General features: G+C 44.9%; 1 protein-coding gene across 1 annotated transcript; it reads right to left on the bottom strand.

The window, feature by feature from the left end:
- Window positions 1-12,496: 12,496 nt before the first annotated feature.
- On the bottom strand, window positions 12,497-44,738 carry LOC138204758 (heparan sulfate glucosamine 3-O-sulfotransferase 3A1-like). Its single transcript, XM_069160220.1, has 2 exons — window positions 43,886-44,738; window positions 12,497-13,660 (listed from the first exon to the last, which is right to left on the bottom strand). The coding sequence occupies exons 1-2, from the start codon at window positions 44,509-44,511 to the stop codon at window positions 13,039-13,041; spliced, it is 1,248 nt and encodes a 415-aa protein (XP_069016321.1). The 5' UTR covers window positions 44,512-44,738; the 3' UTR covers window positions 12,497-13,038.
- Between the last annotated feature and the right edge of the window lie 27,351 nt (window positions 44,739-72,089).

Here is a 72,089-nt window from a genome sequence, read left to right as displayed (position 1 = left end):
GATTGTCAGTTTTTTTTAATTTTTTTTTAAATTTAAATGTTCCGGATCTTAATAATTAAATCGTGTGGAAAGTTGCGTCGTGGAACTAGTTGTGTTAAAAGCCAAGCATCACAAATGAGATCAATACATTCTGTGGAAAAGGGGGACTCTGTTTAGTAAATGGTTTCATCTGAAATGAAGTGGCTTGCAGGTATCCTGCGCACAAAAAAATATCAATAGGTATTTAGTGCCCATATTAAAAGCTCGATATCCTATTAAGCTTCTACATTAGCCTTTATTTTCTTGTGATTTGGAGTGTTTAGCAGAAAGCTGTACGGTTTACACGCTCAAATAAATCCTGTGATGAATATACTTCATTTTTAGCAACTGTGTCCCGTTTCTGCTCCAGAGGACTGACTGATGAGACTGTTGGAAACAAACTCCTACTCTCCAGCGTCCTGAGTGAAATGAACCGTTGAGACACCTTATCAAATAATCATGTTTGTTAGTGTGTGTGTGTGTGTCGCTTTGTTTATTATAAATGTCTTCTCCAACGTCTGAACTGAGACTTGTTGTCTCAGTCGTCTCTGTCTCTGTCCTCTATGCCAGCGCGCCATTTACTCGCAGGTTCTTGCAGATTGAATATGTGGCTCTAAAATGGACACTCCCAACTATGAAATTTGGCCTGCTGTTGTAAAAACGGATATCATTTCTATTGTGTGCATTGTAGAAAGATATTGCCTCTAAAATTGATGTATTCCTTCCTTCTGAGTGAGAATAACTCACTCAGGTCAAACTTACCTTCTTATTTTTTGTTGCTAAAATGACATTTGTTTCATTTTCTTAAGTGGGAGTCCCTGAATCACCTCTCCTCCCTTTTTTTTTTTTTTTTTTTTTTTCCTGGACACATAGGGAATCCCTCCACTGAAAGCGAGAGAAAGCCGGAGTTACCCTGCGGCCAAAAAAAACCACTGGCTCCACATTTTCCAGCGACCAGTGCAATACTGACGAAAGAGCAACACTCACGAGAGAGCGCTGCCGCCCCCATGAATCAAAGCGCAGAGCAGCGAAAGGTTAAAAGCTCCTGGGGCCTGCAGACACATTTTTCAGGGGGGCGGGTAATAGGATCAGGGCTTCCATAACTCCCCAGAACAGCCAATCCTCCCTCGTTTCTGCCCGTTTAGCCTTCAAAGAGAAAGTTTGTGTGTCTGTGACGGCCGGTCAGGGGGGTTAAGAGGAAAGTGCATTTTTTCGGTCGCAAACTCAATTTCCTTGGTGAGCTGAAGAGGCCATGCTTTAAAACCCGGAGCATAAAGCCCGTTTAATTTGTCCCACATACGGTATCCTCCTGAACCCGAGCGGTTCTGCCATACACCAAGTCTTGATTGCACGAGTTGAGGGAGTCGCTGCAACCGGCTCTTTTCACAGCCCTGACCTTATGTAACTGTGATAATAGCACACGCGCTATTCTTTCATGCTTCTGTGTCATCCTGTCTTTTATGTTGCTATCTTAATGTGGAAAAATTGTCAGCAAAGGAAATGAGGCCAAACAAATTAACCTTGTTTCTCATTAGCAACTACAGTGTGTTCCAGTGGTACTCTTTATGACAGCGTGTTATTGGGTACTACATGCTCTAATCTGTAATATTAAGGTTGAAAAAGTCAGCTGCAAAACAAAACAAAGTACAAAAACACATAAAGAACCCCGAAATCGCTAAACTCCCGCGGACAGAAAGTTTACCAGCATTTATAGCAAAATTTCTCAACGAAATCAAATGATTAAATCGATTTTTTTTTTTCCTCCAGTTGACAGAAATCACCCAGAATTTTTTTTGCACTGATTTCTTTCCTTTTAAAAAGTACATATGCAGTCAATGTAGGGATCATGGTATTGTCACAATTTACAATTTTATCAATAATGTAAAAAATAAAAATGCAGCCTAAAAGATCAGCATTGCAAGGGACTGATACATGGAGATGTAAGACTGAATTAAAACCAAAACAAGGACTTTAATTAGAATACACTGAGATATGTAAGTATATATTTTGACACCTCCTTTGTTTTTGGTTTTTTTACTGAAGAAAGACATTTCAAGTTCATAAATGTTCCCTCTGCATATAAGAATAATTCCATTCACCATTGAGCTTAAAGTGATTCGGACAGCTTGCTGGTGGTCAGTAGTTTTAAATTTGCTTAATTTAAAGTTTGATTAAATTTTGGATGGATGGAGAGCTGGACGGTCCAAAATAGACGACACTTCGACGGAACCCCCTCTGTCCAGCATCACTCATAGCAGTTGCAAATAGAGTAATGGTTTTAATTAGCTGCGAGACAGGAATTGATAACATCTCAATTGTGAGAATTTGGTGCTGCGCTGCTCCTGCACCGGGCTGATCGGACGGAAGCTTCCATTCGTGAGAGAAAGGACGCGGAGAAGTCGGATGGCCGGGCTTCCTCCGATTTTTAAAAGCCACAAAACGAGACGGTTGACATCGGTCTCCAGTCTGCGTGTGAAGTACGGAGCTGGAGTTCGGACGTGCTCGGGCCCAGTTCAGCCCGGAAGACGCATCAGGAGGGAAGTCTTTTATCTGCAGCTGTGTGAAAACGCGCCCCACTTGCCGAGGCTTTCAAGCGTGTGGTGATGTGGGCTAAAAGTGACATCGCGCACCTTTTGTGTTGCGTACGCGGTTCTGCAACGTGATCAATTATCACCGCGCCCGCGAAGCCACACGCCCGGATGCCCGAACTGCTCGTGCTCGTGACTCGGGGCGAAATACATTTTAGCTGTCATCACTTGAGCGAGGACACTGTCCCCGATAATTAAACCGGCTCCGTTGTCGCGCCCGCTGAGCCGCTGTTCCCATGCAGGCAGAGATGAGATCCGATGACGATGACGGGGGCGAGCGTGGAGGGTAGCCCGGGGGCGGTGGGGGAGGAGGAGGAGGGGGGGGGGGGCGACGGCGACGAGGGGGCAGGGTCCCTGAGGGTGACCTCGGCCGAGGCTTCGCTCACCAGCTGCTGCCTGAAACGGGACACCCGAGGCCCTCCGCTGCCATCCACCTGGATCGCTTACCTGACACACTCGGGCTATATTGCATATGCATGCAGATACAGATGCAAATGCCAGCAGTATCCCCTTCCTACAGCGTAGCCATTGCGCTCCTTTCAGGGCACATAAATTACTGTGGAAACTCGTTGCAGTCCTCATCCGGCTGCCAGTGTGGTGGAGTTTTACATTTTGGCTGTGCACGAGGTGGTTTTAGGGTTGAATTCTCTTTGTCTGTGATTTGTCTCGGTGTGGAAGAACCACATTTTCTCCTCAGTGCAACCTGCTTCACAGTCGACTCCGCTGTTAGCCTCGGGGTGGCTACTTGTGCCACGCGCCGCACACGGTGTTGGCAGCTGCTTCTTTTCACCTGACAGTGATGAGCTTCACCAGAAGTCATAAGGTATGGGAGGTCCATGTTATCCAGCTGCCCAGCAATGTTGGGTGTACTATTTAATGTGGAGCAGATAGCCTCCATCCTGCTAACTACCTGAACCGTACATTACAGGTTGCAGCTATTTGCCTCCTCTGATCTCACTAAGTAGCCAAATCTGACTCGATCTGATTGGAAACCCGTCGATACTACGTCCCTCCCATTGATGGCTGTAACCTGACTGCAGCACAGGCCTGTCAATCAAACAGACGGGATTATTTTCAGATGGAAGGCCAGAAAAGTAATAAGAAGGAGCGACTTCAGCTAACAAAACCAAGATAACTATGGGAGAAATTTTACGAGACTAGTTTATTGGGAGTCTATGGAGCCGGAATCTTTTTTTTTTTGGAGCCGACCTCTAGTGGCACTCGGTGGTATCGCAGCTTAAAGCGCTTCTGCCTCATTTTTCAGACCTGGAAGCGACGTCCACTTTTACACACAGTCTGCGGTGCAGACAGGTAATCAAACTTTAAACCCTAATATCTGTTTCTCTTCAGCGGTCTTGTTCTTTGCGGCTGAAGAGGTGTTTGATTCAGGGAACTCCAGTAAAATTGGCTCCTCATCCTCTGGTTTTCCTTCAGTGTGGTTGGTTGGTTACGGTCGCACAACGAGGGGCGACGGCGAGTTTAAAAAGTCGTAAGCATCATCAGCTGTGGCAGCAAATGGCTGCAATTACACTTGAAACAAGAAATGAGGTGTTTAAACCTTCGCTGCCTAAAAGCACCTTGACGACATCAAAGCTGACGGCCCGTGACCGGCTTCCCAGTCGTCCGGTGCGATGCGCAGCCAAACCAGCGGTGCCACTGCTGGGCCCGTGTTCCAGGTCTTCACATTCTGGACACGAGGTGATTTTTTTTTTTTACTTTGGAAATTTTATACGCCGCTAATTCTGGTCCGCTGTGTTTTGTTCTCGTCAGTAACTTAGCGCTGCGGCCGGGAGATGTTTTCCCTCTCAGCGAGGTTTTCCTTGTTAAATAAAGGTTAAATACCGTGTACCAGCACGACCACAAAGCAGGCCGAGGGAAAAAAAAAAGAAAAAAAAAAAAGGGCGCCACGTCAAGAAAAGTCCACAAGCTTTATGACTGTTTTTTTTGTTTTTTTTTTTTAAAGGCCAGGCGGCATTGTGTGTAGCCATACATCACACTCGAACGTACCTCACGCCAGTCTGTGTGTGTGTGTGTGTGGCGAAATACTTGACAGCATGTGTAAATGATTCTCGGTACAACCTCGCTGATTACAAAGGCATCCCCGGAAAACAAATCCATCACCCGATTACACACAAACCTCCATGGCAACGAGGGCCCTTTTGGGAAAGAGCAACAAACCGTCATATCTGTGAGCTCGTGCGTACCTGGCACAATGACCCTCCGCGGCGCCCTCGTTTCGTCAGAACGAGACGAGCCTTAAACAAAAAGGCTTAACGAGGGAGTGGGGGGGGGGGGGGGGGGGGGAAACCCCGCCGATGTCGCGCGGCAGAGCGGGGAGCGACGTCCGGCGGAGGGGTTTTTGGTGCCGACGATCCCGCTCCCCGAAAAAAAAAAAAAGCGAGTCGATTCGGCCGACCCGAAGAGAGAAGTGCGCCTCATTCGTGGACACCCAACAGCTCAGGTTTCCCGTCTCGCCTTGGCTCTCTGTCTTTACGTCGGCCTTAAGTGAGCCACGGACTGCTCCGCCAAAAATATACAGCCCGAGAGGTAACATCGAGTCTGTCTGTGACACCTCATAAGAGTTTTCCTCCAGGCTGGTTCATCACGTTGGCCCCCTCCAGTAACACTTTGTCTCCACAGCTATAGCCTTGGGTGATAAATAATTACTTAGTGGAACCTTGACTGTTTCTTTTTTTTTCTTCTTCTTCTTCTGTGGTGTTTGCATGCTGTCCCTTCTCTCGGCACTGTGGCACTCTGACAGCTTCAATTATTAACAAGCTGCTTTTGCCTCGGTGTGTACTCTCTCCGTGTGTTTGGATTCTTTGTGTGTGTGTGTGTGTGTGTGTGTGTGTGTGTGTGTGTGTGTGTGCAAATAATACCACAGAAAGGAAGAACGTACTGCCACATCATTGTGTCATTATTGCTCGGAGCTCTTCCTGTTTGTCATTTTGTCTGAAGCGTTGCAGTGGAGAATGTTTGCGTTGTTGTCAGCGGGGGTTTTTAAAAAGGAGAAGAAAGGGGCACAAAAAGGTGGAGGAGGTTGTGTGTTTTTTTTTTTTTTTTTCTTTCAGCAGTACTAAATACAGTGCGTGTGCGTGTGAGGACCTCCGAGTGAGGCCAGTGTCTGTAATGAGTGGGAGGTAAACAGGGGCGCGTTCTCATTTATTCATAAGGCAAACATAGACTGTGCACTGAATGGCGATAAGTATGTGATGATTTATTTAGACCTATTTGTTTCAGGGCACACGGGCTAATTTCCCTCCAGCAACAACCAGTGCTCTTTATCCCACTCTGCCCTCTCCGCTTCCTCTGTTGAACTCTCTGTAATTTATTTGTACAGTTGCTTTCATACTTTATTGAACACACTGCCGAGGATTAATTGTGGCGCAACGGCCCAAGAAGTCAATGAATATGACAAAAACAAACTCATGAAGGGGTAAAAAAAAAAAGAAAAAAAGAAGCAAATAATAAAGGAGGAGGAAGGTGTTTGTTGATGCTGCTTTAGTTTCTGGCTGCTTGGAAACACGGCGCATTTAAATGAATTCTGCTGGATGAAGCTACACGACCTGTTGACCAGTATCAGAAATTTCACTCTGGGGTTTTAAGTTTACATTAAAGTTTCTTCCTAGTAAACCTCAGTAATCCAGACAGGAGTGTGGGGTGGATGGACGGGCGAACACATCAAGTGTCGCATCATGAAGCGGGATTATTCTTCGGCAGTGACTTGTAATAGTTTTGAGAGGCTAAGACCAACGCGGTGTTCTCCTGCGTCCAATCCGAAAAGGCTTCTTTATGTCGTCGCATTGACAAACGAAAAAAATGTTGATTTAATTTATGACTTTACTCCCTACTGCAGCATTCAAGTTACGGCCACACCAACACACTTGTCAGATAATAATTAGAGGGTAGGATAAGGTGGTTACGAGAAACAAACGTCTATTATATTTTTCTTTTAACTGATTTATTGTTGAGTCTGTAAAACGAGAGAGAGAGAAAAAAAAAAAAGACTACCAATCACAAGGCCCGCAGCCAAACTTGTCCTACCACCGAAATCACTTGTTTTGTCAAGCTGACAGTCCAAAAGAGAAAAATACCGAAAGAATAGACATCTTGGAAAATGCAACGTTACATGCTCAATCACACTTAAGCTGCAATTTTCCATTTAAATGATACCTCGCCATGAAACCACAAACATTTGTGTTTGTGTACGGAATAAACTGAGAAGTAACACCATGCCTGTTAGTGACCCTTGGGGTTTGGGACAGAGCCAGCCTTTTAAGTTTCATGCACTTCCTTACGATCATATTGAGTACACAGACATGTCAGAGGGATATCTCGCTTCTTTAACATTTACTTTTTAAATCGTTGAACTACCTCTTTAAAAACTATGAAAAGATTCAACTGGACTTTACCGAATAGGGTATCAAGCAAATTATTGTCGATTACCTTCCTGCGAGTCGACCGATCGCCATTATCCGCTTCATTACTGCTTGCTTGAGCCAAGTTTATTTCCCACTGAGCATACTTTGGGTTTAAGGAAAAACTAGAATCGCAGCTTCTATATTGACACGTTCAAACAAACATGTAGGACTTTCCTAAACTTCCAAAAGCCCGACACGAACGCAGCGCCCGTGCGAATATGGTCTCCCGACTGGGTTTCTAAAAGGTTCCAGTGCTTATTGGAAGGGCTGACGGAGCCTTCTGCTATAAGAGGGCAAACGTCTCCTCCCTCGAGGACGCCGGGGCTCTACCCTTCAGACGATCTGGCTGTCTTGTTTGGAGTTCTGTCATCCTGCTTTTCTTCCACTTGAAGGAAAATTTGAGCTTAACATGAACACGTCTTTAATCATGTGTCGAGATCAATTATCGCCCTTCTGAAAGGCAGCAGCTCTTTTGAAGAAGGTTCTCTTGAGGAGGGATGCGTGAAAACTTCCAAGTCAAAACGCACATGTCTGGAAAGAGTCCTGCTCCCAGACAATCTTAATTGCGAATTTTGTGCGTTGTCTGCTGTACTCCGGGCACAGAAGTGACAGTTCAAAGAGCAGTCCCTCGCTTTATTACTCGCATGCAAACCATTGGTAAAAATGCCTTTTCATCACGAGCAACCAATCGGTCATTTTCATGAGAGCGTCTTTTAAAGTTAAAACCAACAATTTCGCTGCAGCACAGCTAAACATTTCTTTCGGTACGTCTCGCAGCCCACAATCCCTCCGTCCTGTCACGACGAGGAAAATCTGCACTGCGGTTCAAAATAAAATATTGAAATGAAAAGTACTTTCCATCTCCCGTGTAACAAATCAAAACCGTGTCTGTCGACGTGTGCCATTCTGCGTGTTCAATGCGAAATATGTACGATAAACCTGCAAGACCGGGCGTGCGAGACGGGTATCTGGCTGTCCATCTGGCCGTAGTGCACCAGACAAGACTCCGCGCTCTGTTTTTGAAGTTTGAAGATCTCTCTTTTAAGATACAGAGTTCAACGATGGATAAAGCAAACTTGAAACTGAAAGGACGACTCAGACGCCCCCCTGGCTGTTTTGATTAAGGCTGTGTGCGGAGCGTGCCTGGTGGAGATATTTGCTCAGACTAGGCCGGGGATTAAGAGGCTTCTCTTCTGGGAACCAGAGAAAACAGAGGTCTGATCCCCTCCATGTCCCTCCGCCGGGCAGAAGTGGGTGGCGGCTGTGCTCATGTGTGGAAATCGGAGGTGTGTGTCTGTGTGTGTCTGTATGTGTGTGTGTGTGTGTGCGCAAGCGATTTTATACGTGTGCGACACTGTGTCGTCTGCATATATTCTAAGGGCGTGTGATTGTGTGCACTTACGGAAAGATGCACAAATATATATATTCTTATATAAATATGCCATTCATATATATATATATATGCACACACAGACCTATATAAAGTATGTACTTTACTGGGTGTGCGTGAATGCTCTCACTGCAGCTTTCCTCTTCAAAGCAATCTCTGATCCCTTTACTTCATCATTTTACATGGCCTATATGATGCTCAAAGCACTTCACATGCTCGTACAAACACGCACACGCGCGTGCGAGCGAGCGCTCAGAACCTTGTTTTTCCCCAAAGCTGCTGCTGTTACACATATATGTGCAAAAACAGGCTCAGAGTTGCGTGTGTGCAGAGAGGGATCCGGATGACTGGAGGTTTTCGGTGGCTTACTCGGAGTTAAAGCGGGAGGAGGGAGCTAATGGTGCACAGGTGACTCCACACAGGTGCACGCATGTGGCGTTTTGCGAGGGAGGGCGACGGCGCGGCGACGGAACGAGTTAAAGAAGCATAAAAGGGGAGAGTACTAGAAGAAAGAAAAAGCGGATCAAAAGAGATTTGCGAGGCTACCAGAAAATGCCTGTTTTTCTGCGGCGGCTCGCCCTCCAAAAAAAAAAAAAAAAAAAAAAAAAATTCAGAAAAACACCACATGCGGTCAACTGTTTCTCAACGGACAGGCTTCATCGTGCCATTGATATTGAGCTGAATGCACTCTGACAAGGGCGGTCTGTACGTCGTCCCGCGGCAGATGTTGTCGCTCCGTTTTCCCTTTCATTGCGAGGCGCCCTTCAGAGAATCGGGCTCGTTGCAGGAAAACTGTCTCCGTTTATTACGGCGAGGAACCGTCACTGAAGAGGCCCCCGCCGACCCACTCGGAAAGAAATAACAAGCAAATTGAAACGAGTCAACAAATGGACGTCGGCCTCCGCTCCCCTCGACTTCCGGGCGGGTCGTTAATGTCACGACATCGTTTCGGTGCGTTGACGAGCCGCATTAGTAAGCTTGAGAAAATGTGCAGACTTTCGACAGGCTTCCTTCCTCTCATCACGGCTCGTCTGCTGAGCGGCGGTCAGCGCAGTTTTTCCAAAATCGGTCGGCGGACTGCGGGAGGAAAAAGGCAAAGGGCAGAGAAAAACACGCAGGTGCGGTGGAAAAGGAAAAGGAAAAGACGAGGGGTGGAAAGAGAAAGAGAGACGGTCTGTTCAGGCTCAAGCTGTGATTGAAATCCTGTTTATACTTTATTACATTAAGTCCGCTGTTGCTCTGTTGAGGCATTCGGTTTGATTATAAAACCATTATCAGGAAGCTGTGGAGATGATATACATTCGAGGTGGGCCCGGTGATCTCAAGCAGCCAAGACTGCTCATTTGTCAGGTTGAACGTCAACATATCCGTCAGTACTTTAGCACTTCAACGACTTCAGAAGTCTTCAGGAGCTTTTCAACCACTGCAATTCAACAGAGGTTTATATTTGTGACGGCAAAATCTTCCTTAAAGCTGTGCAGACAACGTACAGATTGAGCACAATTGTGTTTCCCGAACAAATTTAGGATTTCTTTTTTTTTTTTGGTATCCATTGTACCAAACGGTTGACGTCCGGTTCGAGGCAGACGATGACACCGCGCACGTCAGACAGATAACCGAAATATACGTGGACTCGCTCGCATTTTGAGCACGGTCTAATTTCCCACATTGCTGCGCAGCATTAACAGTAACGAGCTTTCGGAGTTGTCTAACTGGTGTTTTACATGCCGCGGTTGACTGTGGACTTCGACTGTTCTGTTACATAACTGAAACCAACCATGTTGTCAGCATCAACCGTCTGTGGGTCTTTTCTTCCTTCTTGCATCCTGTTCAAAGTAAAATCTCTTGAGAGGAAAGCAGATTTTTTTTTTTTTGGTTTCTTTTCTGGTCAACATTGCCATGTTGTTTGAATAAAAACTTTAATTGAATTGGCTAATGGACAAACCCAATCATGGGTTCTGTGTTTCTGTGCGAGCACCCAGATCGTGACTGGCTGATTAGACCATCCGATTCGGGCACCGAGTCCGATGTTTCGGGCCGTGCAGAACAGGAGAGTTAACGCAACGGGCAAAACTACTAACAAAACAGCTGAATATTTGCTTTGATTGTCACATGCACACTTACAGCATTTATATATATATATATATTTTTAAAAGCCAAGAGACCGTGAAGGGCTTTTTCAACGTGCTTGAAAATGTTTGCCCAAAAAGCTTGTACCCGAGTCTTGGAGGTGCCAAGGAGCCGCTGGCAGACCCAAAATAGGGCTTTCAGACTGCAGGCGTCTCGTGAAATCCTCGGCGGCTCCTTCGACACTCCGACCCGGAGGCCGGACAGAGATCAGCTGCGAAGGTGCAACAGAGGAGATGGAAGAGGAGCAGCTGAAGGAGCGTTGGGATTCTGCAGGACACTGAGCTTGTTAGCGGCGCGAGTAGCACCGTAATGACTTCGGTGTTCGGTATCCGATGACGCCGCGTGCTCAAGATCTTTAGGCGGAATCGTTGCCATGGAAGAAAAAAAAAGAATAAAGAAAAAAGAAAGAAAATAAAACGACAACAGAGGCCGATGTAAATAAAACATTTACATATAACATCTTTTATTCAAGGGGTGCCTTAAAAACCCCAACATCTTTAAGAAAGCAACAGTCAGCACAGCACAGTTAGATTGGTTACATAATCCGCCCCCACTCACCCCCCCCCCCCCCTCCCCTCCAAAAACAAAACAAAAATCTACATTAGGTTTTCTTTTCTGATGCCCACACCAAAGAAAACTGCTGATTGTGTATCTTTTGAGGCACATCTGCTTTCAGAAAGTGGCTCACAATACAAGTAGACAGAAATTAGGAACACAACTCGGCCATTGTTCTCATGCGCCCTGGTTTGAAAATCAGACTTTTACACGCACACGCACGCACACACGCACACGCACACACACACGCACCGCCTCGAGGCAAGGAAGGCCAGTGACATCAAGTGTATTCAATTCACAAGGAGACATGTTGAGGAAATTCTAGTCGCAGTTTGGAAAAGACCTTTCGGAGGTTCTTTTTTTTTTTTCTTCTTCCCCCCCCTCCGGCGGAGTCGACGTTGCTTAAATAACAGAGAGAGCTATCTTTGCCTGCAGCTTCATTCAGTGAAGTTTGGGAAACGACCCTTGAAATAACAAACTCACCGCTCTGGAACCGAAAGCTAAGTGGAGACGAGTGTTCCCGCACCGCACTCATCAACGTACAGTGGATACATATTGAAACGAGGCGGCCCCAAATTAAAATGTTTGTAGTGTACGGTATAAAACAAACAAAACTCTAAAGGCATGGTGAACATAATAATAATAATAATAATAATAAAAAGAGCAAATAATCGCTGAGGAGTTATTTGAAATACGTACATACTGCTCGTGTACTTCTTGAATAAATACATTTCAAAAATACATATATTTTTATCTTATTATTTTTGCTAGAAAAATGTTACAATTTCAAAGCAGCTATGTATGTTTAAAATATGGCATTAAATCACCCAGTGAGGTTTTTTTTTATTTATTTATTTTTTTTTATATCAAAAGCCCCCAAACACAATGTGATTTCCCCCAAGAAGAAGCACCGCATACTATAATTTCTGTTTCACAGCCACGGACTTTCAAACTGAAACAGAAAAATCTCTTTCTGCAGATGGTGCAGGGAGATATGACACAAATCCTTCAACAATTCAATCTTTTTTTTTTTTTTTTTTTTTTGGAAGAAGACATCTTCATGAGAGCGGATTAGAGGCAGCTCTGATGATGGAAAAAGTAACAGAGGAATATTGCATATCTTGGGCGCCACCGAAGAGCGATTGGACCTCCTTCTCTCCTGTAACAGCTGCATAATGCTTCGGGTGAGCGCTGAAGATGGAGCGGTAGCAGCAGCGTTAGGAGAAGAAACGCAAAACTCCCGAGAACAAAGTTGGAGATTTATGAGAAAGATGTTGAAAGTTTCACAATATTTTAAGAACGAACTGGAAAGGCAAAATTCACATTTTGGCAAAAAAATGAATAATATTTTGAAATGAACAAAAATACTTTTAGAGTAACATTTGATAAAATTATAGCTTTATTCTCAGAATTTACAAGTCAAATTGCTGTAAATTGAGGAAAAAAAATATATTGTTATGCAAACTATGCCATAAATATAAGCAGAAACTAAATATCTAAATAAATAAGAAGTGATTCTTTTATTAGCCTGAAGTTTTAAGGCTGTAAAAGTCTCTTTAATCATTTGAGAGATTTATTATATTTCAGGAATACAGACAACATATTAAATAGTGTATATTAGATAAGATATAAATATGTATAAACTATGCTTGAGCATGTTATTTGTGAAATATGAAAACTTTTTTGCCAAAATGATTCCCCCCCCCCTAATTAAAAAAAACAAAACAATCATTCAATAATATGACCAGGTTCGAATGACATTACAACTATATTATTTTAATTATACCTTTTATCCTCGTAGCGATGCAACTTTATTCTTAAAATCTTCGATTTTTCTTTCCATCAGTTTCGACCCCAAGATCCCGTCCAACGGAATTTTTTTTGTTTTTGTTTTTGTTTTTTTGACAGTCCTCGGTATCAAAAGAGAAAAACACATTCAGTCATCCCAGCCAAAGAACCGTCCAGTCATCTGGTAGAACTTCATGTTGAAGGGCCGGTAGAAGTCCCGTAGCCTCTGCACCACCTCGGGATCAATGTTCGGGTGGGTTCGTCCTTTGGTTTTTCCCAGGCAGTGGGGCTTGCTGCTGCCCTCCGCTTTCTTCAGGCACGGGAACCCCTTGGTCTGGTTGAAGTAAAAGTGTTTGTCCGTGATGATCCTCTTGAGCCCCAAGAAGTCCTGCACGCGGCCCAGCTCTCCGGCCGGGTCGCTGATCAGACGCTCGCCGCTCACGAACAGGATCTGGTCCATGGGGAAGTACTGCAGCCAGTTGTCCAGGTGCTTGGCGTAGATGCCGATCTGAATGGCGCTCCACGACGTGTCGATGAGCCCCGTAGTCCTGTTTTTGAAGGTGAGGCTCTCGAAGGAGGGAATGTCGGGCTTCTTGGACAGCGTCTGCGTGTAGTCCGAGATGGCCCTGGTGACCGGGTCCCTCACCACCACGATCAGCTTGGTGTCCCGGGACATGGCGGAGATCCGGGCCGGAGCCTCTCTGGTCACGAAGTAGCTGGGGGTTTTCTCCATGGTGATCTGGCCCTCCAGGGTCTTCGGCATCAGCTCTCTGCAGAAAGAGCGAAAGTGACAAGAGGAAGGAAAAAAAAAAGAAAAGAAAAGAAAAGAAGAAGAAAAAAAAAAGGGAAGTGAGATGTTTATTTAACCTGCACTTCTGACTGAAACGTACCCGGCGACGGTCACAGTTCTGCAAACGCTCTTACTGCAATAAACACTTCGACTGGATCAACTCGGCCTGTGTCATCAAAAACGTTGAATCCAATCAATCAAGAATAACACTGGAAACAGTTTGTCGTGGGGGGGGTGGGGGAGGGAAAGGGGAGGGGGGGGGGGTTATTCATTCCATTTCTATCACCTGTGACCAAATGTTGATTGGCAGTTTTGGCTCAGCTCCAGCTTCAGGCACGTCTCCGGATGTAAAGAGATGTGGTTTGGTTCTGAAATCAAGAGGCGCTCCCTCGGGTGCATTTGAAAGGTCCAAAAAGAAGGACGTCAGTCTCTGTACTACGGTCGTGCTGATCATAAAATATTGACAGTAGAGGCTCTCTCGGCGTGATTACCTTCCCGTCTTCCTCTTTCTGCAGTGGATAATAATTTTAAAAAAAAAACATAAAAAAAAAATTTGTATTTTCTTCCTGTGAAAAGTGAGAATTTTTTTCTCCTTTTAAAAAAAACAAAACAAAAAAAACCAACTAAAAATGTTCAAACTGGTTGAACATTGTTTATTTGACGTATCATTTGGTAAATTGCCATTTTCGTAAGCGTTGGAAGCCCTTCCGTGTGGCGTCGTAGCGTAGCTGCGATTACCGTTGGCTTTTAAGTCGTCAAAGTTCACTTTCTTAACGGCGACCGAAAAAAGTTCAACTCGAGCGATCGCTGAGATTCTAACGTTTGGTTGCGGATTTAAAATCGGCGGGATTTTCCGAACCCTCCCCACTTTCCTCCTGCCCGGCCGCCTTCAAGGACCGTGACCTTAAGCAAAGCGGGTAAAAGCAGCCCATGAATGATTAAACACGCCCCCCCCCCCCCCCCCCCACCCCCCTCCTCCACCACCACCACCATCTACCATTTAGAGTCTCTGCAGAATTGCGGCTTTAAAATTCACCAAAGTACAGAATGCGAGTGTCAATTATTCATCTGCTTGGCCGGTGCCGACTTAAGTGGCCCGGGCCCGCTGCTCCCGGGGCGGACCGGGTTTTCCACCTGTGACGGGGGGGGGGGGGGGGGGGGGGGGTCCTCCCGAAAACATCTGAAGGACGGTTGTCGACGGGACCGATCGCGTACCGTGACGGTCGGACTGCAGCTTTCCTGCCCGACGGCGGGCGTCTCCTTCTGCCGTGATGGGCACCGTTCCTCCTCCTCCTCCTCCTCCTCCTCCTCCCCCCCCCCCCCGCCGGGATGCCGCTGCACAATCATGCTCCGTTTAACACACACGGCGTGAAATGAGACGGAAGGCACCGAGATGTTTGCCGACGCCGAGTTTTACACAAACAAAAGCGCGTTTCTTTAAAGACGCTGGCTGTCGTGATGAATGTGACGGCTGCTTTTTTTTTTTCCACCAACCATGTTTGTAAATCCCCCCCCACCACCACCACCACCACCACCACCACCACCCCCCCACTATAGCGCGACACATACAAGCTTTTCGTGATCTGACGCCCAACATCGCACGAATGGACGAGGAGGGGTTCGATTTGGGCACGGAAATGGCCGACGGGTACACGTGAGGAAAAAGATGTTTATTTTATTCTATTTATTTTTTTTTTTAAACGATGAAACCGGACTTTCGGCTCCGAAGCGCAGCGCTTTCTCGACCGAGCGCTCAAATTCCATCTGCAGACTTCGTCTCCGAGGACTTGGTCGATTTGAATGTTGACTTTCTGGCGTCTGCTTGAAATGACTGTTGCCGCTGTAGTTTTGTTATTGTCAAAGTAACACTCCCAAACACTTCCCTTTCAATAAATGTCTGCCGTGTCACTTTCTCTCGCTGAATCAGATAACAACAATGCTGACTCAGCGTCTGGCCCGCCGATGAAAGCCTTTTTTTTTTTTTTTTGCATTCGCAGCGTTGTGAGCTAAACAAGCCGTCTGTGGCGACATTCCCGGGAATAATTACAAGCAGCGTGAAGTTAGTGACGCATTTTCCATGACCCGGGCAGCGGTGGTAATGCCAGAGAGGGGGGGGGGGGGGGGGGCTAATTGCGACAGATGATCTTCAACTGACTGGGGTTGCCAGCGTCATTGTTTAGATATCTGGGAAGTTCAAATACCGCTTGTCGCTAAAGGGAATTGAATGGAGATTTTTTTTGTTGTTGTTGAAATTTGTACTTTTAATGTTATTTTTTTTTTTTTTTTTTCTCTTACAATAAGATGCATTATAAAAACCAAAAACATTTGGACGAAACTACTTTCGGGAAAGATTAAATCAAGTCAGGAATACATTTGGAATCGATGTTACGACGACACAAATTAAATCCCTGCCAGATGAAGAATCCCAAAACTGCTGCAGGAGCCGCGATTTAAGCGAAAGCACGCCGCGCGTCTTTGCTGGTTTGTCTTCTGCTGACTCTCCGGGCTTCAGAAACAGCTGCTGGTTGAGAGCTCGGTGCACGAAGTGAAACGGATCTCGAAGCCAAAAGTCAATACCTCCGGGCCGACGTCAAAACACATCCGGCCTGCGCGGCTGAGTATCCCGAGTGGATGTTCTCTCTTTTGAGGAACGGAGCACGAGGTCAGCACAAGAGGGACCGGGGGGGGGGGGGGGATGGAGGGCGAAGCGGTCGGTGAGAGCGACCAGCGTCGACACGGGTGACACCGATATCTCGCCACCGACCGCCACCCGACCTCCGGAGTCCTCTCGGCGCCTGCGACCTCTCCCGCCGACGCCGAACGGGGCTGCCTTTCCTCTCGCGTTAGCTCCGCCCCGTCGCACCGGGAGGGTCCGCGGCGAAGGCAGCGCGACGCCGCTGTGAAACCAAATCAACCGGCCGGCCGGGATCGCGGCGTGCCGCCGCCGAGCTGACGGGTCAACGATAAAGAACACGGAGACTAATTATTGATAAAGGAGGGGGAGGGGGAGGGGAGATCCCAGACGCCGGTCATGCAAGTAGTCGCCCCCCCCCCCTCCCCTCCCCACCCTCTACCCCACCCCCACCGAGTGCCTTCCCGCCGACCTCGGCAAACATGCTGGTTTTGGGAACCTGCGGACGGACCGAAGCGACCCCTCGCTGCTCCTCGACTTCGCCGCGCAAAAGACGACATTGTTGTGTTATGAAAAAGAGATGAGTCTGCACCGAAGGAGGCATCCATTTTTGATGGCGCGCGTCGAGCTCGGGTTTCCGCGGCCGGCGCACTCACGGCAGCGGCGCGGCGGCGCGAGGGCACTCGGGGAGGAAAGGGGGGGGGGGGGGAGGAGGAGGAGGGGAGGTACGCGGTGCGGCGGAGACGGCCGCGTTCGTGCGTTCAGGTTTGATGGAAACGTTTTTGGGAGAACGCTTTCAGGTGCATCTGCGCGGTCGTGTGAAACGGAGGACGGCTCCAACAACAAGCTTGTTCCGTTATACATTTTTTTTTTTTTTTTTTTTTAAATGTCGCCGTGTTTTCTTCTCCTTCATCGGCGACGTTTTTTTTTGCAACCGATCCGGCATTCGAACCGTTTTTCACATCGTCGTCATCCCGGTTAACATTTAACAACGTTCATTCCACCGCACTGCTTATCCGTTACCCCACAACGCAGCTTCGGGCGCGTCACGACGGTCGTTAACGTCGCACTTGGAAAAGTCCCCCCCCCCCCCCCCCCTCCCTCCCCCTCCATCGGTTTGATTTGGATTATTGCCACAAATCGAGGTCCTCCTCAGCGAAATCTCCAATTTTGAAAAGTTCGACAATGACTCCAAATCCAATAAACAAAGAGAACCTTAAATCTCGACGTTCACGTTGCACTTCGGGGCGGAAAAGAGCGAGGAACACTCGGGGTTTTTTTTTTTTTTTCCTGTAAATGAACTACCCCGGGGTTTTTCTTTCCATTCTCCAGCAGAAGCACGCAGCACTTTCTAATGAAAGTTTACTGGCAGTGGTAGGTGATGTAACAGATGACAAACTGTCCAAGTGCTTGAGATTTACTGCAGTTCCAGATTCAGGCTTTGATGTGTTCAGCGTGCTGCTAAAATACGATTCCCGAGGCAACACTGATGCATGAAACACGGCCAGCGGGATCCACTCACGAAACGAGACGCAGACCCCCAGAAAAAAAAACAACTAAAAAAAACTAAACAAGAAACACGGGCGCATGAACCCTGGCTTCCCTTTCAAATCAAATTCACTGCTTTGGCATGCGTTTAAGCGGCGGGAGAGAAAGAAGGAGGAAAAATATATATATATATATATATATTAAAAGGTGAATAAAGCGGTTTTGAACATTGCAAACAAATGTGTTTGTGTACATGTTAGAACATAACGCGTGTTGTAATTGTACGCGAGGCCTCTCATATGGAACTAACTAGGTGGAAAAGGCACGCCAGGACTCTTGGAGGCGGCTCTATTCCCTATTAAAAAAAAACAACCAAATCCAATGTACACAGTAACAGGCAAGTACATCACTCAATGCGTCCTTTGTAAGCTTGTCTATAAAGTAACCACTTTGGAATAAAGGGCCTGACGCATCACTGCTTTCGTTTCCCCCACTGAACGAATTTCACTCGCAAACCGACTCAACTCTGCCCTCATGTACAGCCTGTGACTCATGTCTGACTGTTATATAAACGCCCCCCCCCCCCAAAAAAAAAAAAAAAAAAAAATCCGAAAGGCACCGTGAGGTCTTATTTACTGTAAATCGGCATAATATGACGGCGTGACATACGAATTAGCCAGGAGTAAAAAAAAACAACAACAACAACAAAAACCAAACAAACAACGTGCTCCAAATGAGCCGTTTCCTGTTGTTGTCCTAGGCCCTTTTTTTTTGTTGTTTTTTTTTTTTTTAGAAAGCTGGTTTGGATTTGAGCCAAAATGTCAACTGACAGCAGTTGTGAAGACACAGAGGCGAGCCGGCGTGAGTGCCGTCCACCCCCCCCCCCCCACCCCCCCCGCTAGCCTTTGATTCATTTTTCCTCTTCCAGCGGGGGAACCCTGGCAGGCATAAATACACTCCTACAGCGTCCCCCCCCGTCCCCCGTCCCCCCCGCCACAACCACCAGATAATAATCTTGTAATTGGCTCGATATTTCTGCTGTTTGCAGGCGAAGCGGAGGGCCAGCGCCGCTGTCGGTGGCTCGGATATTTTCCAGGTCACTGGATGCTGGCGGAGGTCAGGGAAGAAACGGGAGGGAGGAGGAGGAGGAGGAGGAGGAGGGTGATTTAGAGTAATGGCTGTCGCGGGGGTGAGGGGAAAAGCCGGTTCCTCGGAGCTCGGAGCTTTACCGCTCCGTCAACCTCGTGCAACCACACGGCCTCTTTTTTTTTTTTTTTTTTTTTTTTTTTAACCTGCCCCCCCCGCGGGGCCGGCGGTCGCGGGCAGCGCGCGTAAAAGCATCCGAGAGGAAACAAACGGACGAGGTCGGACGTTGGCCGAACGAGCGTCTGCAAACTCCCCCTCCGGATCCCACCGTTCGATGGCAAAACGACACGTCCGCTGTCAACTTTTAACTCGCCTCCCTTCGTGTTTAATCCCGTTTTTTTGGGTGGATTTGGTTGCTGGCTTCATGAGCTGAGCCTGAACGGTGGGGGGTGGGGGGGGGGGATATTACTTTTAATTGGGGGGATTACAGGTGTGAGCTTCCCAGCAGGACCCCCGATCGGGACAATCGTCTTGTGTTACGATCTGTCATTAGTTTGTCCTCACAGGTTGAAGATACAAATTTTGATTAAAAAAATAAATAAATGTGGGCCTGGGATATTGTCGTCCTCCCAGCTTCTCTGGTTTTAATGAAAACTTCAAACTGCAATCTATTTTTTTTTTTTTTAACCACTATTTTACCTCAAAATTATCGATTCTGATTACGTTGACTAAAGACAACAAATTATTAAACCCCGTTCTGTTGTCAGGCCCCCAAAAAAAGAAGACGACGCTCTTGGATTTGAAGTAAACTTGGGACTTTGTTTCATGTTTTCTGTCTTCACTCAAAATATTTGACTCCACTTTAAAGAGCAATGCTGCGGGAAGACTACGGCAATACAAGCAAAAGCTAAAGTCTCTGGAAGTGTACACTTTGATTTATGAAGAAAAACTATGAGGGAGGGGAGGGAGGGGGGGTGCTTTTGGAAATAAAGAGGGAAATGGAGGTGGTGCATGGGAACTGTGTGTGTGTGTGTGGGGAGGTGGGGGGGTGTGGAGGGGGGAAGGGGAGGAAGCAATTTTGAGCGACATACAATTTCTAGATAAGAGAGTCATCTATTCTGGGAAAACTAACCGGGAGGACACGGTCAACTGTTTTCTTCTGGGAAATGACGAATGAAGGTTTTGATAAAGTGCAAGTAGAAACGGAAAGAAACCCTGCACGACACCGGGGGTCAGATAACAATGTCACTGCGGATGAAAAACTTTTAAATAACAGGAAATTCACTGTCAGATTGACGATTTAGTTACGTTTCAAATTAGACTAAAAAGGTTTCGTGCGGTGGCTGTTCTCTCCCCCCCCCCCCCCCACCCCCACCCCACCCCCCCGCCCGAATGCCAAGCAAGGAAATTAGTCAGAAAGTGGTTTTAATATCGAACCTGTGACTCCAAATAACGCGTTGCCCTCAATACCTTCTCGTTGTTATTAACAGACGAACGCGGGCGGGAAACTCTGGAGAATAAAAAAAAAAAAAAAAAAAAAACAAAAGCGTTTGTGGCGACCCTGAAGGCCGAGGCGGAGGAGTAAACGATAAAGGAGAGGAAAATAAGAGTGGAGCTGCGCGCTCCATTTGCATTTGTTTTTTTTTTGTGCGTTCAGTCGCGCTGACGGTTCGCCGGTGAAGGCGTTCGAACGCACTCTTCTGGCCTCCGACACAAGGTTTGAAAAATATACGCTGGCCTCTTTCCATGGCAGTTTGATCTCCGGCTCCTGTTTTGAAAGTCTGTTGGTTTTTTTTTTGTTTTTTTTCAGACACACTCAAATATTAGAGACCTCATAAATAATGGCTGGAAAGAAAAAAAAGAAAAAATAATAATCAGACACACAATTTGTTAGTGGGCGATCTCGATTATAAATAGAGTAAAAGAATAATATTGTATCATGCCCTGCAGTAAAAAACATTTCTTTTCATAAAATCTTGCTTTAATAAATCTCCCCGCTGGACGCTCGTCTCGCCACCGAGCTTTGAGAGTTTTCCTCCCCTTTATACAATTTTTATTTTTTTCTTTCCGTACTACAACTGCTATGCGATTTTTGTAAAAAATTTATAGTTAGCTTGGCAGTATGTTATAAATTTGTCAGCAGTATTTTTTTTTTTTTTTTTACCAGAATCCTTCTGTTTTTCCTTGATACCCCGGTTTATTGCGTAAGGGGGGGGGGGGGGTGGGAAAAAATAACCTAATAACCTTTATCTTTATGGCAACTTGCTTGTGAATTATTCACCCTTACTAACTGTGTTGGAAGAGTGACTGAGGGAGGCAAAGAGGTTTCGGGACGCAGTCAAGCCATTTGAGGCCTTTCAGACATCGGCTAGCAGAGCCCGCTCGCTTCTGAGATCCGCACTGTATATCAGCACGGAGGGGAGGAGGATGGGGGGGAGGAGGACGGGGGGAGGAACAAGAGAGCAAAACGGGAAGATGAAAGAAAATAGCCAAATATCTCAATTAAAACTCGCATTTTGTACCAAAGTGCAATGCCATCGTGGGCCACCAGGGGCTGGTTCCAAAAAAACAACAACCCAAAAAAACAACCTCTGGGGTCGTATAGACTCCCGTTCAAAAAGGATCAAATTTCTACCATAAAATACAAATTCAATAAATGTTTTCCGCAACTCTTTATGCTATTTTTCCGCGAAATTTACTCCTCCTGATCCGTTTTCCGGAAGTCGTTCTGAAAATAATACCACAATTAATTAGACATTAGGCTTCAGATGAGAGGTATGTTTGGGGGACGTGCCCGGTTTGACGGCCATGCCCGTGGTGCATTCAGGTTTCTGGTCTATTTAGATGGGTATAGCATCTTTGGGTTCTTAGTCAGATCCACCCTCCCCCCCCCCCCTCTCCCCTCCCCTCCCTCCGCGTCACTTCATCCAAATGTGGTCACTTATGGCTCCATCAAAACCAAGATGGCGTCGGCCAAAATGCCAGACTGCAAGCTTCAGAAAGGCAGTTCACAAACCCAAAGGTGACGTCATGGTGGGTTACCACTTGGGTCGTACAGAACGTTCGCCAAATGTACCAGCGGTGCTGTAAGAATACATTCTTCCTCTTTAATTAACTCAAACATTGTTGTTTTTGTTTTTTCATTTTTGCCCTCGTTCTCTTGTTTTAAGCCTGTATGTTTTTTTTCTTTTCTTTTTTTGAATTTAGTTTGAGGAAAAACTGAGCACTGCTTGTCCGTAACATTATTGGCGATGAAGTGTTCAAGACGGACGACAGGAATTCAGATGCAGCCTGGAGAAATACTTCCATTTATTTTTTATTGTTTTTTTTTTACACGTCTCTTCGTAGTTTGAGAATTTGAATTTGTCCACAAAATGCCGCCGCGGTGCAATTTACACCAGGACGTTCGTTGCGATGTGATTCGCTGGAGATGCATTTAGCATCAGCTGTAAAACGCCGCAGTAGTAAGCCAAGTGAAAAAAAAAAAAAAAAAAAGCCTGTGTCCGAATTAGCTGCGACGTGGAACCAATTGTGATTACTGCCAGGAGAGAGTCTTGAGAAACCCACACGGACCGGGAGCAGCCAGCAGAGATGAGGCTTTAATTTTTTTGTTGCATTTCTTGATTCATGTTCCATTAAACCAAACGACCATAAAGACCTAACCACTAAATATATACCCAAAAGAGGAGGTTCTGGATTGTACTTAACGTCGTCGCATGTAGCTCCGGAGTCGATTCTCAGACGGCGCTAACATTACTTTTTCATATTGCTCTGACCCACTTGTTCGGCGCTCCGTGCAGTCGGAGACGCAGCGTGTGGCGATGACACTTCGGCGGGATCGGCTTTGGCAAAAGCTCGCTGCTGTTTTTCACTCTGCCAAGTCAGGGTTTTTTTTTAGGGACTCGGCAGCTCATAGGAGATAAGACACCTAAACTTGGGTTTAATACCAAAGCTCATTTTCAAGGTATTGTGCGTCTTGAATGTTCTCTCGTGTGCTGAAGGTGGCTTCATGAGGACACTTCGAGTGGCCTTTCTAGAGCCGTTCTTATCCTTTTTTTTTCTCTCTCTCTCTCTCTCTCTCTATGGTTTCTAGTATTGAAATAATCTGGAGAGAGAGAGAACGACTTGCCTCAAATGGAACCAATTTCAATGGGTATTTAAATTCTACATTTAAGCCTGATTTAAAAACACGCAAGAAAAAAGAAAGAAGCCCTGTGTCAAATGCATGGGAGCAAAATTAAATGTGAATTTGTTCAGAGCCAAATGGAGGGCTTTAAGGGGCCTACTCTGTGATAATTACCCATGACAAAAGGCTAGGGCTTTTGTCTTTGGGACCATTGCCATGGTGATTTTCAAGCTGCTGAAACATTCAATATAAACATTTCAGGCGGCTGAATATGCCACATAGACTGTCACTAAAAAGATATCCGTTATGGGCCACATTTCTTGCTGGCATGGATCCCGCCTGTGCGGCTGCTGCTGCTGCTGCTAGTCTTGTCGTAGGAAGAGGGACCTCAAATATTAAGACACAGGGGGGAAAAAAAAAAAAAAGATGTAAAAGCTTGTGATTTAAAAAAGAAAGAAAAAAAAAAAAAATATATATATATAAAGGCTAAACTCCGATAACTAAAGCCTATTGCGCACGCAGCTGCAAAATATGATGGGCTGGCAAAAAGACAATCCCTTCCTTCTTCTCTTGGTTTGTAGGCAGAGATACACTGGCACCAGCATTCCTCCGCATTTTTCTAGCTCAGCGTGGTGATATCGATTTCAGCAACAAACCATTTAACATTTTCTCGTTTTATAGGGAGCATGCACCCCCCCCACCCCCACCCCCCCCAAAACACAAAGCCCCTCGTGTACGGTGGTGAACCGTTCGCTCATTTTTTTTTTTTTTTGTTTTGTTCGTTTTAAAAAGATTGCTTCGCCTCTTTCTTCAACTCTCTCTCTCTACCACGCCGCCGCTCGGCTCTTCCTTTATCATCTAATAAGTATTCCAAAATGCAGCTTATTAAACGCAGCCTTGTAAAAAAAAAAAAAAAATCAAAGATGATGGTTTCATTACAGTTATCAGCGCTGGGAGACGTGAGCGGACTCGAGAAGACGCGTCGTATGTGTAAAACGGGATGAGGTCATCATGAATGTGCTGAAATGCTATTATCGCCTGCTCAGTAAGACGTTATTGTTTTTAAAAAAAAAAAAAAAAAGTATGTCACCGCTGCTAGAAAATGAATTTGGACAGGCCGCAATAATACTGCGCGACAGTCTACTATCATTATTAGTTAAAACCAGCATCCTTCTTTTTTGTCAGTGTAGATATATCCTTATCGCGCGCTGCTCCATTAACTTATCCCAGCGTAAACATCCAGAGACACTTGGCTCGTTGATGAATCGCAGCTTATTTCAGACTCTTTGTCAGTTGAAACGGTTCGGTGCTACTTTCAATCCGCATTTTTGTGTGTGTGTGTGTGTGTGTGTGTGTGTGTGTGTGTGTGTGTGCGTCTGCATCTGTTTCCCATCACGTTGGAAGAGACGTACCGAGCGGTAGGTCTCGGCTACGGCTTGCGTTTCACCAGAGCGGTCGACTGACATCCAGCGTGTTAAAAATGAGGGTAATTAGTGTCACGGTTACCGACAGTTTCGCTGCTGTGTGGCGTTCGCGTTTCAGGATACGGCTGCCGTTATTCTCTTTTCTCTTCTGGACAAAAAAAAACAAAAAAACAAAAAAAACCTAAAGCTGCAAATAGAATGCCAAAACACCCAAACGTACATTTTTCTCTTAACAATTAACAGCTTCTCTACCGTCTTTGGTTCTCGAAACTCGGTGTTTCCTGCTGGATATTTACACGTGACGTGAATGTAGTGTTATTATTCATAAACACTGTAGTTTTTTTGTTTTTTTTGTGTGTGTGTGCAGAAGTTACTTAAACTGGAGAAAATGCTGCATTTGTTGAGGATAATATTCAGCCACGGGTTGATTTCCAGTTCTCCGGCCTTAAAGGCAGTAACACGGTGTATGTGGGCTTAAAAATGATCAACGTCTATTCAATCCATTCTCATCCCGTGGAGTCAAATACGGCCCGCCGGCGTTTCATCTATTCGCGTGAGATATAAGGTGCCTCAGGCTTTTGCGCCAATAACTGCTTGGTTAGGTTCAGGACAATATCATGGCTTGGGTTGAAATAAGTTACTTTATGTACATTATAGAAGTTAAATACATTGTATTATGCAAATGACTTTATTTCCCCCACCCCTCCCCTCAGAAAAATACACGTTGACTTTTGCTTTGACACGGACTCGAACACGAGTCTCTCTGGTAAAAGTCTTACGTTTGTTCCCGTCAGCCACCCTCGACCTCCTGCCTGCACAGATGTTGTCGCTCTTTCTGCTCCGTCACATGACCTCCTCCTTCGACTCGGGTGGTAACACCAAAACGGCACCGTGTGTGTGTGTGTGTGTGTGTGTGTGTGTGGGAGGGGGGGTGGGTGGGTGGGTGTGGCTGTCTCTCTCTCTCGGACGCCCTCAGATGAGATCAGGTTGAACTGGAGGCCCACATGTTCACCGTCATCATAAATGAACACGTCAGTCTGTGTTACTCACTTTTCATAGTTTCTGGACAAAAAAATGTAGCTTTATGACACAATGGAATAAATGTATTAGGCCTCGAGTGCAGAGGCAAGACTTAATCTTTTAAAAAGAAAAAAAAAAAAAAAAGAGAGATTTAATCCAGTGATGGGAGAAAAGGAAGGGACGAGGACGAGCCGGGCGCGGCGGCGACTGAACCGCGCGTCACACATCAGATTGTTTGTCCCCTCGCTTCTTTTTTTGTTGTTTTTCTTCTTCTTTCTTTTTCCAACCAGACAGCGCACATTTCCACGAGACGAAAAGCTCGCGGCGACCGCGTCGTGCGCGTCCTCAAAACCCACTTCTTCGAGAAAACGTCCGCTTTAATCTTCGGCGGTATTTTCATCTCGTCTGCGCGCGCGGCGCAGGTAATCATATCGGGTGGGCTGACGGCGCCGCGCGCGGGGGGGGGGGGGGGGGGGGGGGGGTTTAAAAGAAGAACTTGACAGGTTGAAAAACCCGTTGAGTCCCGTTGGCACACTTCTGAGAGCTCTGACTGTAAACCGCCTGGGATTTTCTGAAAATAGAACAACTTCTGAAAAGGAGTCATTGTTCTGTTTGAATGCGAGCGTACAGACGAGCCAAAATTAGTCGGGTGGTATCTCGGCCGACCGAGCTGGAGTCGACGCGCTGGCAGATTGTTTCCCTGTGAACTCGGAACACGGTTGTGCGTTTGTATTTTTATTTTATTTATTTTTTTCCTCCGCTGCCAGACGTCGCGGACGACCTCGCGGCGGAGAGCCGGCGCTTTTTCTTTGCAGCGCTTGAGTCTCCGGACTTGTAAGCGGAGGAGGGCGAGAGGCAGTAAAAAAAAAACGTCGCTTCCATGTGAAATTCGATCGTTTGAACATAATGAAACCCAAATATTTTCACAGTTATAACTTTTGGGAGCGCGCGGAGCCGAGGAGTCTTAAGCTTTACCTGGCTGAACAAAACAAAACAAAACAAAACAAAGTTCAGAAGACAGCGGAGCAGCTCTGCACATAGGCAATACGTCCAAAAACCTGCAAGCTCGAGTTTCTGTTTAGACTGAGCAAGAGGGAGGGGAGGGAAAAAAAAAAGAAAAAGAAAGGGGGTGAAGGGAGATGGACAGTGTGAGATATTGGAGAGGGGGAGTTCAGGGAAGGCTCAGAATGAGAGTCAAGTGTCGGGCGGACAGCGGTATCGGGGAAGGGGAGGAGGAGGGAGGGAGGAAGGGGGAGGGAGTTAGAAGTGATTACACTGTCTCTGCTCGCTCTTCCTCACCGTCTGCTTCTTCTTCTTCTTTTTTTCCTATTTGGTTTTGACCCTCCTCCTCGCTGCCTCCGACTCCCAGGCTCAGAATACAAAGCGCCCCTGGCACGTCGCATCCCCCCCCCCCCCCCCCCCGCCCCAAACCAACCCTCCCCTCCAACCCTCCCCCCTCCAACCCTCCTCCTCCATCTCTCCCTTTGACATGAACTCATCACAAACATGCTCCTACGATCTCTTCGGTTGTTGTTGTTTTTCTCCTCGATTGTAGTGCCAAGGAGACACAAGACGGGCAGATGAAGATTATGTTCCCCTTCTTAGTCACATCGAGGAGCTTTAAATATTTGATAGAATTCTTTTTTTTTTGTTGTTTTTTTTTTTGCTTCTTTTTTTTTTGCTTCTCCTTATAACATCCTGGAGAATAAATAACGAGTCGGGTAATAACAAAATGATTTATGCTCGCTGGAGGTGAGAATGAATGCCGTTGCGGGGGAGCGGAGGCGTGGAGGAAGCAGCCGGGGTTAAAGACATGGTCGATCGATTTTTGCGTCCCTTTGCACAATCCATTAAATATTGGGTGGGGGAGGAAGGGGGTGGTGGAGAGGGGAAGGGGGGGTGTGGAACCTGGGGGACCTGGCGGCCGGTTTCTGTCGAGGCGGCGGGTGCCGCGAACAGGTGACGTCGGGGCGCGATCGGCAACAGTCGCTCGAGCTCACGGCGATCGCGAGCAGCGCGGGACGGGGAACGGGGAACGGGTTGTCGCGGCGAGAAAAAGGTGAAAGATGACCTGCTGCCGAACGTCACGGGAGCTGAAACGACACAGGATGGCTAAAGCGCGGCCAGCGGTTGCCGGGGGGGGGGGGCCCCCGAGCTGTGAGACCCAGAATTCAGCGGGACCCCCGGATGAGAAACCAGGAGGGAGGGGGGGGGGGCCCGTCGCGGCGGAGCCGAACTGGCGGCGCGACGGGAAAACACCTCCTCTTTCTCCCCAGACTGCCGAGAGGTAACCCCATCTGGGAAGCCGGGCCGAGGGTGCAAGATAATATGAAGTGTAACCGAGAACTGCGGAGTCTGAGGAGCCGCTGACAACGTGCTAATGTTTTAGCCTGTCAGCTCTCTGAGAGCAAAGACGGATGGTTTTAGAAATAGAATGTAATTACAGGGCAGAACCTCATTGTCGGGTTAGGACAATGCATATAGTGTAGTTGAAGGTTTCTTTTTTTTCTTTCTTCCTTTCTTTTTCCTCACCGGCTAAAAAGAGAGCTCTGCTGAAAATGGAAATTGATTTTTTTTTGAAACACAGACAAAATTCGCGCAAAAACCGCCGACGCAAATGATGGGCCCTTTTTAAAATTCGACATTCATGCACGGCATCCAATTCATCTCCTCATTTTGTTATAGTTGTTCTATCCCCCCCCCCCTCCTCCCCCACCCCCATTTAATGACTCGACTAATGGAGTCATCACCTTTCACCTGCCTGGCAAGCGGCTCATCCAGGAGGTCTAATGAGAGAATAGAACGTGCTGCCACCGATCCCACAAAGTCTCCGAGCGAGGACAAAGTGCTGGTGCAGCAGCAGGGTTGTGATCCAACATAATGACGTCCGTTCACTAAAGAAAAACAAAAGAATTCCCACAATAAGGAAGTAGAAACGAGGCAAAGTTTGGTGTACTGGAATGAAAACTTGCTTCAATGATTCCTTGATGATCAGAGAAAGAGGAGATTATTCTGACGGGGTTTTTTTTTTTGTTCGAAGAATTGTTTTGCCAGAACTCGCGATTCTGAGCGAATTATGATTAGAAATGAACATTTGTCTTTTAAATGGTCTTTTTTGTTTTTTTCCCCCTTTATTTTGTTAACTCGACAACGCAGGAACAGACAGGAAGCCGAGGGGAGAGAATTTCCCCCGTATTGCTGAGCCCTAACCGTGAATGACCCGTGATAGCGGGATATTGATGAAACGCTTATTTTAAAGTACTTCTCAGTCGTTTCGATAGTTTGCCCTCGTTGTACAAATGGTTTGGCCTCGGAGCAGAGCGGGGAGACCGAGTGAAGGGCTCCTCCACTTGAACAGCTGCAGCTCAACGGTTATCTCCGTGAGGGATGTTGCACTTCCGTCTTCCACGAGCAGGTCTGTGGTGTATTTATATACGACATTATGGAGGCGCGGGTCCGTGCGGCTGTCCATCCACCCCCCACCCACCACCCCCACCCCTATCTGTTCGGTATCGGACGCTCCAACCCTCGCCGAGGCCCACCTGATTACAAAGCCGGCACCCGAGCTCATGTATAAGCGGGTGATTCGCTTGTAGGCAGTTCCCCAGCGTGTCGCCATGGAGATGGTAAATGAGGTGTTCAAGGGGGGAGAGGGGAGAGGAGAGGGGGGAGACGCGGACGCGCGAGCTTGATGATTCATGTTATCAATCCGACGGTTATTTTTCAATATTTCACGTTGATGTAATCGTCCTAAAAAGAACATTAACATTGAGGGAGTACTCCGCCGAGAGATAACGGCGGGATATTTTGCGGCGTTATTGAGTCGAACTCTGCCAGCCTTGAATGACGGATGCGCCTCGCGTGCAGAGGGAAGCCGCGGCGTGAATAAATACGACCTGTCCAAATCGCAATTAGAAAATAAATAAATCGGGTGTAAAGACAATAACGGGGAGGGGCCGGGCGCGATCATTCAGCGGCGCGCCAGGAAAAAGAAGCAAACCAAAACGAAATGCGTATTAGCGCCATTCATACTAATGACGGCTGAATGGAGGTTATTATGAACCGCTTTCAGTCACATTCACGTTCACATTACAGGTCTCTGGTACAATTGTAAACCGACAGAATAAACGCTGGCGCAGGTCAACTAGACTCAGTTTAATCCACTACCTGTATGTATGTATATATAAATATATATATGTGTGTGTAAAAAAAAGAAGTGTATCCAGTACATTTATGGCATGTTCGTATGCATTAGTGTGCTACATGTTGAATGCCAACACATGCCGGTGATGCGATGCCCTCTTATGCCCCCCCTGTGTCCGTCTGCGTGTTTCCAAGTTCACCTGGAGACTCAAAAGATCTCCTCTCAAAGCCCATTTCTGCCCGAATGTGCATTCAGGAGTTCATCAGGGAGCGCTAGAATCGCGCACTTGGCGCACTCCGCTGCCAGAAATAAAAAGCTTTGTGGAGGAGTGTGTGTGTGTGTGTGTGTGTGTGTGTGTGTGTGTGTGGGGGGGGGGCGGTCCCCTCCTGCTGGATTTACGCCCTGCCGGAGCCGACCCCAATTTAAAGCTAGTTGGATATAAGGGGGGGAAAAAAACACACACACACACACACACACACATAGGAGCAAAAAAAAAAAAAAAAAAAAAGCAGGGCGGTGAAAAATAATATTCACTGCTTGCTGGGCTGAGTGGAAAATAATATGATGTAATAAATGGCATGTCATAAACGGACCTGCCCACGACAGCCGCCGAGTCTGAGCGCCTGCGAGCGTGAGCGCGCACTCCAGCGCACGCGTGAGTGCGTTTCGGGCCTCTCCCGATAGTCGTCCCGTAACATTTGGTGGAGCGCAGAGCAATCAATGAGGGACCGCCACGGCGTGGAGCGTCAGCGGGGCGAACCCCCCCCTTTCCACGGCACCGGCCTAATTACGCAGTCGCCTCAGAAGGGCCGTAAATCAATACTGCTGTTGAATCCTGAACAACAAAATCAATAGAGTTGCGTCTCGACGGCCATAACGAGGATCTCGTTGACGATTTTAAAGTCGGCCTCGCACGGTCTCGTCCCAGCGAGGTGTGGAACGCATGTTAAGCGACGGTATGGTGGTCAAAACGAGAGCAAGAGGATTTTTGTTTGTTATTAAAGTCAAATGGCACAACATTATTTAATTGTGACTATTAGAGAGACAATTGAAATCTTTTTTTTTTTCTTTTTTCTTCTTTCTTTTTCTTTCCTCCTGCTGTTTACTGTGATAAGGAAAGCTGTGACTGCTTCTGTGTAGAGCGTCATGTAAACCGGTCGGGGACCCTGAACTCTCATTTGTGTTCATCAAACTTCTCAAAATTGTTTGTGCAATGAAATTATGGCTGTCAGGGAGGCCTGGGGGACATCAATTAAGAAGATAAGCAAACGAAAATATATCACTTGTTATCAAATGTGCGGCCGCCTGCTTGTGCGTCCGGAAAACACAGGAAAATAACAGGAAGGGATTTCGTTCAGCGATTTGAGGGCCCATAGATCCCAGCGACAAGCAAATCAGTGAAGCCGCTTTATTCACGGAGCTCTGGGAAACAGCCCGAACATTACTTCCTCCTCCGAGCTAAATTTAAAGAGAATATTATTTTTCATTTGCACGTTAATAATGATTATTGTGAGTCTAAATTGTTGCAAGTGGTTTTGATTGGCCTCAGAAAGAAACAAATCAATGTTATTTACTTAGTTCCTGTCTACCTTTTTCATTTCAGCTCGCACGCACACGCACACACACACGCGCGCACACGCACACACACGCCGCAGCGGAGCAGACGATGGAAACAGGTGAAAATACTATTACTCAAGTTGATGACAACGACATGCGTCACCTGTGCATAAAGCAGTGTGCAGAGGAGAAGAAAAGTGGTGTACATTTTTTTTTGTCAGTTTCTGTAAGCGTCTCAAGTAAACGATCGCTATGGTCAAAACCAACGAATAGGTCGATGCCTCCAGACCCCGAAACTTCAAAAACAAGCGCAAATACCAGAAAAAAGGACCAATGACGATGTTTGGATCTCTGGGAAGTAAAGTCCAAAAAAAAAAAAAAAAAAAAAAAAAAAAACAGCTGTAATTACAGCTTATCCCCACAGGTGCCGCCAAAGACAACGAAACGAGAGCTCGTCGAGTTTTTTTTTCTTTCGCGCCGTAACGAGACTGCAATTTAAAACATTTATGGAGGTTCAACACACCGCAAAAGCGTCTCGAAAAGTCTGAAGTGGCGTTTCTGCTTTTGAATGGCTCTGCGCGATCAAAGTTCCCCTTCTTCAGGAAATACTCTTGTCGTTGCTGTGACTGAAAATGTTGAAGGAGAAGCAAGAAAGCTGTCATGACGCTCCGCGCAACAATACACAACGTGATGGAGGCGCCATTTGGCTGTCAAATATGTACACTGGGTGGGGGGCGGGGGGGGGGGAGGTGTTCGCGTGCCGCATGGGAGAGCCACAATGAGTAAAGACAGTGCAGTTAATGGATGTGATCACAGCTTCCTGGTGAATAATGCAGCCCTGCTAATTGGCTGGATTAATAATTGATGGAGGCGCCTGTTTGAGGAGGCAGCGGTGGGAGCGAAGTCTTATTAGAAAAGACTTTGGATGCTATATCTCGTGTGCATCTGTCTATGCTGTTGGCTGGCTCGAAATAACCGGCTTCCTCCTCTGTATTGACTGCAGGGAGGGATGTGTCCATGTGAGACAAAGATGTCAGAATAAACAATCTGCCCTGACAACATAATGATATAATGAGCCCCCGGCCCCACCGCGTGCTTGACGGCTAAAATGACCGGGGCTCATGGCGGGTCCCACAGGCTCCACAATGTTGTTACATCCTTGGTCGAAACTGACCGTGGCTGACCCACGAGCAGGCAGCTGCGTAAATACAAATTACTGCAATAATGCAGAAATTAAACAGAACATGTGTATATAAATATATATATATATATATATATATATATATATAACAGGGTCAGTTTTTTTTTTACAAATTCTTGGCATTGACGCGGGGCCTTGGTGAAGCCTGACGGCAACGAATGTTCGGACAGGAACAGGACACAAAGCTCCTGGAGAAGATATAAAGTGTACCAAAAAGAATGGGATACAGGAAGATAAGAAAAAAAAATTGATTTTCTGCAAACTTGATTTATCTGCTGTTCTGGAGTTTCCTACAGCATGCATAAAACCAGCCCATAAAGAAGTCTTGTCTCGCTGTCTCTACGGGTCAACACCTTCAAACTACTGTTGTGCTCTTGCAGGAAACAATGGGGATCAATATTGCAGGGTGTGTTCAAAGGATTTCTGACGATTCAAAAGCATTTGTTGCAGAGCTCAATAGTGGATAGACACAAAAGAACAGAAAAAACAATGAGCTGGTTCAATCGTTGAAGCCAATAAAAGGCTGCGCCTGGGTTTTTGTCTGATGAAAAGCGGCGCAGAAAGACACAACACAGAGCTGGGAACGTGGAAATGTGGCTTCTGGCCTTGGTTGATGAATTTCCAGCACAAAACACGGGACGTTCACAGCGGCGACTTCCATCTTTAAAAGGAACAGTTTAAACATGCGGGAAATATGCTTAATCGCTTTCTTGCCAGTAGTAAGATGAGATGATTGATAGCACTCGCGTTGCTCGTCTATTAAAGTTGCAGTTAAAGCCAGTGGCCAGTTAGCTTAGCTTAGCATTAAGACTGGAAACAGGAAGAAAGCAGGCAGCCTGGATTTGTACAGCACATCAAAAGCGCGCTAATTAACATTAGCGATATAGGAGTGTCGCCATATATTGGTATTGACGATAACGGTAATATGAAAAAAAAAAATAAAAAAAATAATGATGTCGCTCGTGATGCCTGGCGCCAGTAATTATCTGCTTCACACTCCAACGCAGAAGGGGGCAGTATTACTCCAGATTCCCCATTTGCCATACAGTAGAAGAAGCAGATGACGCCAATAGGGTTCAATAGTTTTGATCATTTATGTTCAAAATCTGTCAGTCCATCGCGGGACAAATTAGGTCACTTATGAAAGAACTTCCTGTACAGGTATATTTGCCACTTTCTCACTTTTTGCACCGATGGTGTGGAGTCTTAAGTCTATTTTACTTTATTTTCTGTCTTAATTGAAATTTTCCAAAATGCACGTTTTATTAAATATCAATAATTCGACCGGTTAATTGAATAATACCAATTCCATGATTTCTTTTGGCCACGATAAACATGTATTAATAAATCTGATATTGTGACAGCCCGAACATTGTATTTTTTTTTATTTTTTTTTATCTGTACAACAAATAATGGAGTTAAGACTTCAGGAAGTTAATCCACCCGAACAAAATATAGTCCAAACGGAAACGGTTTAACCTGTTAATAAGTGAACTTTACAGGTGCTGATAGGCACATTTTGTAACATTAAGTCAGCCAGGCAGGCTGTTTTCCTCCAAGCTCAGATAAGCTGCTGGCAGTGCCTTCCTACTTTTAATAATGATTTTCTCATCTCACTCTCAGCATGAAAGTACATTTCACAAAATGTAGGATTATTTCTTTAAAAAGGGACTTTTTCCTCACAGATTATTACATAACTGTTGGGAGAATTCACATCGGTGAACGGCTTCCTCCCGGATTTCATATCCACATTTTCCTCTTGCCACGGTTCATCGCTCACTTCTGGTCCGCAACTGAAGAAAATCTGTTTTACTGCTCCTCTAATTAACATGCAAATCCTCATCTTTCCCAGAAAGGATAATAATGAAAAAGAAAAAAAGAAGAAGAAAAAAAAAAAGCCCTTTTGCGGAACTCCAGAGCGCTGAGGATGTTTCCTTCCTACTTCTATTAGCCGGACGTGTTCCTTTGACAGCGATCTCCCTCCTGTCTAATGTACAGTCAGACCTAGTTACAGCAGCAATTACTAGTGTTCAGGTTAAGATTAATTGAATTACTGTGTGGCTTCTCTGCACTCCTCTGTGGGCACATCAATCACGGGCTCTGCGTTGCACCGGCCCTTCATCACCCTCTTCCATCTTTATGTGAAAAGACGCTGGTTGTGCTGTTGCACTCCATCTATCAATAAACGGCTCTGGGGTGGCAAACTCATTTTCTAACACGTTCCTCTCTTTAATCAAGCTGCCAGACCTTCGGCGGTAGTTAGTAAAAGCTACGCGCCATCTTTTCTTCAAATGAACAAAATGTTCGGGAAAACGTAAAATAGTGCAGCTGGGATTACAATGAGTCTTGTTTGACTTGAGAAACGCAAGATGAAATCGATGGTAAACCTCTGGATGACTTCAAAGAGCACTCGTGAGACATTTCATTTGATCATTTGTAAAAAGAAATCCCCGCACTGAATGGTTCTTTTGTGCCGTGCGAGCGTTCACAATTGAAATACAATAGACTTCGCGTAAAGCATTTGTTTGAACAGCTGGACTTCCACTTGAGGAACCAGGTAGCGTTTCTAAAACCGCACATGCACTGGATCTGCGGTGCTTCTGTTTGAATAAAATAGCTCTCAAGGCAGATTAAATGCCACTCTGTCATTCGCTCTCCATTCACCACCTCCATTATTAGCTATTTTAAAAAAAATTGTGCAGGATTTCTGGTCATGGTCTATAGTACTGCCAAACCTTAATCTTCAGCATGTTTTATTTCACTCATCGCTACCAGGCAACTCTTTGTTCGCCATCTAGCAGGAATATACAGAATACGGTGGATGTAAAAGTGCTGAAAGCTCCAAAATAACATCTGAAGGAAATGATGTGTTGGCCTCTTTGTTGGCCATGCCAAAAAAATGCCAATCCCTCTTTTCGGGTGGACTTCGAGAACCGCTCGCACGCGCGTGCGCACACACACACACACACACACACACACACACGTGTGCCTTGAGCTTAGCTACAGTGTAATTCAGTGTTTTGCATGGAGACAGAGGTTGGGTAGTCAAAGTTAGGATGTGCCCGGGGTGCCGTCTGGCACAGCCGCTGCCCGTGTCTGCAGGGCGGACCCTGCCAAGGAGACTGGCACCGGCCGTGCCCCCGATGAAGCGAGAGGGGGGCGGGGGGGGGAGGTTGTTTGGTGCCATCCTATCGCCACACAGGCAGCTGCAGATAGCACACATGGCAAGTGCGACAGAGTCCGTGCCTTCGAGCAGAGAGGCGGAAAAAGGAAACGATTCCATGTAGGCCAGTGAGCTTAGAAAAAAAAAAAGAAAAATGAAAAAAAGAAAAGAAAACTCTCGAAAAGACACACAGGCTTTCCCTCTGAGTGCACAGACGTAAAGGGCTGGAAAGATGAACTTCCAACTTCCTTGAGTAGTAAACATTTCAATATTTTTTAATTTTACATGGACTTGAAATAGCGGACCGAGATGCGTGCCAGAAAAAAAAAAAAAACTACGTTGCAAAAGTATTTTAAAGAAAACACGGCTGTTGGAACGGAAAATGGAGGACCCAGGAGAAGAGGGGCTTCCTTCTTTTTATTGGTTCCCAGGCTTTCCATCGCGATGGTTCTCCCTCTCCTTCTGTCTCTCTGTCTTTTTTTCTCTCTGGTGGAAAATATGGAAGGCTCCCTGTCCTGTGATAAAGCTGTAGCCCGCGAGATGGGAAAGAGAGATCCATCACACTGAGGCATTGGTTTACCCTGCCAATCCGCACCACTGAGAGCTGTAACGCATACATGCTCCATCCATGCATCATTTACCCAGCCGTTCTGTGCCCAAATAACACGGTTTTGGCTGCACGTTTCTGAAATCCTAAAGCACTCTGGCAAATCCTCTGAAAGTCTTAATATGCATGAATTCTGGAGGTTGTTTTGCGGTTTGTTTCGTTCGCTTCTATGACGAGAGCTGCGACTTAAGTCTAGTCTAAAAACCCCTTGACTCTCCCGTGCCAAACGATAGGGTTACAGACTCTCTTTGTTTGAGGAAGGATAACACTTAACTTCCATCAACTTTGAACTGCCAAGAAGAAGGAAGAAGAAAAAAAAAACAAACAGAAATATTGTACAGGAAGAAAATTGCAAACATGATTTTTCATTTCAGCCATACTGCTCACGAAGCGCCTGGAGGCAGAAAGGCTGCCGTGTTAGAAAACATTACCTGGCAGGTTTCCATGGAGTTCAAGGAAAATAAACATCCCTGACATTCACGGGTACTGCTTGAAAAGCATTAAACTAGTAAAGGGCTTCAGGTATACTGGCTGAAAGTGCAAAGACTTCAGAGCAAGAGCTTCAGACGTGTAAACAAATGTTTAGAAAAAAAGGTCAAACATCCCCTCTTCAGAAACAATACGATAGAAACCATTACGGGGCATCATTGCTTTACAGAGCAATGTATTTCTGTACAAAAAGAAAATGACCTCTATTGGTCTTTTTATTTTTTTTTTTTAAACATAAATCCCGGATTAAAAGCCCCATAATGAACGGTCTAATACCTCATAAAAAAAAAAAAAAGGCCAGCAGCTGCTAGAGATACAACAGGGTCAAACAGGTTGCTGGACTAGTGTACACACAAAGCCGTAAGTGAATAAACAACCTGATCCCCATGTTGCAGTACCATCTGTTGGCATTGTGAACTCTGAGGGTGGCATATTATGTGGCAGCCGTCGAGGCGACCCTCCTGCCTGTGATCAATCACACTTCCCTTTCTGCACATGTTCGTCAAAGCTCCGGGAGGGAGCCGCCGATCCCCGACACCTGAAATATTTGCGCCGACGTTAACCGCCCGGGCTTCCTTCGTCTCGCTCGCTTTTCGGGACGACAACAAACGGTCCTTATTTTTAGGCGTGTCAGGTGAACGCGTCAGGTGTGAGCGCCTGGTGGAGATCCAGGTGGTGGCTGCCGAGCGCGCCGCACCTGCTGCCTGTCCTCACCCGCCCATCGGAGGGCAGATTCCCGGGATGCCACAGGGCAGCTGCTGACAGGCACTACTTTGGATATTTCCCTCGCTCCTATCTTGCCCCCCCCCCCCCCGTCCCCCCCATCCCTCCCTCCCTGCATGCGGCCTCCCGGGGTCAGCTGCTAAGGGCATGCAATGATGTTGGCTGAGGGTGGTGGAGGTCAAGGAGTTGGTGAAGGCGGGAGGGGGAGGGGAGGGGGAGGGTGGTACTGTCGTTTGCGGGGCCGCATGCCTTCAGCAGGAGGTGAGCGTCCCGGTTTTACAATTATACCCCCATGATAATCACTTTCACAATCCAAAGGCGGCTCGGAGCTCATGCTCCGGAGGTCCCTGGTGATCACGTTACGTCCGCCGAGCGTGTGCCCTATACAACCCCAACCGTGCCCCCCCCCCCCCCCCCCCCCCCCCCGTCCCCTCCACTCCACCTGCCGTTCGCAGACCTGCCTCTATGTCAGCAGATGAAGTTGCGCTCCTGGAAAACGGAGCCACTCGATACAAGTTGTTTGTTTTATCACCAAGTGAACATTTCCATTATCGTCACGTGAGGGAAAAACATGCGTTTTAGGCGAGCTTTTATTCTGAAATTCCACTCTTCTCTTGCAAAGTGCAGAGTACAAAGATGATTTATTTTGGAAAGGATTTCATTTTAAACTGGAAAGTAAACCCGCATTTTTTTTAAATTTTTTTTATACAGTATGAATCTCTTCCAAGTGTATAAAACCTCTCCCTACCAAAATAAGTTCCCACTCAGACATCCAGCTTCCTGCCGCAACATGTCCAACTACAGTAGAAAATTACCATCCAAAGCCATTTCTAGGGACCTATAAGAGTATTTTATTACTTCTTCGTATTTTCTAATGTACAGTCAAAACAGAATAAATCAAACGGGATCAATTAGGGGAAATTGGCTAAATCCGTTTTCAAAATCTTGACTTAGCCTTGGAGAAATGATACAACAAATTGCTCCTTTCAAAGCCTATTTAAAGAGACCGTGGAGAAAACAGTTTTAAAAGGTTGCACACAAAGATTAATAACGCAAGAAAAACCTTGCAGGATGTTCTGCGTGTTTTGATTGTATAAATCCAGATCGGCGGGTCGAGGTATTTCAGAGTCGGTAGGCAGAATGGTGCGAAGGGAGCGAGCGGCGGGGGCCGAACTATTTTCAACTCGATCGCTCTATTTACAACTCGGTGGAACCCGTCATTCCTGTATTCCTGGCCGGGTTACATCCCGGGGCAGCGAGCGAGCGATAAAAGTGCTCTGGAGGTACTTACAGGTTCCACGCTCTCGTAAATACGGACACGCAGTATACGCACACTCACAAACACACGGGGCTCTTGTTCCAGCTGTTGTATGATTTTTTTTTTTGTCATGACAACCAGCCACACAATAAACAATATCCACATGTCAGGAGTTGCATGTTGTGCACATTTTCTGCCATTTCCAAGGTGTTTGTGAATCGGTTGTAATTGTAGGAACTTGTGCTTCGGAACGGCGGTCCTCCACCCTCAGGATCCACATCTTTTCTTAGTCATTACTAAGCCATTACCTATTAAAATGTATTTCTAAATATACACTGCCATCGTGCGCTGTTAAAAACGTGAAATATACTCAAACAAAAGTGCTCCGAGGGCTAAAAGCCCACTGAAATGACAGGCAAGCTTCTCTTGAATTGCAGGCATGTGTTTTTCGAAAAGAATTTAACGGTGATGCTTATCGGCTTTCAAGGATCTAAAATGAGCTGTCGTGAAATTAAGACTTATCTAAACTTAACCCTATATTTACAGATGCTCAAATAAAAGCAAACGTCTGATGGTGTGATGTTAAGTTTTTGTTGTTGTTACTGCTATGACAGCGCTGGCAGCAAACAGCTCCTGCACGCGCACCGCGTCGTGTAAAAAAAAAACACAAAACAAAAAAAAAACATGCCCGTCAAAATAAAAGCACAGCAGCAAAAGTTCTGTAGACTTCACAGTAAAAGTTTGACTTTTTTAGGGGGATTTTTTTTTCCAACTTTTTTCTTTCTTTTTTTTGTACGCGCACATCCCTGACCCTCAGGTCGTGACCCACCAGTCACGAACCGCTGGTTTCAAAGTATTTAGGACTGGCCGCTTTAGAGCTATTACGACTGAAGAGGTCCTCCATTAGTTCTTCACTGTTAACTTCTAGCCCTTCCCGTTTTGAAGCCGTGTCATTCTTTCCACCGGCCGTCCAAACGTCTTCACACTCAGAGTGACGAGGGAAATATCAGGCGACAGCAAACAAGACCAGAGTTTAAACTCTGCCACCCAATTAATTGACACACGCTGTTTAACACAGCCAACAAAAACGAAACTTGGACGTCAAGCCTCTTTTCAAACGCTGGGAATTTACTAGCTTTTCACCATCGGCACTTGACACATGCAAGTTTTCTTTTCTTTGATTTTCTTTTCGTTCTTTCTCTCTCTTTTTTGTTTTTTTTCTTTTCTTTTTTTAATGAATAGTCTTTATGTAGGAAAAAATGTTAATCACTTTAAAAAGAAAATTGGCATTCGTGGAATTTAAACACAGACAGGCCACACATCCACATCTGGATCTTGAATTGTGTTTGAAAAACAGAACTAAAATCTTTCACTTGTCCCGTGTTTATCCACATCTGAAGCCGTCTTGCCGCACAGACCGCCGTACGGCACAGAAACACGGATCGGGCTACAAAACACTGCCGGTTTCTAACACAAATCCCCACTGGGTTACTGCTTTTATGATTAAAAACCCCTTCTTTTTTTTTTATTACCCTTACAGAACCTCCTTTCAAATAAGGCCATTTTTACAAACAGGGAAACCCCTAATTTAATGTGATTTTTTTTAGCTTTTCTAGCTGAGCGTACTGTTTTCATTTCTCATGGTTTTAAGTTTTATGTACACGAGGAACAACTTTAAGGGAAAAGTTGAACTCTGATTAACTTTCAGCTCGAGATTTGCTGAGGTATAAACTCATATGTACCTTTTTATTCCCTGTTTTTGTCCCGTGTGTGTGTGTGTGTGTGTGTGTGTGTGTGTGTGTGTGTGTGTGTATCCGTCTGTCTTTGTTTGTGTTATTATTATTATTATTCTTGTAACATGTGTGTGGCGGAGCTGCCGGCACATCGCCCTTGTGTTTAACGGGTCACGCATGTTTTTATGAAGGGTAATTAACCCATTAAAGGATCTGGTGAGCCTAATCCAACCGTCTGCTGACATCAAACAGAAAACTGCAACGGCCGGGGTCTAGACAGGTGAAAGCTCTGGGTGTTCAGTAACCTAAGTAGGCCAAAAACACAATAGTGACTACTCTGCGGCCGAGACCTCTGCCTTACTTCACAGTGCTCGGCGCTTGACCTCCTTGTTCACTGCGAGTGTCCTTTTCCACAACAAAAGCCGAACCGGTTGTGTTTGGTTATACAGCGAAATGTGTAGTGAAATGTAACACTGACTGCCTGGGCAATTGGAACGGGTGTTGGTTTACATGTAACAAAAGGCCCCTGAATTTACCAAACGGTGTACGAGCGAGATGTCGTAAATGGGCCTCCTGAAGAAAAAGGACGTTAAAAATTGGGAACCTCGTGTTTGATTTTAATCAAACCGTGGAGCTGAAACTGTGTTCTTGGTTTTAAAACACGAGCAAAACCGATTCCGTTTCACTTTAGCCGAGGTAAGGTCAACATGCGGGATGTGCCAGCGGGGGGGAACGCCCAAAACACTCCGGAAAAGAAATATCTAAAAGTTGTTGCCGAGATCTGAATGAACGCAGACGGGTGAGACGGACGTTAACGCAAGTATTTAAGAGTTTTGGGAAATATAAAAGTGAAATTAGAAGTTTTAAGCCTGTCTAAACGGTAACTTTTAGCTTTCGCAGTAAATTGCAGATTTTGGCATCACTATTTTGGATGTGCGCAAACCACATTTTTTTTTATAGCAGTTCAGGTCAATTCCAATTAGAGGCCAGATAATGTATAATTCTGGGAGAAGTGACATTAAGAGCTCAAAGCTGGTGAAGTTTGTTCCACACATTTCCATTGGGACGAGAGACGAGTGAATTCTCCCTGAGGACGCGTAACGTCCTTGACAATAAACAAAAAAAACTCTCCCGAGACGGAAGCCTCTGTGTTTTAAGAACTCAGTGTTGCTATTGAAGGTAATCACATAATTCAAGTAAATTAGACACAGAAAATCTTATTTATTTTTTTAAACGACAGTATTGTTGAGAAGTTACCAGACGGTGGACATGCGCGGTGCCGCTCTGTGATATTTTATAGATTGCTCCTCGGCCCCGACACACGAGGTTTCACACTATTACGCCGCTTTGAAATCTTCAAACCAAATCGGTACGCTGTCGTGCGGAGATTCGGGCTATTTTCGCGAAGGCTTGGTTGACTTCAGCGACGCAATCAGACAGATTTCCTGGTTTTGACGAGCACTTCGTGAAGCGCGGAAAAACACCTCGACGTGACCTCGAGCCAACATCTTCAAATGAATGCAACGCCATCAAAAGCTTCCAAGTTCAAAAAAAAAAAAAAAAAAAAATGCAACACAAAAGCTATCAACAGGAAGACTCTCCGATGTTGCAGAGGAGCGCTGACAAGATGAACTCCTGCAGAGTGGGCCGTGCTGTTGTAACAGTTATTTATTCCTCTTTTCAGTTCAAGGGTCCTTCTGTTTTTAAAATGGGCAGCATTAAGGCGAACCGGCACTAAGGTCTATCCTCGGAGGCACGGTCCAAATTCCAGAGAATCTTGGCAACTCCTCGGGATAGATGGGACCCTCATGGATATAAAACCCCACAATGGATGAATAGGTAAACAGAAGGGTGTGAAAGAGTGATGGCCAAAAGAGAATGTTCACTCTCAGAGAGGCACAAAGAGGGAGGTGTGTGAGTGGGAGATGGGAGAAAGCCAGAGTGTTTTTTTTTTGGGAGGGGGGAGGAAAAGGGAGAGGGAGAGAGAGAAAGGGGGGAGGTGGGGGAGTGCGTGAGTGGGAAGGGTCTGAAGGGAGTTGTTGGGGAGCGAGAGTAAAAGTTTTGTCTCCAGGCTTTTTTTTTTTTTTTTTTAGAGGGTGCTGTGTGTAGCGTTAACTCAATCAAAAGGTGAATTATACCTCCTGAGACACTCAGGTAACCTTTCATTATGGCCCTAATCCTTCTTAATAACAGAGCTGCAATGTCGGCAATGCCCCATTAGACAGAGAACCACCGAGAGGAAGAGCCATTATTCCCCACAGGCCTGTGGAAATGTGAGCACACAACACTCACTCACACACACTCGCGGTGACAGATGAAATCAATCACAAATTCGACTTGAGCGAGGAGAAAAAAAAAACAAAACACAAAAAAAAAACGCAGCACGCTCCTCCATAAGGAAAATGGAGACATTGAAGGTGTGTGTTTATGTGGGAAGAGTGTTTCGCTAAACTTTTTGTCAGGCAAGACTGGAACTGAATCTACGAAAGCAAATTCAGACTGAAACTGACTCTTGGCAATAAAAGGTCGCCGAGGCTGTAAACTGTTTCAGCTACAGAGTTGATCAAAATAATAAAAAATAAAACTTTTTTTAAGCACACATTTACTCTTAAATCCACAAAACAAGGCTGAAAATATATTGTATATGTTATTTATCTTACTTAGCTTTTGTTAATTTAGTTCTTAACACTCCAAGGATATCTCGGTATATCTAAGGATGAAATCAGGGTTTTACTTTTTTATTTTAGAAGATTTGCAGACAGGGCTTTCTGTAAGGTTTAAGATTTGTACAAATGTGTATAAATAATGCTAATAATTAAATAATTATTGTTTTAAGAGCAAGTATGATTCAAGTTTTAGATTGAAGAGAGAAATAGGTTAAACAATTCATCTTAAAAAGACTGCTGAAAAGTTATGTAGAAAGCCAAAAGTTATCTTCGGTGTACATGCACAGAACCGAAATAAATAAAGTTGATTTAAAACTTTGCCTCAGCAGAAAACTATTTTAAAATTTACTTTGTGATCTATCTCGGTCTTATTTCCCAGCCTAATCAAACTGCAGACCTTAAGTCCACTATGGCTCGGACCAAAGCAACTTAAAAAGGCAGCCAACCCTAAAATGTGAAACAAAATGAGGAGGCAGATACAATCTAATGAAAGCAGGCCTAATGTGGCTTTAATAAATCAACAGGCTGTCTACGGGGCTTATTCCAGCAGCAATTAGACTACCTCTAGATGTTAAATAAAGATTTCTGGGTCGTGTAGACTCATCTTTATCAGTGATGGAGCCCATAAAATGTTGGAAAAACACAATCGATCATCCTGGCAATTTAATGACTAAAAACAACATACAGACGTTAAGCTGGTAAGAGGGACATTAATTCTTGTTTTTTTTTTTTTTTTAATTTCCCCTCCCTCTTTAAAGGAACGTCAGTTTGATGGAATAGAACAGAATTTACGCACAATATTTACGTCAGACTAAACGGTGTTTAACTTAAAAGTATTTCCCCCCCCCCCCTCTCCCTCTATGTGTAATTAGCTGATTAAATACACACCTGTACCACTCCAGTCCGTTGTCGTAGTTGCGGTCGAAGAAGTGCGGCTCCGCTCCGACGGCTCTGATGTCCGGATGAACCCGGAGAAACTCCAGCAGAGCCCGGGTCCCTCCCTTCTTCACCCCGATGATGAGAGCCTGAGGCAGCTTCTTGCTCCCTTCCCCGAGCGGGCTGAGTTTACCTGCGAACCTGGGCGACACTCTCCTGGAAACAACTAAACCCGGAGGCGGCAACATCAAAGACTCTCCGGGCACCGCGCGCTCATCAGCGAGGACCCGCGAGGCGCGCCCGGCGGCCCCGTACCCCATCAGCTCCGAGACGGCGGTCCATTCGTACGCCAGTCTCTTGGTCCTCGGCGGACTCAATTCCCCGCGAACCCCGGCAGCCCGACCGTAGGAGGCTCGGACCGGTAAGGGCGAGGTGGTGGTGGCGGTGGCGGTGGTGGTGGTAGCGCAGCGGTCCGTGAGGAGGTGCAGGAGGAAGACAGAGGCGAGGAGGGAGCACAGCATGACCGCCGCTTTCCTGAAGATGCCTCGGGACGGGGGGTCCAGTTTACTGATGCGGCTAAAAGCCATACCGGTCCCTGGGTGGTCGGTGCGGGAGCCGCAGCCATGCTCGGCGCACATCACCGAGTCCTCTCGCCATGAAGAAACTGAGGAGTCTTCATCCACAGTGCGCTGTGGACAACACCTCTGTCTCCTCCAGAAATGACGAAAGGTACCTGCTGGGGACAGGTGTGAAAAGAGCTTCCCCCAAAACTGACCGAAAATACCCCTTTAAAAGGGTGTTTGTAGATAGTGGCCGGCGATTTATGCACTCAGGTAAATAAAGTCTCCGATTCGCGTGCTCTGTGCAGGATGCCACCACGAGCCCTGATACACCAGCTGCACGTGTATAGAGTTGTAAACTTGTCTCGCACGTCAGTTTTCTTGACGGACACCACTCTGGCCAATGAGACGAAGGGAAAAGCAGGCAGGAGCCAATCATATTCCAGCTGGGTGGAGACGCAGATAAACAGCCCATACTCAGCCGAATGAGAGGGCATCTTCCATGTACAAAATAAAGTTGAAATGATCTGAGGGAAAAAAAAAATGCTGCATAGACACTCTAAAGTAATACTACAGTAATATAAAGAGACATGATATATATATATATAATATATATTAGCAAATTTGTTAAATACAGGCTAAATAGACACATTTTAGCATATTTTATTTTACATAATTAATTCTAAGATGTATTTTGCTCCAGATCAACATCTTTTTTTCAGTCGAGGCCTCACAAAAATGAACATGGCCAGAAACAAACCTTGTCAAATTCAAAATGACACCATGACAGTACATAAACATACTCCTGAACATAAAACCAAACACACACACACACACGCTCAAGAACTTTAGTTTCCTTTAATTTCCCTGAGGGATTAATGATGTAATCAAGCGATGTATCTAAACAAGCTGCTGTCAACGCTCATGAATAATTTGACATGTTTGTTGAGTGCGTCATCGACAAAACTTACTGCAGCAGCGTCTTTTGAGATGTCATCATTATTCCTCGAATCTTCAAACCACTCGCTCACTTTTTCTGCCACTGAGAGGGCGGCACGCAGCTCGAGTGAGGCCACCAAAGAAGATGGCCTCCGCCATGAACTCCTTTTTATGACACACAGGAGAACAAAAAAAGTGAAATAATGATAACGGGGCACATTATTTCTTTACAAGTGAACAAGAACAGAACCAAATGTTTCACATCTGCTCCTGCCTTTTGGATATTAGCATGAGAATGCGCAGGCAGTGCTTCAATGCTGCACAGCTCACTGATCGAGAAAGCGGATGGAGACCTCCACACTGGGCTGTATTGCCGGTGCCAGATGTCCCCCCCGTGTTGTCGAGACAATGCATGGGGGTGTCCCGCATTTAACAAATCACACCCCGTGTCTTTTCTCTGTCTCCCTGACACCGGAGAGATGTTGAGCCACGTCAAACCGACCGTGATGACACCCAGCATTCCCCCACAGAGGTCAAATGGCTTCACATCCCCAGTTATCACAGATGAAGGCCGCCGAGATAATCGCGCCTTAAGAAACAAGTCTTCCTGACGAACTGCTGAAAGTTTGTCGAGACGCTGCTAGGACACTACTTGTTTATTTACGTAAATGAATAAACAAGGAGTAAATAGTCGTTTTAACTGCACAGTCGGTCCAGATCTAGAGGTCACACGTTAGAGGTCAGACAAGATTAATGGGAAAGATGAGAACGAAAAATGAGTTTTCACACATTTTCTGACGTCTGTGCTCTTTTTTTTTATTTTTATTTTTAACTGAAATAGTCTATATTTGTTATCGTCCAGTGGAAGAAGTGGGTTAGTCAGATGATTTACCCAAATAGATAAATCACAGTTTAAAAGTGGTGTTACATGTTTCAACGAAAATTCTAAATAACATATAAGGAAAGTGTCATAGTAAATAGTGCAATATAGATAGATAGATAGATAGATAGATAGATAGATAGATAGATAGATAGATAGATAGATATTTTATTAATCCCATGAGGGGGATTTTTCTTTTTCTTTTTCGCTACAGCAGCATTGTAGATACAGGAAGTACCTAAGTGCATTCACTCAGGTCTCGTACTTAAGAATAGTTTTGAAGTACTTTACTTGATTGTTTAATGCTACTTTTTTACTTTTACTCCATTTTCTACTCCACTACATCTATTTGACAGCTTACATTTAAGGACAAGATCTGACACAATGAATACAACACATTGTTAAAAATTAAACCAGTGGTTTCCAACCTGTTTGTTTTGCGACGTCTTAAAAAGCAGTGAAGTCGTGGTCACATTTCAGCCGTCTGAAAGAGATTTTTTACCTGAACTTCAATAAATGTTCGAATGATCCGATATCTCAGCGAAAGTCAAAGATTGGGGAAAAAGTCAAAAAACTGAAAACAGATTAGTGTATAAGATACTTTTTTTTTTTTTTTCCCCTCTTTCCTGTCCCAGTAATCATCTCGCCACCACATGTATCTGCTGTCCCTGAATATAAAACTGGATTTCAAGTAGTTCAAATTAGCTCCACCTTCGACAGCTACAACAGTAACACGCCGCTTGATGCTTCAATATTGATAAACTAATTATGTCATATAGAATAATATATCCATCAGGGAGACCAAACCGGTACTGTGACTTTAATACTTTAACTACATTTTGCTCCTAATACTTCTGTACTTTTATAGACTTTTACTTGTGAAGAAGTATTTTTACATTGTTGTATTGGTACTTTTACAAAAGTAAAGGATGTGAATGCTTCTTCCACCACTGTTTGAGAGTGTCACTCAAGTATTATTGTACCTAAAAAGTACTGTGATGCACAACAATGGTCCATGGAAGTTTTTTTTTTTTAAATATTTATAATATTATCGGCTTGTTAGTGAGCAGTTTAAGTAGTATGTTGATGTTGCAGTTGGTTTGAGTTTATTTTTTGTACTATTGGATAGTTTAGTCCTAAACCAGTCGATCATATTTCAAACAATCGGACATGTTTTGGACAAACAAACAAAAAAAGTTGAAGGAAAAAAAAAAGGTAGGAGACTAAAAAGAATATTTCCGTCTTAAACGTGGGAGATTTGTATAATGTGTCATAAAATGTAAATACTCAGGTGAAGCACTTCGTACCTTAAAATTTACACTTACTTTCTTTGGTATTTATACTTTTCTGGTCACTTATTTAAATGAAACAGCTTAAGAATGACATCGCCTCAACTCGTAGCCCTCAAACATTAAATCTGTGACGAGGGGTCTCACATTGTTTCATTAAGCCCCAAACAGGTTGGGAACCACAGATGGAGACCATTGATTAGTCTAATACCACTGTTGTGATCAGGGGCGTCGGAGCAGGGACTCTACATCTGGGATGTGCCTTGTGCAACGTGCCCATTTTGAGTCGGGCGTAATGTTTGCGCAGCGACACGTACTTCCTCTTAAAAAACTGCATTTAGTGTGTAATTACACACCCAGACATTGGTGCTTTTAGAAAAATGTGCAAGCAGTCTAGAAGGCATGTAAAAACGCAATTCGGCTTTCATCTTCGCCGTTTATCCCAATTGCAGCACCATGGTTACTCTGACGCAGCCTTTTTGGAATCTTGGATGCCGAGATTTTTTTTTTTTTTTTAAAGTCTTAAACGGAGTACAAACATAAACTGTTTATTATCCTTTGAATATATTCTTGCATTTAATTTTTTTTTTTTTGCATATTGAATAAATTCTCCAGGAATGTGGTGGGAAAGCGAGCAGGCGAAGCCAAACACGGACCAGCTGAATTATCTGTGTCTGATTGTTGCTTCACAGAAATGTATTAACCATACGTAGACTTGTGCGTTAGCGCTCTCAGATGCACCATCAACACTCAGAATATAGTTATGCAGAAACTGTTTCCATTGCCGAGCTGGCCAAATAGTTAGACTGTGTGTCTCAGCCGTGCACATAATCTCCAGACAGGTTTATGAACTGAGGTTTGGGAGCTGTCAGTTTGGAGGAGACATCTTTACTGCCAATATTACGGCTTTACGTTTCTCAACCTGAAACCCTGGCTGGCCTGGTGATAAAAAAAAAAAAGTTATATTTTCAGGACAATGGTCATTTTTAGATTCAGACAACCAGCTTATTTTAATGGCAAATAAATTGGATAAGTTGCTACAAAAAGTTGTGGGTATGGAAATATCACCAGAATGCTCTGCGGGGCAAACATGGTTAGAAACAGATGCAGCAAAAAAAAAAACGTTTTATACGTGGAAATTGTATGGATAGAATTTATGACATGTTCCATGCCTCGGCGTCACAAATTTCCACACGAGAAGAGCGCCTTGGCTCCGAATGTTTGTCTCCTAAAACCATCTCGCTTTTTGAGCAAAATTGAAATGGCATTACCCACTTAGGAGCTCAATTAGGTACATTAGGAGAAACCTGAGTATCCTGAAACTATACAGCACGATATCTGCCTTAAAATTGTTAATATAATTTCAACCCGGTGTATATTCTGTAAGAATTTTTTTAATCTATTTACTTGCAGCATTTATAAAAACCTCTTTATATGACGTACACATTTAAACTCGTATACAGTTTGTATGGTGTGTGAGGAGTGACTCAGTGTTTAACAGAAACCAGGGTGTGTTTTTCTTCTTCTTTTTTTTCTTCGGTGCGAGAGGAAATGTAGTCGTTCTATATACACAGCTGTTGGCCATTCATCGAGGTTGGGTTCTTCTGCCTCATTGGCAGGCCGTGCGCCGAGCAGGAAGGGTTTCTATTGAGCACGGAAACCCAAATAAATCGTCCTCTTAATCAGATTAATGCTCGTCTGAAGTGGCCCGAATGGTCTCCAAATGTCAACATGCGTTCCAATTTGAATACAGCACACGAGCAATTACACTCCATTCATCGGAGCTTTATCTTCAGATAGTTGTTCGCTGTTGTTTGCTGCAGCAGAGGAGGAGATAATTAGGGGGTTTTCTGTCTTTCTTTAAACGGGAGGGCATTACGACTTAGTTTCTAGATGTTCCAGTCATTCTAAGGGTAAAATATTGCTTTTAAACTCAATTTTCAATCCTACAAATCTGATGTCATCATCTATTATTTAAAACAAAAGCATGATTAATTTACGGATACGTTGAGGTGATCAATTCAAGATGAAACCACTTTTGTTTTTCCCAAAGTGTGGTCCTGTTGGTGTGTCCTGTGTTGCGCCTCGTGTCACATTCCTTCCTGCGAGAGGCAGCAGGATGCAGCTGAATACAAGAGAGGCGGGCGGGACAGGGAGTGTGTGTGTGTGTGTGGGGGGGGGGGGGGGGTGTTAGTGTTGGAAGGTTGTGTGGCTGCATGTCCATCTCTGCAGGCCAGTAATCAGGGTTAAAGACAAGCTGGTGTGGGTACAAAAAATAAGGTTCATTGTACATATGGCTCACTGGGTTGTGTTGCAAACAGGAGAACACAATTGCCAAATTAATCTCCAAATCCATTTGTCAACAGGAAAATAACATCCCGGTGACTTTGAGCTCATTGTCAACAGGGTTCCCAAGGGTCTGGGGATTTTAAAAACTCTTTTACAGACAGTCAAAGTCAGCGAATTTTATCTTTTTTTTTTTTGGGCCAAGTCGTGGAATATCAGGGATTTATTATTATTTTTTGCATGTTTACATTTGTTTTACTTTTTATCAAAATGTAATATTTTCCATGTATGCAGCTGTAACATTAGGTAGCTAAGTCTTGTGTATGTTTGGTAGAATTTGTGGTCACTGACAAATGTAATTACTAGGTTGCGAATTAACGACTGTTATTGTTAAATAAATGATTTGCCTCTGCAACCAGTATTTAGACATGTATTAAATTTCCTACAATATCAGCGCAAATTGAGGGGCATGTGGCAGCCTGTTCTTATCAGAAATGTAGATGTTTCTTGTCTGCTCAGCGCAACAGCAGCAGGTTTTTCTATTTACTATAGTTCAGTCAGGTCAGTGAAAAGTCAGGGAATTTAACATTTGACTTCGAGTGGGAACCCTGTAGTAAGTATGAAACCTTTGAATACTTTACAATCTGGACTGTATTCAAAAGGAGGTCAGTATTCGGCACCTAAAGCTCCAGCAGACCTTCAGTATTTATCTATATTAAATAAGCCAAAATTTTAAATCAAATTTCAGAGATAAAAGAATTCTGAGGTCAGACCAGGACTCAAAACTAAGCAAACAACAATTGTCATCAGACTGTGATTCAAATATCACCAGACCTGTTCACTTCAAGCTAATGAGAAGCGCAAGGAACTTATCACAAAGACAGGAATCTCAAAGGTAAAAATAACCAAAACTGGTGCGACCCCGTCGCTCAGAGGAAGAAACTGATTGAGGAAATGCGTTTTCTGGACCTTTCGCGCGCTGCAGGCATCAATAAATTCCTTTTGATTTTGGTTTCTCGGAGAGTCGTTCGTCAGCGCAGCCCTCGACGGTGCAACCGGGCTGCGGGAAGAGACGATAGCATCATTACACAAAGACTCACAAGGTCCAGGGACAAATACACACCGTGTCGACCTTCTGACCCCGATCTGTTGCTGCGACCGGGCCGGAACGCGGAGGTGGTGCCGGCTGATGTGGGATTGATAAACGGCGTCCAAACGTCCCTCGCAGATGATGCGTCGCATGTGGGCCCATTAGAGCGCCGTCGGACGGCACCGTGCTGTGTTCATTAAAAAGCAATATGTGGAAGTCTGCTCTGCCATTTCCTGCAGATAAGTATCGGCTCATGCGTCCAGAGAACACAGCCAGCCTGCGGGTTGTTTGAGCCACCACGGAGCAGCGTTATCACAAAGCATACATCCACACACAGCAAGTACGAATTAACCACGTTGCTAACTGAGCCTGAAATTGTGCAGGATTGAAGGTTGGGGATCCGGCCGGAGTATCTTCATGCTGTTTGCTGTCGTAATGCCCCGGTGGAGCCCGAGCGGAATCGATTAGAGCGATCATTTATCGAATAAGGTGTTTTTTTTGGTTGGTTTTTTTTTGTTGCCTGGCTGCAGCAGCGCTATGACTTTTCCTCGGCCCGACGTGTTACAGTATATGCAGTGCAGCAACAGTCTTTATTTTTTATTTTGGCAAACGTTTCGCGTCAAATAACCGACAAAATTGAGTATCGCAGAGCGTGCGGAAGTTATATCAGCTGGCGCTTGAATGTGTAATGTTGTGGTTTTAAGGCATGTTGCGCAGCCACAACTGGGACTCGATCCACTTCGTCTTTGATTATATGGCAGCCATCAGACCCGTTTGAAGCAACGTTTGAGGCATTCGTACACGTCTCCCCAGCGGTATCGTGTTGTCCCTGCTCTCCCTCACACCTGTTTTCCTTGAAAACGATATCAATCCAAGTCCTGACGCTTCAAACCTCGCACTGTGAACGAGCGCGGCTTTGTGTGGTCTTCGTCTCGCGCCGAGGGTGCGAGTCTTTCACGCTGACGGACACGCGAGAGTCGGAAACGGCATCCAAGACAAACAAGGGCGTCACTTTGTGCGATCGTGGTGCATATTTAGAATAATTCTTTGCAGAAAGAAAAGCGGAGGATGACGGGCTGCTGTCAGGAGTCAGGAAACACCGAAGGTGTGCGGCGTGATGTATGGAAAGAGACCACCCTCCCTCCTGTTAATGAACTCCCTAAAGGCTATATGAGCAGAGATGCAGCCACAGACGAGTCTGCGGTTGCGGATATGGCGGATATTGCCTTACCTCTGGAGAGGGCTCCGTTGCTCATGACGAATGGACGGTTGAAGTGACGGGAAAGAGATTGAGCTCTTTAAATTTTACCCCGCAGACATTTCATCTCTTCCTGGACCATCTATGAGGTGTACCGTGGTGTTAACTCAAAGCTTTTTTTTTTTTATTGCTGTCATGTTGAAGAATTTTTTTTGTTTTCTTTTTTTTTTTTGGTCTCAGGTGCGCCCCGAATGGAAACCGCACACTCCGAAAACACCTGAGTTCGGTCCTCCTCGTCAGAGAGGTCATGAGAACTGGGATGAAGGGCAGTGAGAGCGTGCCTGTGAGTGTGTTTGGGATGACGTCTGAAGGGATCGGCTTACTTCTGATGTCGCCACCAGATGTCCTGAGGGGCAACGAGGGAAGACCGATACACGAAGCTAATCTGTTAGCAGTGCTGATAAGTACAGGAAACAAACCCTGCATTCCTACCATACTATTAAGTATGCCAGAGAAAAGACTTAGTTTGTCCCAATACATAGTATGTTAAACGTAGTATGTCAAAAGTACTGTATATTAAAAGTCTATGATTGGTCCCTTTCCAGCAGGGGTAATTTCCCCGTGCATCAGGACTCGACTAAAAACAGAAGGTTGGATGCAGTTTGCATTGTTATTTAGATTCCTGTGTGGTTTTCAAAATTCTCAAAATATTACACATTTGCATACTTTTATCTACAGACGCAACCCCAAAAAAAAGTCTTCAAACGCAGCTGCCGAACACGAGACGTGCAATCCAGTGTTGTTATCATTCACGTGAACGAATGCACAAACACGTTGAATTGATGTTCAGTTTGTCCGCTGTGCTGTTTGTAGAACTCACAGACAGTATAGTTGTTTGACATTCATGGAGTAATAGCACCACTCGCACTTTATTTTCACTCTTGTACAGAATTTGGATGGAAAAATTTGAGGAGGATTATTTTAATCCGCTGTGGAAGCTGTCTGATACTGTCGGATTGTTTTAGCCAAAACTGTAGCACTTCGTATCATGATGATACCGAGTAGACAGTTAGGAAGCACATAGTTCAACGTACAGTAGAAAACCCAAACTTTTCCATTGAAAAGATTTCCTGTCAACCTTAAATCTTTTCAAAAAAAAAAAAAGAAGATTTTCTAGGGATTTAGTTTTGAAATTCAGAAGAGTTTTGGGGCTTTAAACAGATTAGGATCAAATGAAGGATCAAAAGAAACAACAGATTTGAGATAGCCTCACTTTTAAGTTGAATTTTCTTTCATGATAACGTTGATGATGACGTAACGTAATTTTTGATGCTTCTTTTTTTTTTTTAACAGACTGAGAAGTATCCATACGACCCCTGACTTTGATGTCCTCCTTTAAGATCTGGAGCACAGTGAAGAGTTGCGTCATCCGCCACAGTCACGGTGAGTTTTAACATCCAGCTACTTTTTTAAGGGGAGGATCAGTGCACAGGTGCTGCCGTAATCCTCCAACAACAAGCTGCATGTAGCGAAGGGACTTGTTGTTACAGCTTTAAAGACGGTGATTCCTTAATGCTCTTTATGCCGTGTGGTGTTTAGTAGGCTTCTATAACCAATGTGCAAACTTCAAATGCATCAATCAATCACAGCTGCATTACATGCGAAGTCTATCTTTAGAGCCCGAGCACCGATGGTGCGAAAGCCCTATTGTTATCCAAGCGATTATTATGATTCTCCGTAAACAACTGCATTTTTGGAGGCTTTATCATATTCAAAAACTCATGAAAGTTGGTACACCCCGTCTCTCCCGGCGAAATGTTTTTTATTTTAGTGGAGTCGCGAGCGGGCGTGGCCAAATGGCTCGCTAGCGCCCCCTAAAGAGATGCCCCCGGCGGCTCCATTTACCTACATGCACGAAATTCGGTGAACATGTGTATCACACCTAGACGTACAAAAAAGTTATATCGCACCGTCACGTCAACTCAACAGGGAGTCCGCCATTTGGAATTTAGTCGCCATTTTTGGCGATTCACACATGTACTTTAACAAACTCTTCCTTCAGATTTTGTCGGACCAACTTGAAATTGAGTCTGTTCCCTCTTAACATGTTTGGAATTAAAAGTTATAAGAATTTGTTTTCGTCAATCGCTGTGCCTGTGCCGTGGCGGCCAAAAAGTGACCCAAAAATGACTTTTAGGTCACTTTTTGCTGTAGTATGACTTTTTTTTTCATAATTTGGATGACATTTTTTTTTTTTATAAGTCATGACAAAGGGGGGGATTGAACCCCAAACCTTCTGGCTGAGAGGTAGCAGTCCTAACCACTACACCACCAATCTTCCCAGGAACTAGACAGCATTGTGACAAATCTTTGGCTCACTGCAACCTATAACTCCACCGTCCATAAATATTCATTCAAATGCGACCTCATGAAGACACGGGTTCGAGCCCCGCCAAGGTAACAACACACATGGTTCATGGTTTACTCACCGAGGTAACAACTACGGCTATTAATGGTTCAAATTCCACCTTGGCCTGTTGATGGTGATTCAACTTTTAGAAAAGTCACCATCAACAGGCCGAGGTGGAATTGAACGATTAATAGCAACCTTGGTGAAGTAGAATCTTTTACCTGTTGAGTTAACCAGACTGTCGGTTGAGTCACTAGAAGCTCTGAGGGAACTCCGTGAAACTCTTTCTCCTGCCGCGACTCGTCCTCCGGCGCCGAAAATAGTCCAGTGGTCTACGACACCGACTCCGAGCTGGAAACAACCTCATAAAGACATGGGTTTGAGCCCCGCCAAGGTAAAAACACACATGGTTCGTGGTTTAACCGCCGAAGTAACAACACTCGTGGTTTACCCGCTGAGGTAACACACAAGGTTTACTTGAGAGTGAGTCCCCTTAATAAGCCACATGGTTCACAGAGAGCAAATCTCTCTGTGGTTCACAGAGGGTGAGACCTCCTAAGGCGAGTCCCTCTAAGGGTAAGCCACACAGGTTCGGGTTTGTACGTGCATAGTAATACCAAACCAAAGGTCAACAACAAAACTAAAAGTCCAAAAGTGACTTTTTTTTTTCATATTTCGGACATGACACGGTGGTGTTAGAGTGCCTCACAGTGAGAAGTAACTTGAGGCATGCATGTCAGTTCAGAAAAAGGTAATACTCCAAAAAGTCATGAAAAGTCATCCAAAATATCCAAAGTATGTTGTCTAAAATATTCCAAAAAAAAAGTCATACTATAGCGTGTCGTCCAAAAAGTGACCCAAAATTATTTTTTTTAATATAGTATAGAGTATATAGTATATTGTATAGAGTATAGAGTATATAGTATATAGTATAGAGTATAGAGTATATAGTATATTGTATAGAGTATAGAGTATATTGTATAGAGTATAGAGTATATAGTATATAGTATATTGTATAGAGTATAGAGTATATTGTATAGAGTATAGAGTATATAGTATATAGTATAGAGTATAGAGTATATAGTATATTGTATAGAGTATAGAGTATATTGTATAGAGTATAGAGTATATAGTATATAGTATAGCCAGGGCGATGTGGCAAAGTTTGATGTTTCGCCGTGACACAGGAAGTTGATGTTTAAGGTCAAACGATGCTCCAAACTTCATGAAACTTGCGTCAGGCACCAACTTTCATGAGTTTTTGAAGATGTTAAAGCCGCCAAAAAAAGCCTTTTTAAAAAAAAAAGAAGAATAAGGAACAAGATCGAGAAAAAAAAAAAAAAACTGCAAGCGGGAATATGCCGACCCTCGCGTGCTGCACGTCGGGGAGCCGGCGGCCCCGACCCGCTGGATCCCCGACGTAAAGCTGCGAGGTCCAAAATATCACTGCTTGCAGTTTTAATTTAATTTCTTCTCTGCCGGGTTGGGCAAGTGGAGTCTTAAATGTCTATCTTTACAACAAAGTCACTTAAAGTTAATTACTGCAGAGTAAGTAGAGCCATCAAAGTAGTAAACGTTGCTCAACTGTTAGAACTGTGACCATTCCCCGGGCCGCACCGATAAGCTGGACTCTTCAACCCGCTGAAACTACCGAGGCTATTAACAGATGAGAGTCCCTGTCCTGCAGAACATTAACGAGATCCATCAGCACCAGCGAGCGTGCAGAGAAATAGCGCACGCACAGACAAGACACGTACACACGGCCACATACGCTGGGAAAGTCAATCACAAAGTAATACACACACACACACACACACACACACACACACACACACACACACACACACTGAGACAGATGTGACTGCTCTGACAATCGAAACAGAAACACATCTGGGCTAACGGTTAGCGCTGCGGACGTTTCCCACGAGTGTTCACCTCAACAGCCCGAACGCACCGCATCTCTCCACCCACACAGGCTTCAACGGAGCACCGTACGTGTGTGTGTGTGTGTGTGTGTGTGCGCGCGTGCGTGTGCGTGTGCGTGTGCGTGTGTGTGTGTGTGTGTGTGTGTGAGAAGGTGCCACGCGTTCTCAATTTTCTTCCAATTTTCAGCGCGGTCAAAGTGTTACATTCCACACACACACACACACACACACACACGCACGCACGCACGCACGCACGCACGCACGCACGCACGCACGCACGCACACACACACGCACGCACGCACGCACGCATGCACACACACACACACACTACCTCACAGCTTTAAATTTGACCAAAAAAAAAAAAAAAGATCCCGTCTCACTGTGATGAGCTGCCAAAGGAGGGGAAATGAGAATAAAACATGGTGCCGTAACGCAACCTCTCATATCGTTTTTTACAGCTCGTAGGAAGACAAGCGAGAGATAAAACGCGATCCGGGCCAAGGTTGCGTCAACTCCCCGCTGTACGTAGTGAGGGTGGGGAATGCAGGTGCATGAATCGGCCTCGTTGTGTTTCGTTGATTTGTGGGATGACGACACCCAGAAACGAGGAAGTAAAATAGGATGTTTGAGTCTTAAATCAACTGTTTCAATCCCTTCTCATTGGCCTTAACCGTATCAGCAGGCACCCTGAGGAACCCAACAAGCGAAGGTCCTCTTCCATATTCTCTTTTTTTTTTTTAATTGAGACCCTAGATCTGTGAAGCGCAAATCTATTTTACACATAAAAAAAAAAAAAATCCATAATTTAATGGGAAAGAAATCCAGGATCGCAAAGTCTCCCAATGCTGCAACCGTACTGAGCATCTCCTCTGCCCCCACCACCACCCACCACCACCCACCAGCACACACACACAGACACACACACACACACACACACACACACACACACACATATACACACACGCCACCACAATGTCAGCGCAACCTCATTTCAAAATCCAGATCGGAGAGATAAGGCCAACACCTCTGCCGCCACAATTTGACACAACTAATTTAGAACTGGTCTTTTATGGAAGCCTGGAATACATTACCTTGCCAGAACATAATAATAATGGAGCAGCATCAATCAAACGGGGCCCCGTGCATACATTGTGTAATAAAGCTTATCTCCGGGTGACACCGGCTGTCTGAGTCAGCCTGCCAGCCTCCGACGAAACTATATGCGAGCTCTGCCATCAGGCGCTGGTTAACACTGCATAAATATGCAGTTTAAGAGTCAATGACATTTTAATAAGGTAAAGCTGACAGCTTATGGCTCGCACACAAACACCCGGTTGTTTCCCCGAGTCCCAGAATCAAAAAATAGACGAGCTCGGGGTCCCTGTGTCTACACAGAGTCACGTTGTGAGAAAGAATGTTGTTTCTTTGAATATGCATAACCCCCCCCACCCCCAGCTGTCAGCACACACGCCACCCCTCCAAATTGTCAGACTGCCCCCCCGCCCCCGTCGCCCCATCCATCCCCCTCCCCTCGTCAAATGTTTCTATAATTTTTTCCAGGCGTTAACTGGATTCAGCTGCTTTGGCTCTCATCTCCCACTTTTCCATAGTATTTAGAAGGGGACCGTTTTGTTGATGTATGTTATTTTTTTTTTTTTTCGGAGCTTGTTTTTTCACCGACTGTTCTCACCGCCACCTCTCAAAGTCCTCATTGTGTGTTCAGGCGGAGGCACCGTGATGTCATGCCTCCCCAGCACCTGGGAAATCCTGGAGTTTGTGTCGCAGCGTGTTTGGATGAGGCTTTTCGTAGGCGCCCCCGCACGTCGGGCGCATTTTGGGACAGCTTAGCGTTTGTTGGTCGTGATGAATGGCGACGATGGGCGGGGTATGTGAACCTCAGAGGGGAGACGAGCCCGTCTGATTTGTCAGCTGTGGTCATTGATAGCACCAAAGGTTGAACTAATATCGTTTCTGCATCTACATAAACCGACTTTAGTCTTGAAATGTCGCGTTTCATTTTAGGAATTGTGCAAAAAATATCCAAGAAATTATCGAACTATTTACGCATTTATCTGCAAAACTTTGTTTTTTTTTTTCATCCCTCAGCCTTCACTCGACCCCGTCAGTCACAAGTAATGTCTGCTGTCACTGCATCAACGCTTCACGACAGAGGTCAACACGCGGGACTGTGACGGCTCCAGATGGGCTGGAAAAACATCAGCTTCACAAATACACGCTTGTGTTTTCCTCCCTCCTTTAAACAACACCAGATTAGGTCTCATCACTCTTTAGGACCTTTTGCATCTCGCCGCTGTCGGCCCCCACTTCTCTTCCAGTCCCCGTTGTCTTTGGAAAGAATGCCCTTCAACGTCACGTAGTAATCCATCGAGCACACATGCTCCGGCTTTCATCCTTTACTCGGATCCCCATTAAATCCTGTTGTAGTGGGCGCTAATAACATTTTGGGGTAGCCTCCTGTTTATTTGCCGACACCTAATGCATCACATTTAGCACAGCCTTGACACCCAGCCTACAGAGGAATGTGGAGATGGAATACTGGCAGAATGAAGGCTAATGGGGATGATCCTCCCAATGTGCGCTGTCACTCATTGTCACTGTGGTTTGGGCATTCTGGCTATTAGAGAGATCAGCGCGAGGACATGGCTCATTGGACTCCGAACGTTTGTAGCCTCGCTTTCCTCCCTTTTGTAATGCCTGAACTCGGAGCGAGCTCAGAGAGTAATGTCAACATGATAGATCTCAGCTGCTTCTTGATGCAAGTAGTGGCGGTGAAATCTCAAAGTAAGGCAGTACAGCGCAGAATAGAAATGACAAAATGTGTGTTTTTTTTTTTTTTTTACCAAGCGGCAACCAACAGTGACGTCACCCGTTGGTTTGCGAACGGCCGTTATGAAGCCTCGAGTTCGGATTTTGGCCGCCGCCATCTCGCTGGTCCTCAGCGGTTTGGAGCTGGTAGTGACCATATTTGGAGAAGCTGACTCGATTGATTGGAAACCCGGCGATACTACGTCCCCGCCCAACGATAACCGTAAACTGACTGCACCGCAGGCCTGTCAATCAAACAGACTCGCCCCCAAGACACACAGCCTGTTGAAGCTTATTTTCAAATCATTGATGGGAAATTTTATTTACTTTAACTTTATGAAAGTAGTTAAATGGGAGTCTATGGAGTTTTTGGAGCCAGCCTCTAATAGCAGTCGGTGGTAGTGCAGCTTTAAGCACTTCTGCATCAGCCTCACTTTTCAGACCTGGAAGTTGCGTCCACTTTTATATACAGTCAGTGATTTTTTTTTTTCACTGCATTTTGTGCAGCTTCAGAGGCTACAAATCGATAAGGGAACATAACTTAACCATTTGTTGTGAAAGGACTTTGAACTTGTCTAGACATATCATTGGTTAATCCGGAGCCAGTCTGCTGTGCGTGCATGTCTTTTATGTCCTCCACCTTTTTAAATGCTGGGTTTGCTGATATCTCATTAGGTGACAGCCAGTCCGGCGATAAGCTGCAGTCAGACAGGATGAATCCCGTATCGTCTGCAGGCCGTAGGCACCACACCCAGTCCAAACGCACACAAAGCAAACAGCAACCTCTGCGCATGAGCGTATTGTGTACAGCGCATAAATATACACACGTACAGAAACACATACACACACACACACACACACACACACACACACACACACACACACACACACACACACACACACACACACACACACAACATCCTCAGCTGTCACAGTCTTCACAGCTGATTTACCATCTTGCCTTTGAAATGGTGGGCAGCCGTATACTTACTGAGCAGGGCAAAGGAAGGGTAAGGCTTTTATTTTAGGACGGCTGTGTATCACCTCCGACTGTAAAAATAACTTTTAACAGTGCCTGTGAATGATGCACCGTAACATCTAATTACTACACGTTGTATTCTCCTGTGAGGGTGGACTATGTGTGCTGTTTACTACCCTGCAGTTAAAGACAGTGAAGCACATATTAATTTGAAATATGATGCCGTTCTGACTATATTTTGCACTTCGACATGGCACCACTTATGTGATGCTTTTAGCACTGATTATAACTAGCTGTGACAACGGCGCACACACAGTTGGGGGCTACTTTGTTCCGTTAAGAGACATCCTAAGTCCGAAGCAGTCCCGTTTAATGAAATCCTGTCGTTTGAATAGTCCAGACGAAAATACTTTCAACATAAATTTCCCATGAAATTGAGTGCAAGATATCAACGGTGTCCAAAAGATGAACCCTAATAACTGTGGTGAAAACGGCCCCTGAATAGTGAAATAGCTCAACATTTGGATTCTCTCCCTGCTGATGTTTTGTGTCCTTTCTGTGCTTTGCTTAGGCACCACTTGATGGTCACATTTGTAGTTTTCAGTCAAACGTCTCAACAGCTGTCGATGAATCCCCATCAGCTGTGGTACAGGCTTCAGGCTTTTGTTGTGTTTGCAGTCTGAAAAACCCTGTTTGCATTGAGGTTTCAGGCACACAGCGTGTGGTGGTCAATGCCGATAGATTAAAGGCTGCTCCAATCGAATTGACCCAAGTATGAGACGCCTGGAGACAATCCTCAGTGGAGCGTGGCCGGACCCGTATATTCACAGGGTGAATTTGGGTCTCGTAAAACCAGGCTAATTCATATCCCCACCTGAATGAAATGTGAAAAACATCATAAGGTCCAAATTTCAATTACTTTTCAATTTAAATTTGAAGTAAAACTAATCACATTTCCATCAGCTGTTCTTTTAATGCTAAACAGTAAATAGTAACGCTGAAATGCTAAAATAAGATTACGAAACATTTGTAGCATGTTAGCAAGCTGATATTGCTGATAATCTGGATTTTTTTTTTTTTTTATCATCTGGAGGAAAAACTAAAGCTGAGCTAAAAAGTCCTAAAATATTGGTAACAATCTCTGATTGCACAGGAAAACTGAGTGTGCACATCTATAAGTTTGGCAGGTCGTGATAGATGTCTACGCCCGACAGCATGGGGAATGATTTTACAGTTTGCCTTCATTTTCTCTTCCAAAAAGGTTTGAGTAACCTCTGTATTTGTTTCAGCTCACCGTACAGCCTGACTCCTTCTCGACCCTTCAGACTTGTTACTATCAGTGGAAACCCAAAATAAGACCAACCGTGTTATACGCTTAACGCCATTCTTACCCACAGTATGCTTGATTTCCAAATGAATGCTACAACTCGTGGAATATTGTGGCACCAATACGTAGAGCATGAATATTTAATTGTATTGTACGTAACCATTAAACAACGCAGAGTCCCTTTCTTTGTGGCATGTTTCCTTAAACCGAGCGCGTCGGGGGGATGCACGTCTTTGAAAGTTTTTAGTGACCGTCCGGGTGTTATGATTAAGATGCGCTGAGCACACTGTGGATATATTCTCTTTTTAGCTGCAGTTTACATTGTGTCCTCTCCGTATAACAGTTTACACTCCACTTCAATCAATCTTTACGACTTGAGCGAGCGTGCGGCGGTGCGGACAGATGGAACATCTCCAAAAGCTCCAACATGGCAACTTCTGGAGATGTCAGCTCTCCCTAAACAAACCCGAAGGCCTTCCCACCAGGGCCGCCTCGTGTCATGCACAGCTCGAAGTCGTCAGTGTCAGGGCCGGGATGCCTCTCCGCTCCTCTCATCTCCGCTCCCCTCCTCTCGAGAACTTAATTACAAGTCACGTATTAGGACATAACTTTGATCCAGATACTTTCCGTGCCAAAGCGTTGTATTGAGCCAACTAATCCCTGACATGCTAAATGAGTACCTGCTTTGCTAACCTTTGATCTGCAGGGGTTAGGACACGCACTGGTCCAATTACATTCAAGCTTTTATGAGAGGGCAACAACGTGCTCTTTCAAAACCACCAGGATTTAAGCTTTTTTTTTTTTTTTATTATTATTACAACGTGAGGCTTGTTTCTCAGACAGCACCCTGAAGTATTAAGGATTAGACGTTAGAGGGGGAAAATTGAGTTGGCCCGTTCTTATTAATGGACGGCCGCATTCTGGCTTGTTACACGGTTTAATTCTCACCCCTGGCCCTCGTGGACCCTAAAAACCCACCGCAGCCACTGCTAGGATTTCAACCATGCTGTTTGAGGTTAATGATTTCTTGGCAAAAGAGAGCAGTTTAGACTGTGAAATTAAGTTGTGTTAGACACGGCCGGCACAATGGAATCACGCATTGTGCGTTGGTCAACTCGGGAGATCATTTTTGGGGTTTTGAATTTGTGCCGACGTGAGAAATTCGGCATTTTAAGATATGTTATTAGAGATATGTGTAGAATGCAGAATAGCAGCATCTACTACATATATAAGTCCTCCAGGATTTTTTTGTGTGTGTGTGTGATTGTTGCGATCAAAAATGCTTGATTATGCAATTGAATTTGCGGAGTTTTAAGTGAGTGGCGAAAAGCACAGAGTCTGTAGTGGTGCGGAGAGGAGAGGAAAGGAGAACCGCGCTGATTGTTAAAGCTGGTTTTGTTGGACGAGACTACTTTATGCCGTAATACTTTCAACACAGCTTCTGTTGACGACGTTTTTTTTGTTGTTGTTGTTTTTTGCGGAAAAACCGCGGGAATTAAAAAAAACAAAAAAACGCCCAGCTCCCGGCAAATACTACAGAGATTGCTCGAATTTACGTTAGATACTGCGAACGCATGACCGTGATTTCCTGGAGGCGCCTAAATACGTTGCAGTGTGCTGAGATTGTTTTCAGCGGGCCGTGCGGAGCCGTGCCATACACACCTCCACGTCTTTGTGGGGTTTTGTTTTTTTCTGCAAGAAGCAAGCAGCAACAGTTTCAGACCTCTGGTTAGGAGCCCCGTGGGAACACTGAGCCGTAATGGACAGAAAACTGATGAAACCTCCATTTCCTGACAGCCCAGTGTTCAGGCGTCTGTTGTGCAAAAGGGCGTGTGTGTGTGTGTGTGTGTGTGTGTGCGTGTGTGTGTGTGTGTGTGTGTGTGTGTGTGCGTGTGTGTGTGTGTGCAGCAAGTGGATAACTGCTCACTGGGGTCTTATAGTCCGACTGGGGAAGGACTGATTCTAATAAGAAACCTCTCCATCTGCTGTGTTCACTATTTCAAGCCACCCCTGCTTAACTGGTCACATTGGCAGAGATTAAAAAAAAAAAGAAGAAGCTGAGAAGATCCAAAGGACCAATTTCATTTCAAAACTCAATCCGCCAGTGCATGGGATTTGCATAGCTAATTAGACACTGCCTTACCCTTTTTTTTTTTTTTCTTCCCCTTCCCTTCCTCTCCCTTCTCTCCTCCTCCTCCTCCTCCTCCTCCTCTGAGCCCGGCTTTGTACTGACAGCAAAGGGAGGCTGAGCCCCACGCAAAGACCTCTGAACTGAGCTTATCTGGCTAAATGAAACACCATGTTCCTAATGTAAACTATTTTTCAGCTCATCACCAAACTTCAGTGTCAGCTCAGGCTTCCACTGGTGTTTTTATTTTTACTTTAAGTTTAGAGCACTTCCGGCTGGCCTACTTTTCCAGCAAAGGAACATTGTTGTCCTTTATGGCTTTTTATTTTGCCTCGTGTACTTTATTCTCCAAGTGTGTTGGATGGCGTAAGGATTAGTGGTGTACAGTAGATTAGGCTATTTTACTCTCCATCTCGCTACAAGGGGCGATTAGGAGACATCAGAGGCCTCACACATAGGTTTTCAGTTGTGTTGAAGTCTTTTTCTACTCCGCGGAGGAAAAACATTTCTCCCCCCTCCGTCTCCCTGCTTCTCTCGTATCCCATTGCCTACGCTGGAGACGGGGTATTAAAACACAGTCGCTGGTGGAGGGTTAAATCAGCATACGCAATGAAATGCATTGTTGTTTCTCAATGAGGAATAACGAGGGGAAGGGTGAGGCGCGACAGAGAAACGGAGACGGACACGCAAAGCGATGGAGGGAGGGGAAGAAAAAAAAAAAAAAAAAAAAAACGCAGCAATACGCAACCATGTGAAATACTGAGAAGTCAAAACTGGTATCGCTCCGTATGCGGCGTTTATTCCTGCAAAAGCTTTACACCTAATTACCCCAAAGTGCTCTTTGGAACGAATGTGAGGCGAGGGTCTCATAATCATAATAGAAATAATAACTGCCTGATGCATATGTAAATGATCAGAGGGAAGAACGATGTTTTGGAAATAGTCGATGAGGGTTCAGGAGTTCAGCCGGGGCATTAGAAAATATAAATGTCTGCGTGCTTACGCTGCAACGACCTTTCCAAATGAACTATGGCTTCCTTATTGATTCTCAATATTGTGTTCTCGCGTAATGACGTTTTAACGATTCTAGGATTGGATAAAGACAAATATTTGCCTTAATCTGTTTCTCTATGTTAACAGAAATCAGACACACGGAGCTGCGGGGGCCACTGCCAGTGTCTCAGTCTCTGTAATCACCCGTGATTAAATAATACAAAATAAATAGTGCAGTATTTAGCGCAGTTTTGCCGTCTCCATGTCTGCTTCCTACTCTCCATCTCCCCGCTTTCGTTTTCATCATCGACCTCTCCCGTGCTCGGACCCCCTCCTCCCCACCCCCCCTCCTCTCTTTAATCTCTGGTGTCGCTGGGAGACTTTACACTGTGTGTTTTCTTAATCATCTGCAAATTAGCCCCTCGCCGCCGATAAAATCCTCAAATCCCCTTTTGGCTCCCATCGCCCCGCCGACCAGCCTCTTCGAACGCGGGCTCGAGCTGGAAAACTCTGCCTCAACCGTCGTCATTTATTTTGACTGCGCGAGAGGAAAATATGCAGTGTTTGTGTTTGTGGATGTGTCGGAGGCCCACAACGTTTGGGCTGTAAACTCTCTCCTCTCTCGGCTGTTAATTCCAAGTTCAACAGCGGTTCTTGTAGCCGACTGCGTGTCTGTTTTGTTGCACGCGTTGTGTGCGTGCGTGTGTGTGTGTGTGTGTGTGTGTGTGTGTGTGTGTCCTGCAGCAGAGTTTGTACAGTGGCTGCCTCGCTGGTTTCTGTGTGGTCCTCCTCTCCTCCTCCTCCTTTTTTTTTTGTCCGTCTCACACATCACAACCTGCTGCTTGTTTCATGCTGAGGCAGATCAGTTGAAATGAATCACAGGTGCTTTTAATCAGAGTGAAGCCGCGCAGGCCGGGCCTGTAAACGACGGGCTAAACTTAGTTCGGCTTCTTCTCCATCTGTCTCCATTCTTTTTGCCTGCTCACTCTCTTTTTAACAAGCCCTTTATCTTCCCCGCCTCCCCCCGCCCCACCCCCTCTCGCTCCCTACCCTCCCCCTCCCCTCCCCGCCCCCACCTACCCACCCATCTCCACCTATTGCTGTGCCGCCTCCTCCTCCTCCTCGTCCTCCTCCTCCCTGACTATCTTACTGTCTCTCACTCACTATCTCTCGGTGTCCTTGACTGCCGGGCTCCTCCTGTGAACGAGCCGGGGAATCACATTTTGGCATTCCTGAAACAACTCTGGATTTGATTTTACAATCCAATTAAAGTTAAGTTGTAAATCACCATGGCCAGCGAAGATTTCTTTATTCTTTTTTTAAATTTTTTTATATATATATATTTTTCTCGGTGGGCACATTCAGGACCCCCTTTGAGCCGCAAACAAATATAAGAAATAATAGAAATAAAGAAGAAGAGAGCTCTGCAGAGAGTTTACAGAGCCGAGTGGGTGTCCTATCTGTGCATGAGCACACACACAGACTCCTATAATGATTCATTCGTACTGTAGCTTCTCTCTTTATACATCTCTCTCTCACTCTCACACACACACACACACAAAACCTGGCCGACCCGACTAGATATATGCTAAACCTGTCACGAAAACGGAAGCGTTTGATTCATCAGAAAAAAATCAATAGTGGGATATTCTCCACTCTACTAGTGTCCCATTAATCTGCCGGTAGATTAAAATGTCACACCGAGTAGCGGATGGGAGCGGCGACGGAGCTGTTTTTCATGCAGCTCTTCGGCCCGGACAGTAATTGCGTGTGCTGATCAATCAAAAGGGACGTGCACGACTGTCATTTTACATTATAAAGACAACAGGCGCCGACGGCCTGTCAACTTTACGAGAGAAATGTGTGTTAACGACTTATCGATAACTGGCGACCGTAGCCGGTGATGTGTTGTGTTTGGAATGGAAGACGATGTGGAAAAAAAAAATAATCCTTGAATTACAATTCTGGGTTTATTTACCTTTTTTTTTTTTTTTTTTTCCCCCCCTCTTACTGCAATGCATTCAGAAGGGGAAAAAAACAGCAGCCAGAAATGCGACTCTCTCTTTCAGCTGATTAACTTATCTGCTGACGCATTGTTGAACATCGTCTGGCAAAGTGAGATACTTGTTAAACGCATTTGTAAACTGTTTGCAGTGAGGTCTGACTGGAAGGCTCAGCAGAGAGACGGGGAAAACATCGGGGGGATTCTCAATGTGATCGCAGATGAGCTGAATAAATGAATGGGATTCCGCTCGTTACATCGGCAGATCAGCTTCTGAAGAAAGAAAACAATGCAAAAGTCTGTTAATACGTTGAAACAAGCATTTGCAAACAAACATAGCGAGCACCTCGCGTAGACTGGATGTCAGAGTTAATTTGACCCCGGCGGACACATCAAATCAATGAACGTTACTGCCGCTGCCTTCACAAAGGCACCATTATACTGCAGTGAGACGATGTTCGTCAGCATGAAGGCTTCCAGCTCTTTTATTAACTCTGTGGAGCTCCTGCTGTAAAGTTGGAGGCATGAGACTAATCACACCGCGGCTCCCACGCCAAACAACTGCCACAAACCTTTGACAAATAAAGGACGCGGCCTTGAAAAGTCCACACCAGGAATTCATGCAGGAAGAGAAATATATATATATATATATATATATATATACCAAAAAAAAGGCAATTAATGAAGCAGAATGAACACCGCTATGCATCATTTTGCCTCAAATACTAAATGACGTGTCTCGCTAAATGTTGGAGGTGTTGCGTGTTAAAAAAAAAAAGGACCCCCCCAACCAAGGTCAGTTTTACGTGCTCATTATGTCACGCCTCTCGGTTGGCCGCGCCGCGGTTTCCCATTAGTCCCGGCTGACAGTGCAGCTCAGGCCACACTCTGGATAAGACCAAGAGGGAGCGGAGTGGATAATACAGCCGGGGTCAAAAGGCAAGAGGCGCCAGGGACTCTCATGATTACACAGGTATCTCAACAATGTGCCGCTTTGTCTCCAGTGAAAGAGACAGATATGAATGTCAAAGTCACAATAAGGTCACGTTTTTTTTTTTTTTTTTTTTTGGGGGGGGGGGTTCTCCAGAAACTGTCAGGCGCCGAAATTTATACCGCTGAATACTTAAATAAAAAAAGCAGTCAGAGGATATTTTGTATGCTTTGCAAATCCAGTGCTGTCAAACACACGTGAGGCACTCAATTTATCACATGTTTGATGTGTTTTTTCAGCTGCGGCTTCAGAATATTTCCACAAAGTAAACTTTGGGTGGAGACGAGTCCCACCTGTGAACGTGAGAGCGTGACTATTAATAACCACGTTATGCAGCTGCGTTCAGACCTGAACAACGACAACGATCTTAATGCAGGAGATGACCTGAAATTGTTTTATTTGCTCTGAACATTTCTGAAGCTTGCATCACTGTTGCACACGAAGATAACAACAGTCTTCTGCTGTAAATATTGTATTGAGCTGCTTTTTTATCGGCATATTTCTCAGCCCCGCTGCACTTTGATGAATAACTTACTGAACGGGGAATTGTCAGATGTGAGCTTTGCATCTCTGAAATAGAAAAGAAAAAAAACATAAAGGGCAGATTACGGAGGCCACATTAGCAGCGGAGTGCGTCATCGCAACCTCGGTAGTTTATTGGGGGAAATAGAAAATGTTTGAACCGATTCACACATGCAAATCCAACATGGCGGCCCTATTTCCCAGACTACTTATTTTACTAAACATGAATCGTCCAGTGGTACATAAAAAGAACAAAAGGCAGAAAAGTTGAACTGTTACAAGTTTAAAGTTTTATATGTTTGGAAAATATCAAATGACTCGGCTGAATACAGTCAGTTTATCTTGATATCCTCATACAGGGCTGTCTCCAAGTAAGTGGTCTTTGTGTATCGTCCATATTTACAAAATCAGTACCCATACTAAATTAAATGTCATAATTCTTAGTTCGATAATAAAAACTTGTCCTGAATGCACACAGTTTTGGTCCATGTATAATCAGCCCACTGCTCTTTACTCTGAGAGAACACAGGTATATTGTCCTTTATTATCAGGTACTGTCAACATAGTTCGGTTCACCCTGAAATATCTCAACCAGTATCAGAAGAATTCCAATGAAATTCTGTACAGTTGTTCACGGCGCCCGGAGGATGAATCCTACTGAGTTTAGTAATTTCCTGAACTTTGTTCTTGTAGTAGCACAAAGAAGTCTCTTTTTTTCACTTATGTAATGAAATATTTCAACATCTAGCAGTTGGTCTGAACTAAATATTGTGCTGACAGTCATCATGTCATCCTAATGACTTTGGTGATGCCTGATTATTTCCCCTTGTGCCACCGCAAGACTGAATTTGTGGTGTGAAATTTCTCGACCACTTATGGACAAATCGCCGTTAATATTCCCCCGAGCGCGACTCGTCATAACTTTCATCTGTCAGAATTAATTCATCACCATCAACTGGTTCAAATTTCAATGTGTGAAAGACGTATTTTAAACCAAACACCTGCAAAAGTAATTACATCCCAGTTGTTTTATTTCCCTCCTCAATCTGAGCATTATGGACAGACAGCAAATATATGCTTTGTGATTTGAAGTATAAATTGGAAAATTAACTCTCAAAAAAGTTTGCAAAAGTTCAACCAAAATGGCTTAAATAAAAATATATTAATATAGTAAACTAAATGTGCTAAAAATACTCCTGGGTACGTCAATGCACTGACAGGGCAGGATGGTTTTAATTTAGCAACCAACCTCAAAACCTGATTGATTCGTGAGAAAAAGAGAACGAACAGCCATAAATATGTCAAAGTAGCGTAGCACTGAATTATAATGAAAACATATGGTGCCGACATTCTCCTAACATCACCCCTAATGTCCCGTCCAGCTGTACCTGCCCAGTGGTGGTGGTGGTGGTGGTGGTGGAGCCTCCATGCAGCCAGTGGAGGTGGTGACTCATCAATGGGTGGCCGAGCTCGCTGCCATAATTATAATGGGCAGTTACTCCGAGGTTTGAGCCAATGGTGGCACTAAAATCTCCCCGTGATGGCCGTGTGAAATGGGAACAGAGTTTCAGTGACGTGTTCGGGGGTCCGCAGAGGCTGTAAAAGAAAAAAAAAAGAAAAAAAAGTTGTGACTCTTTGAGGGGCTTGATGGTGGAGAGGAAGAGGAGGAAGAGGAGGAGGAGGGAGGAACCGAAAGGGGGCTTCCCAGGGCTCATCACGCACATAAAAAATAAAAAGAAGCTCTTTCAACCCCACTCACGGATGCACAACTTCAACAACGCATGCACTTTATGTGTGTTTAGAAAGAGAGCCGAGCAGAAATTGCTTAACTATGTAAGCAAATCCTAAAAAGTGTGTTTTTTTAGGAAGAGATTTAAGAGTGGATACCAATCTGGCTAAGCTAATCTCCTCAGGGCCATATGGCTATGCTCAATGATTTTCTCGAAAGGGCATTTAGTGGTGAAGTGAAAGGAAATGAAAAGGACCCACGGGAGATGTTTCTGGCATGAGCGAGAAGGAGTCTCCCTGAACAATGGATGCTGTCTGGGATGAAGGACGCTTCAGTGGCAGAATGTCAATAAAGTTGGTTAAAAAACCGAATGTGGTGTTAGGCGGTTACTGTATACGTGTTTTAGGATTCAGTACACAACTTAAAAAATTCTAAGCCTTGCATTAACAGTGTTTAAAGCCCCCTCTTTCTCCACGCTAATCCTCGCTTAGTTTGTGCCTGTGGAGGTTTTAGGCGAACACGTTCTTTGTTAGTGTAACATGGGATTAATGTGAGAGTGAAGCCGCTAAAGCCACGGGATTACAAAGTTTACTTGTGCTTCAAGTCATAATGATGAGCAACACCGGACATTACTTTTGTCTTTTCTTTTTTTAACCGTGATTTAACGGGCTAAAATAAACAGCATAACGAGAAAAGAACAACTTTTTTTAAAAAAATTTTTATTATACTTTTTCTATTCTTGTCCAGATGTGTTCTTGTCAAAACGCTGACATGGCAGTGGCTTTGTTCTGAAGGAGCTGTTTTTGATCTTCAGCAATTTATTCTCACAAAATGCATTCCTTTGAAAGTTTTCTTTTTTGAAACTGTTACGGAGGACAGCTACCAGCACTGTTTTATGGAATACAGAGTATAACATAGATGTTCTGCTCAAAGTCTCACAGCAGAGTCACTTCCTCAACACCATCAAAAATGGAAGGAATGTCAAGAAAAAAAAACGTATAATAACACGGGCCGATCCAAAGTTGAAATGTGCTGCACAGTGTCAACTTGAATACTACTTACTAGAGTGGAATATGGGAAACTACAGTCTCAATGTTATGCGAAGGCGATGCTGCGTTGGCATTCGATCAAGAATACCAGCAAAACGGTGTTTTTTAAAACAGTGGTCTCATTGGATTACGCCAAATCATTACTAATCCTCCACTGAGAGGAGGGAAGGGAAAAAAAAAAAAAGAAAAAAGTACGTTGCTCAGTCAGTTTTGTGCAATCTCGAACGCTCATTTTGGGAAACATCACAAAGCTTCTAAATGGATTTTTCACACTGTTTTGTAAGAACCGTCACGACTCCGGAGAGTTAATCCAAACTATTTCGGTGATTCCTGAACAGGTAGTCAAATTCATTGGCCTCAACACTTGCAAAACGACTTCCCGGACTTGTTCCCTAGCGGCATGAGCATGTCGGTCGAGTTTTCATGGGGTTTTCTTGAGCCGCCTTCGGGTCAAAAAGTTAATCTCGTAAATTTGATTGAAGACGTACCTGCAGACCTAATTACATCTGCTTCAGCAGTGTTTGATGCTAATTAGCAAATGTGAGCGCGTCGACACACTAAACTCAAAAGGCCGTCCGCCCCTAAAAAAACAAAGCGGTTGAGATCATTTTGTGCAGGCATCTCAATGTTACATTTATTGCGACCTTTCGTGGGCGTTGTAATTAGGACAGGAGTGAAAGAGGAAGTCCGGTTCGGAGTATGAGGAGTGACAGAGACCATGTAAGGAGGAGGACGGTGCTGGTTGGACATTTAACCCATCCTAAATTAATCCAAACAGTTTTGGGGCCTAAACCTACCCGGACTGCTACTGATTCACGACGTTAACCACGTTTATTACTGTTACCGTGACGACAAAGGACCGAGCTGTCGCTGGTACTCTCCAACAGTCATATATGTCCTTTTAGGAAATGACTTTTTCTGTCATTCAGGTATGAGGATGTGTTGAAACTAAAACACCGATGGCAGTAAAACCCTTTACCCGCTTAAAGTCAGCAGCCTAATATTGTAATAATAGTGTTAGCATTTGGGAGTTTAATTCCAATGGGGACCAAATACACGACTCCCGCTTCTGCTGTCGCGTCATTAAGAGTC

This window comes from Embiotoca jacksoni, unplaced genomic scaffold (genome assembly GCF_022577435.1).
Source record: "Embiotoca jacksoni isolate LCO1_2020_lvr unplaced genomic scaffold, fEmbJac1.0.p SCAF_26, whole genome shotgun sequence".
NCBI classification, from domain to species: Eukaryota; Metazoa; Chordata; class Actinopteri; family Embiotocidae; genus Embiotoca; species Embiotoca jacksoni.
The sequence above is the reverse complement of the archived record's forward strand: the minus strand, read 5'-3'. Positions and strand labels throughout refer to the sequence as shown.

What these genes read in the sequence shown, in the direction of transcription:
- LOC138204758 (XM_069160220.1), bottom strand. Translation starts at nt 44,511, where the DNA reads ATGTGCGCCGAGCATGGCTGCGGCTCCCGCACCGACCACCCAGGGACC. An exon ending in AACGGACTGGAGTGGTACAG is followed by an intron (nt 13,661 to 43,885) that starts GTGTGTATTTAA and finishes CTCTTTCTGCAG; the next exon opens with AGAGCTGATGCCGAAGACCC.